Source organism: Solanum dulcamara, chromosome 1 (assembly GCF_947179165.1).
Source record: "Solanum dulcamara chromosome 1, daSolDulc1.2, whole genome shotgun sequence".
Taxonomy (NCBI): domain Eukaryota; kingdom Viridiplantae; phylum Streptophyta; class Magnoliopsida; order Solanales; family Solanaceae; genus Solanum; species Solanum dulcamara.
Window position 1 is genome coordinate 18,003,904 of NC_077237.1, and position 72,089 is coordinate 18,075,992.

The 72,089-nt window shown below is 34.3% G+C and overlaps 4 protein-coding genes across 4 annotated transcripts; 2 read left to right on the top strand and 2 right to left on the bottom strand.

Annotated features, from left to right (window-relative positions):
* The first annotated feature begins 19,219 nt into the window (after window positions 1–19,219).
* LOC129892029 (uncharacterized) lies at window positions 19,220–19,690 on the top strand. Its single transcript, XM_055967556.1, has one exon. It carries the CDS (start codon window positions 19,220–19,222, stop codon window positions 19,688–19,690), a length of 471 nt encoding a protein of 156 aa, XP_055823531.1.
* A 701-nt stretch (window positions 19,691–20,391) lies between these two features.
* LOC129902815 (pentatricopeptide repeat-containing protein At4g21190) lies at window positions 20,392–34,894 on the bottom strand. The gene is made up of 2 exons (XM_055978228.1): window positions 34,776–34,894; window positions 20,392–21,626 (listed from the first exon to the last, which is right to left on the bottom strand). The coding sequence occupies exon 2, from the start codon at window positions 21,618–21,620 to the stop codon at window positions 20,775–20,777; it is 846 nt and encodes a 281-aa protein (XP_055834203.1). The 5' UTR covers window positions 21,621–21,626; window positions 34,776–34,894; the 3' UTR covers window positions 20,392–20,774.
* Window positions 34,895–51,959: 17,065 nt separating this feature from the next.
* Window positions 51,960–54,131, top strand: LOC129902823 (seipin-1). Its single transcript, XM_055978240.1, has 2 exons — window positions 51,960–52,697; window positions 53,166–54,131. Exons 1-2 carry the CDS (start codon window positions 52,092–52,094, stop codon window positions 53,805–53,807), a joined length of 1,248 nt encoding a protein of 415 aa, XP_055834215.1. The 5' UTR covers window positions 51,960–52,091; the 3' UTR covers window positions 53,808–54,131.
* Window positions 54,132–54,818: 687 nt separating this feature from the next.
* On the bottom strand, window positions 54,819–57,796 carry LOC129902829 (isopentenyl-diphosphate Delta-isomerase I-like). The gene is made up of 6 exons (XM_055978253.1): window positions 57,432–57,796; window positions 56,832–56,887; window positions 56,247–56,338; window positions 55,682–55,784; window positions 55,469–55,606; window positions 54,819–55,275 (listed from the first exon to the last, which is right to left on the bottom strand). The coding sequence occupies exons 1-6, from the start codon at window positions 57,662–57,664 to the stop codon at window positions 55,022–55,024; spliced, it is 876 nt and encodes a 291-aa protein (XP_055834228.1). The 5' UTR covers window positions 57,665–57,796; the 3' UTR covers window positions 54,819–55,021.
* Window positions 57,797–72,089: the final 14,293 nt, after the last annotated feature.

Consider the following 72,089-nt stretch of genomic DNA (forward strand, 5'->3'; position numbering starts at 1 on the left):
AGTCCTCGGAGGACGAATCCACTAGTCAACTGATCTGATCCGAGTTTGAATTGAGGAACAAACAATTGGACTTCTCCTTCGGTCCTAATGATATAATTGAAAATGATATATAACATCTTATCATACTTTGAGATTTTCGTTTTTGGTTGCAACCCAAATTTCTAGGAGAATGAAATTCAAAAATTTGAGGAACGAAGTTACCTTATCTAGTTGGGTAGGTGTCGATAGAAGCGGAATTTTTTCTTTAGTCCATACTACGAAATTTTGTCTGTTTGAATTTGATTGTGTCGTAGCTCTATAATTCGGATGTTGTTTATCGTTGGATGAAATGTTGATATTGATGGAGCACGTATGGGTGGTATGAAAGTCATAAGCGGAGACATAGGTCTTTCTCACGAAGATGTGAATCCTAGAGATGAGTCTATTCCAAATTGACTAAAAATCTGGGGTCGAAGGCTTGATGACAAGTGATAAGGTGAGGAAGATTTCTCTATGAAAAAAAATATGAATCGAAGTTTGAAGGGGGGGGGGAGGGGGAAGGAACCCTTGACCCGCAGAAGAATTTATTCAATCACATAGTTTGGGCCTTGTCTGGTGGATCTGATCTATAGAAAAAGATTTCCAATGCTTGAAAAAATGAGAAGAAATTTGAATTTTTATAATTTTCTCAGAGAAGAAATTTAGGGAAGAAGTAGTAAAAAGATTGAATTTTGAAATATTTGAATTTTTTTTTAATCAATGATACAACATATACTTATACACGTGATTTTCTCCTAAATTGATGTGTTTTAGTTACATTTCATATTTAGATACAGAGATAATATCTCAAATTGTCATTCAACTATGCACTTTTCTCTCAGAAAGTCACTCAACTTTGAATTTTAACTCAAAAGTCATTCAACTACGAGTGTTTTACTTACAAAGTCACTCAACCTATTTAATTGATCTTTTAATTAAAATTTGCTGACATAAATTTATTATTTAAATTGAAATTAAAAAAAAATTAACCATTTAATGACCCAGCCGCTAAAAATATAATATTAACCCAATTTATTTTAGTAAAAATTACTAAAAAGAGTACTTTCTCATAAATAATTATTGATTTTAGCAATATTTTTCATTTATTACTATTTATAGCAATACATAGCAATATTATGATAAATCTGCATTATGTATTAAAAGTGAATTATGCATGTAATATAAATGTATTATAAGTATTTTAAAAATATATTATGCTTGTGTAGTAAAAAAAATGACACAGTGTATTATAATTGTATTAAAGAGTATGATAAATGTATTATCTATTAATAAAACTTGTATTATAGGTGTTTTATAAATTATCTTTTATAATATGTATTAAAACTGTATTATAAGTGTTCAACAAAAATAAAAATATTATTACTATAAATGATAAATATTTTATTAATATAGAGTATACATATATAAGTTTCCTTTTATATTACCCCCACTTCTCTGATCCACCCCGAATTTGATGTATGATTTTTTTTTTCCCGTATCATTTCTCAATTTGAATTTGACTAAAAATATGATATGATTTGTTTGTATCAAGGGTCCGAGAAGAAAGGGTAAAATAAAATGAGTCAATACTATATTTTTAGCGGGTCAAATCAAGTGGCAGGTCATTAATTGATTTAAGTGGATATTTTTTTATTTTCTAACATTTTGCTTTTTAATTAAAAAAATTATCTCAGCTAAATTTAATTAAAAATCAAGTAAATAGGTTAATTGACTTGGTAAGTAAAATACTCGAGAATTTTTAAGTTAAAATTCAAAATTGAGTGACTGTAGACAGTAAAATTTGCGTCAAAGATATAATAATCAAGATCGAAAAATATCGCAATAATCACAGTATTTTATTTCAAATACGAACATTACAATCTTTATGAATCATGTGATTCGTCTTTTCGAATATGAATTCAAGAGCTTGTGAGCTTGATCTTGAATCTTGAACTTATTCTTGACTTGTATTTCAATTCAAGGGTCTTCGACCTTGATCTTGAATATAATCTTGATGAGCTTGAGCTTGATCTGGAGTTGCACTTGAATTCAAGAGCTTTTGAGTTTGTTCTTGAATCTAGTGGTCTTGATCTTGAGTCAATCTTGGACATTGAATGCTTGAGTGCTTGAATTCATGAACTTGTAGCTTGTAGAGTAATCTACGGCGTTTGATTCACGAGTTCTCTCTGACTTCTTATTAGAATTTTGGTATGTTTTTTGAATTATGAGGACCCCTATGTATAGTTGTGGAATGTAGGAGTTATGATGAGAGCATGCTTTCTTTCGGCTAATCAGATTTAAGTGACATAGCGGAGGAGTAAGTGATAAGAACAAGTTTTCTTCAGCCAATTAAACTTAAATGACATGACAATATTTGATTGATCGGAACACATCACTTGTACAAATGGTAGATTTTTATTGGCCTTTGATTGGGATAGAAATGCCATGTCATTTTGACAAATGACATGATCCTATTTAAGGGTGTACATAGACCGAGTTGGTTCAATTTTTTACAAACCAAATCAAATGATTTGTGTTGGGTTATTAAATCTATAAACCAAACCAAACCAAACCAATAAAAGTCGGGTTTTTCGATATTAATTTTTCTCTGGTTTTTTGGATTTTTTCGGGTTTTTTGGGTTTTCTCGGGTTTTTCATAGTATCTAATAAAAAGCACAGAGCAGTGCTTCTTAAAAAGAGTTCTAGTATAAAATATCAACATATAAGATGGAGGCAGAACACTGTTTGAAGTTTTAACTTTATAAGATAGACTTTTTTGTATATTATTTAGATGGGCTTCTCAAGTCCAAATCTAAATGTAAGAAAGAAAACAAAAATTATGAAAAAATTTTAAAACATATTTATAAATTACATTTTAATAAATATTTTTATGTATAACATAATTTAAAAGTAGTATATCTATAATCGGGCCTGTTTGGGTTCGGTTTGACTTTTTTTAGTTAAAACCAAACCGACCCTATAATGGTCGGTTTTTTTTTCAAACACCAAATCAAGTCAAACCAAACCACTAGTCGAATTTTTTTTCCGATTTGGTTGGGTTTGTCGGTTTGGTGCGGTTTATCGGTTTGCCCTGTACAGCCCTAATCCTATTGACTTTCTTGTTTGACTTGACATGTCACGTCATTTGACACGTGACACTAACTTGGACCTCTAGGATGAAATAACATTGGACTTAGCAAAATAGGCTCATCATTTGTAGCCCAAATCAATGAAATTGAACTTTAGTTAAATTCATATTTATTGGACTTAATAATTAAACCAATGATATTAATCTATAATATTTATTTGAACTAATATATCTTGAATTTAATATAATTCAAATTATTTTATAAATTTATATCTAATAAATTTTAAATGACTACAATTGTCCTTGCTTCAAGACTTGTCGAGATGTACACTTATTGGAGACAAGTCTCGAAGTACTAGAGAACTATTACATTGTTTTCGGGTTAAGTTAATCTAATAATCTATGCTATCGAATTTTCCACACATTGATTGTGCCAATTGCTTTGGAAGATTCCAATGACCATGTGTCATGTACAAAGATAGGATGAAAACATGCATATGTTGCCAGGAGTTTCCAAAACATATATACGTTTTAGTTTCCAAAACATATATACATTTTAGATGTTTTGAACAAATAAATATATGCTGCCAGGAAATTTCAATTCACGTAAATCACCCATGAATGTAGTCATATGAGCCCTAGGAATTTACTTTTCCTTTTTGAACAACTACTCCAAAGTAGTCTTAATGTAGGAGTGAACCACCGTCACAACTAGGGCTGTACAGGGCAAACCGATAAACCGCACCAAACCGACAAACCGAACCAAACCGAAAAAAAACCCGACTAGTGGTTTGGTTTGACTTGGTTTGGTGTTTGGAAAAAAAAACCCGACCATTATAGGGTTGGTTTGGTTTTAACTAAAAAAAGTCAAACCGAACCCAAACCAACCCGATTATAGATATACTACTTTTAAATTATGTTATACATAAAAATATTTATTAAAATGTAATTTATAAATATTTTTTAAAATTTTTTCATAATTTTTGTTTTCTTTCTTACATTTAGATTTGGACTTGAGAAGCCCATCTAAATAATATACAAAAAAAATCATCTTATAAAATTATATTATAAAGTTAAAACTTCAAACAGTGTTCTGCCTCCATCTTATATGTTGATATTTTGTATTAGAACTCTTTTTAAGAAGCACTGCTCTGTGCTTTTTATTAGATACTATGAAAAACCCGAGAAACCCGAAAAAACTCAAAAACCCGAAAACCCAAAAAAATTCGAAAAACCCGAGAAAAATTAATATCGAAAAACCCGACTTTTATTGGTTTGGTTTGGTTTATAGATTTAATAACCCGACACAAATGGTTTGGTTTGGTTTGTAAAAAATCCGAACCAACCCGGTCTATGTACACCCCTAGTCACAACTAATCTATAAATAGGAGCATGCTCCTCATTCTTTTAGCATTAATTTGTGGCTCTCTCGTGGAATGTTTTGGAGCAATTTTGCAAACATCCATCGAATGATATTTATTTTGTGGATGCCATGTAATGGAGAGTTTTACTGTAACACAAGAATTTGATCTTAAGGTGAGAAAAGATGGATACTCGTCTTCACCTTAAGAAAGGTGATTTAAAAAGGTATTCTTACGGTGCAAAGGAATGAATACTTATTCCCCCTGTAAGAAAGGTAATTTTATGGTATTCTACGATGCAAAGGGATGGATACTCCTCACTGTCCTAAGAAAGGTAATTTTATAGTATTCTAACGGCACAAGGGAATAGATACTCATTCCCGGCCCTAAGAAAGGTAATTTTATAGTATTCTTACGGCGCAAAGGAATGGATACCCATTATCTCCTTAAAGAAGGTAATTTTATGGTATTCTTATAGCGCAAAGTAATGGATACTCATTCCCGCCCTAAGAAAAGGTAATTTTATTTTACTTTTATGGTGCAGAGGGATGGATACTCATCCTTTCCCTAAGAAAGGTAATTTTATGATATTTTTACGGTGCAAAAGAATGGATACTCATCACCGCCCTAAAAAAAGTAATTTTATGATATTCTTTCGGTGCAAAGGGATGGATACTCACCCTTGCCCTAAGAAAGCTAATTTGATGATTAAGGCTTGAAGACCCAGACTCAACGACTTCTAAAGAATTTGATTTTCAGATATGATGGATCTAAAACTTCTACTTGAAGACTTCAACTCGCAGACCTGGAGGATTTGAAGACCTCAACTTGGAAACTTTGAAGATTTTGTTAAAGTTCTCACACTTAGTGGCGTTAAAGAATTCAAGTGACAGTCATAGTGGATTCAAAACTTCAACTTCAAGACTTGGAGGATTTAAAAACTTCAACTTATGGACTTGGTCAATTTGAGATTCCAACCAGCAGACTTTAGAATTTTAAAGACTTTAATTTGCTTATTTGGAGAATTTGAAGACTTTAACTTGTAGACTTGAAGAATCTGAAGTCTTCAAGTTGGTTAATTTGAACACTTCAACTCGCAAATTTGAAGGATTTAAAGACTTTAACTTGCACATTTGGTTGATTTGAGACTTCAACTTGCAGACTTAGAGAATCTAAAAACTTCAACTTGTATATTTGACTGAATTTGAAGACTTCAACTTGAATACTTGTCTGAGTTTGAGACTCCATTTTGTAAACTTGAAGAATTTGAAGACTTCAACTTACGGACTTTCAGTAGATTTAAGACTCCAACTTGCGTACTTGGAGAACATGAAGACTTTAACCTGCATACTTAAAAGATTTGAAGACTTCAACTTGCATACTTGGTTGATTCGAAGACTTTAACGTGCAGATTTGGAGATTTAAAGACTTCAACGTACATAATTGGCTGAATTTGGAGACTTCAACTTGAATACTTGTCTAAGTTTGAGACTCCGATTTGCAAACTTGAAAAATTTGAAGACTTCAATTTGTAAATTTTCAGTAAATTTGAGACTCTAATATTGTGGACTTGAAGAATCTGAAGCCTTCAACTTTTATTGAAGAAGCTCATATTACAAAGGGGTTTGCCCCCATGAGCCACCAATACTTGGTATAAGTCTGAAGTTTGATGACAGATTATTTGTAGCATTAACTTTCATGCGATAAATCAATGGAAATATGTATTATTTTGACACTCATGCGACTAAACTTAGAATATCTCTAAGTGTCTATGTACCTCAGTCAAGAGGATCAATTCATAATGTAGTTTTAGAAGAGAGATTTTTTTAGGGTGTTGTGCAGAGTTTATACTCTTGCAGGTCAAGAGTGACATGTAGTTTATACTCGTGCCTTAAGGAGCGTTTAACTTGATGATTTAGCAAATTTGAAGAGCTTTGCAAGTTGAAAATTTATCTTAAACTTGATGAGCATATACATCATGAAAAGTTGCCTCATAAATTGAAGAACTTTGTGATTGGAAGATTTAGCTCAAATTTTAAGAGCTTCACAATTTAAAGATTTGGCTCATACTTTAAGGAGTTTTGTGACTTGAAGGTTTAGCTCGTAATTTGAGGTACTTTGAAATTGAAGGCTTAGCTCAAATTGAGGACTTCATGATTGCAAGATTTAGCTCAAATTTGAAAAGCTTTAAAAAAAAAAAGGGCAGCCCGGTGCACTAAAGCTCCTGCTATGCGCGGGGTCCGGGAAAGGGCCTGACCACAAGGGTCTATTGTACGCAGTCTTGCCTTGCATTTCTGTCAGAGGCTGTTTCCAAAAATTTGAAAAGCTTTGCGATTTGAAAATTTAGCTCATAATTTTGTGAGCTTTGTGACTTGACTAGCTCAAATTTGAAGAAGTGTTGTGATTTCATGATTTAACTTGACTTTAAAGAGCTTAGTGATTTGAAAATTTAGCTCGTAATTTGATGAGCTTCCAACTAAGAGATCTAACTCAAAATTGAAGAGCTTCATGATATACAGTTTAGGCTCGTGGGTCAATGAGCATTTTAACTTACAGGTTAGGCTCATGCAATGAGGAGATTATAACTTGTAGTTTAGGCTCGTGCGGTGAGGATCCATGTAACTTGCAGTTTAGGTTCATGAGTTAAAGAGTGCCGAGATATACATAGACTCTTCAAAGTCATCTTCGGGTACAGACTTAACCCACTTTTGAGTTCTTTTATCTTTTCATCTTTCTGAGGCCCACAAACAGGAATCGTAGATTTCCTCTAATAGTCATGCTTAATTCTATGTCATGCACATGAGTTGCCAACTCTTTGAATGTATTGGGCTTTAATCTTTGCAAGATGTAGTGAAGACCTCAATTCATGCCTTAAATATATATTTCAATGCTAAAAAGTTCACTAAGACGATCTTTGCAATTGAGGCTCAAACTTCTCCAGCGATTGATAAAGTCAATAACTAGGTCATCTTCATTGGTGAGACTTTGTAAATTCGATCATACTAATAACACATTTTGTCTATAGAAATAATTGAGGAATTCTTTCTCTAACCTCTCCCAACAATCTATAGAACCAGGTTCAAAATCTGTGTACCAAAGGTATTTTCTTTGAGAGATCAAATAAATTTTTTGATGAGATAATCACATATGTCCTAGCATCATTACAAGTATCGATAAAGTGTGCTACATGTTGTTTGGGATTTCGTTTTCCATCAAATTGTTGGAGCTTAGGAGGTTGATAGTCCTCAGGAAACTCCAAGTTTTCAATCCTTTTTGTATACAATTTTGCATACGTGAGAGAAAATTTGAACGAGGACTCAAATTTGTCTTCAATGGTCTCTATGATAAAGTCCTTCAATTGATCAATAGGAATCAAACCATCAACGGAGAGATGAATCTCTTTGATATTTGTTTGCTTTATGCAAGACTCTCCTTTGTCTTGAATTCTAGGAAGCTTCATAGGTGCTTGAGTTGATTCTCTCTTAGTCACGTTATCCATCTTATTTGTCAGCTTGGAAAATTTAGCATCTTTTTTGTGTACGCACTTTGTCAAGTCTTCAATTACTTTAGTCAAGCTTGCTAGTTATTCTTTTATAGTCAAAGCCATTTTGATGTTGGAAAAGTTGAGATGAGAGGTAGAGATTGTCCCACTGGGTGTGCCAGAATTTATAGACAATAAAATTTATGTCGAGAAAATAATAATCAAGATCGAAAAATATCACAACAATCATAGTATATTATTTCAAATAGAAGCATTATAATCTCTATGAATCCTCTTATTTGCCTTTTTGAATATGAATTCAAGGGATTATGAGCTTGATTTTGAATCTTGAACTTCTTCTTGACTTGTACTTCAATTCAAGGACCTTCGAACTTGATCTTGAATATAATTTTAATGAACTTGAGCTTGATCTTGATTGTATTTGAATTCAAGGACTTTTGAGGTTATTCTTAAATCTGATAGTCTTGATCTTGAGTCATTTTTGAACTTGAATGCTTGAGTGCTTGAATTCTTAAATTCTTGAACTTCTAGTTTGTAGAAAATATGTGGCATTTGATCCATGAGCTCTCTATGGCTTCTTGTTAGAATTCTAGTATGATTTCTCAATTATGAGGACCCCTATTTATAGTTGTGGAATGGAGGAGTTATGATGAGAACAGGTTTTTCTTCGGCCAATCAAATGTAAGTGACATGGCAGAGGAGTAAGTGATAGAACAAGTTTATCAAATTTAAGTGACATGGCGATATTTAATTGGTTGGAGCATGTCACTTGTACATGTGACAAATTCGTATTGGCTGATTGGGATAGTTATGTCATGACATTTTGACACATGACATGACCCTGTTGATTTCTTTGTTTGACTTGTCATGTCAGTATGTCACATATCATTTGACATGTGGCACCATATTGGGTTTTTAGGATGAGATAACATTGGGCTTAGCAAAGTGGACTCATCATTTGTAGCCCAAGTCAATGAAATTGGACTTTAGTTTAATTTCATATTTATTGGACTTAATAATTAATCCAATAATATTAATCTACAATATTTATTTAGATTAATATATCTTGTAACTTTCTGAGAGAAGAATACATATATAGCTACATTATGATATCAAAAACTAAGACAGACAGGGGCGGAGCCACATTGATTCCTTTTTGATGAAAAATTATACTATTTATACATGGTTAAAATAATTTTTTATGTATAAATAGTAGATGTTGAATCCCTTTTGACTAGTTCATGTGTCTACTTCTTCAGATTTTGAACCCCTTTATTGAAAATCCTGACTCCGCCACTGTAGTTAACTCCTAAATTAATGAGATTTGTGTCATCGGCCATGCTTTTATATATTAACCCTAATTTCGTTTACAAATTTTGCTATCTTTGCGGACACTCCACATGCATCTAACAGAATTAGTTAGACAAGAATTCTTTTAAACTTTCTGCGTTTTTATTACGTAGCTGATTACACACTTTGTTTTCTAGGATTCTTTTACTTTATACGGACAATTATATCTGTACTTATTTTTAAGATGATCTAATAGTATAAAATTGGTTTGAATTGTTAGTGTATAGGAATTAAACATTTGAACGTAGTCTCATTAAAATCCAATTTTGGTTAATTAATTAACAAACATCACTTAACATGCACCTCTTTGGACAAATACATATAACAACATCATGATAACATTCACATTCAAGAAAAATATTAAGAGAGTAATTATTACCCCTTTCGTTCTAATTTATGTGACACTTTTTTAGTCAGTTTATGAAAAAAATGATAAATTTTTTTATATAGTAAATTAGTTTTAGATTTCTCTAATTTATAACAACACAAATATTTACAAAATATTTTAAATTATAAATTTCAAAAAAAAAAAGTAATTTAAATTTCATGTTCAATCAAATATCTTTACATAAATTGGAAGTACCTGTGAATTCGGGAGCATAACAGGAGAGTCAAGCAATGCTGTCGGAGTTAGTCCCGGCGGTTTTTCAGAAAAGTTTCCCTAGCCGGTGGCGGCGACATCGCCGGAGTAGTAATACCAGAAGGATTGAAACCACATTTTTCTGCCCGGCGTCGGGCAATGCTACGCTTATTATTATTGGAAAAAATTCCATTTACAAAATTTTCCTCAACTAATTGACAATTCCACTCATCAATTGGCTCTCCATTCCCTTCCATAATCCCCCAAAACAAAAAAACAAAAAAAAACAAGGATCTTTTTACATGTTTGTGTAAACACTATTAGAAAAAAAAACAAAAAATAGCGACGAATAAATTTAGTAGATAAACAATAAAATACGTCAGCTAATCCTTTTTAGCAGAAGTGACGGATTAGTAATAGATTATCAAAAAATATTTTTTTATTATAGTGAAACAATCACAGTATCAATCAAAATACGAAAAACCCTAACAAATGTTAGGGTTATACACCTCGGTTGACACTGTGTTTGTTAATCTTTAACAAGAAGGAGAAAAATATAATAATATTCCTCTTAAAAAAAACCAAAAAAGAAAATCTAATAAATCAAGCCAAAATGAACGTGCATCACTCCAAAAAAAAAGTAAAAAGAAATTAAAAAAAAAACTCTCAAGAATCCTTCAAGTAATTTTTGTGAAAAACCCTAAGAATTATTTTCAAACAAAAAATAAGAAGATTTCAATATATATATATATATATATATATATATATATGGTATGAAAAATGTCAAACCCTACTACATGAAATGCTTCTTTTTTTAAAATGATCTAGAGAGATGAGAGAAGAGTGCTATTATTATTATTAAAGAAGTAAGTGGCTTCTATTATTCTTGTTTGATAGTGAGTGAGAGAGTGATGCAAAAGTCTTTTATTTTGTTATTGTTCTTATTACTGTGTTTATATATATTAGGTAGAAATCTTGCAAGGTAGGTGCATGGTGGCTATGGAGTTGTTTTGCCTACTCCTGGAAAAGAGCTGATTCAATATACAAGTCGAGCAGAAGGGAATACTTTCCAGAAAAAACAAAAATAAATTAATTTTTCTGGCTATGGATTTATTTGGCTAGCTAGAAAAATGGCAAGTGTATGGTTTGGGAGCAAAATTAGAAAAAAGATTTTAGAAAATTGCGCAACATAATGACACGTTTAAGAATCTAAACAGGTCTCCTAATTGTTTAAAACAGTTAATCTGTTGCCTTAAACCACGGTTTCAGCTCAAAATTGGTCTCACAATAATTGAAAGATATAGGTGGTGTCTCACACATATATCTTTTTAATTCATATCAATATATATATATATATATATATATATATATATATATATATATATATATATATATATATATATATAACAAATAAGTAAAAAACATGTTGATTATATCAAATTGGAGTCACAATTGACGAAATAAAATGAAAAAAAAAATCAATTTCATGTCAAAAATGAAACGAGTGGACAAGAATCAACAGTATTCTAATAGAGAGATAGTATGGTAGAAAAAATCATCAATTTTTTTCTACTATACTATTTATTAGTTAAGTTGTAGTTATAAAGTTAACCCCTAAAATTAAACAAAGATAGAGATTGCATTATGGATCTATTGATCAATCTACATTATATTATCTTAATATATGTTAATAACAATCCCATATATGGGATTGACATAACATGTAATTTTATTTATTTGCTATATCAATTCATTCTACTCAATTTGAATTACCCCCGATAATATTGTAGATTGATCTATAAATTCCACTATAAACAAAAGAATTATTTTCATAACCCCTATACATTATGTACACATATAATAGAATAGCATGATAACAATAAAGCATTATGTCCAATTTGAAGCGATCTCAACTGATCCCAAGAAATTTGATATATTTTTTTTGCCTCAGTAAATATATCATTTTTTCACAAGAAAGCGTGATATCTTTCTATGAAAATGTGATATCTTTATTAGCTCTTATTTGTGGCGCACAATTTTCTATAATATAGATAGTGATTATGATCCATTCGACGCAAAGGAAGGAATAGTCTATATTTTTCGTTGATGATTTCGAGAAAAAATCATTGCATATTTCTTCGATTTATTATAAAAGATATTCAATCTGTTAAAATATAAGTTAAGGAAAGTATTTAATGAACTCAAAAAAAATTTAAAAAGAATAAATAAGTTTATATAAAAAGAATGCTATAAATATTCTAAAATAAGCTATAATGATCGAAAGAACTGCATCCACATGCACCCTACCACCCCAGAGCATATGCTTCAATAGGAATCACAAAAGGTAGATTAAGAACCTCTGGTAAAATGCTCGAGATGATGGGGTTGGTCCATGAATTTTTTTTCCTTTTCTTTTACCACATTTCACTCAAAGGGTTGAAAGGAGATAGTGCATCAAGAGTTGGTTCTCCTCAAAATACTTTGAGGCGCAACAATTGACTGGATATCTAGGATAAAGAACTATTTAAATTTTGATTTCATCTTCTTCGGAAAATTCGAAAGATCTTCTTTGTAGTGATAATATCAAAATATCAAGTTGGCAATTGTTCAAAAGGATTCCTAGTCCTTCCATCAAATATTCTCCTTTTTTCTGGATAGTTGAATTCAAATATCCATGGATTCTTTGTTTGCTTATAGGTTTCATATAATTCAGAAAACATTTATTTTCTCAAAGCTTTTTGTTCATACCTCTCATCAAAAGGTGCTCGCCATATTCTCCTCCACCCCTACCTCCGGAGAATTTAATAGAGGAATGTTTTTGATAAAATTATTTGTTCTTGCATATTTTTACTATTTTTTCAAATTTATAGTAGGAGGAAGGTAAGGATGGTGTTAAGTAATCATATCCCTTATACCCTAGACGTCACAGCTGCTACAATGGCCGAGACAAAGGGTCGCTATTCCGTGAGGGTAAGATAACCCCTTTACATAAGACAAATATTGTATAATTATTCAGTTTTTTACAATTTTCTCCATTCCTCTACGTATATAACTCAATTTCACAATCATGATTATAAACAAAAAATCATTTTTGTCCTATGTCTCTTAACCATAGGAGGTGTTCCTCCACTAGAATACTTAATATTTTTCTTTGACACTGCTTCACAACCCTCCTCCCAAAAATAAAATAGAATGAAGTTATGTAGGAGTTAAACTTGGAGATGAAGTGTAAGACCCCAGAAGTTGAAAGATCGGAAGATCGAAAATTGTAGTTCAAAAGAAGGATCATAGAAAAGTTGAAATTTTTGCCCCCTCACGAAGCCCATCACGGACAGTGAAAAGGACCATGGGTCGTGGAATGGCCCCATGTGGAACACTAGGAAGTTGGAAAAAAGAGTGGATGTTCACGAATGGGTCGACGGCTCATGAAAGTATCCACAAATCGTGGAGCTCACTTGTAGACCTCCCTCCTCATAGTTGGACCAAGGACCATTTACACGAAAGGGTCCACGGTCGGTAGACCATATACAAACCATGGAAAGTCCATTGGTTCAATAATGTATTTGGAAGTTTTGGGGGTTGATTCCTAGCCTATAACTCATTCCTAACCCTCTAAAATTCCTTATTCACTCCCATTCATCCTAAACATAAATCTTCTCTCTAGAATTTTCCTCCCAAGGTCTTCTTCTTCCTTAAGCAAAATTCAAGAGTTTCAAATTCAAGTCTCCAATTCAAAGTGCATTTAGAGCTTGTTTGTAATGACCTACTCCCGTCATTAGGGATAGGCCAATGGGAAAGAATTTCGGTCCAGAAAATTTTGGGTAGTAACTTCGAAAAATTTGAGCCTAGGTCAGACTTGGACGAATTCTGAGTCAGGTAAATTCTAGGGTGATCACGTGAATAATGGGAGGTCAAATTTATTATTTTATTGTAAAGTCTGATATCCAAGACGATATGGAGAATTTACGGTTTCGCGAAATCATATTTGAGTGAGTAAAACTCTTAAAATCGAAGTTTACGTGAGGGATATATTTTAATACATTTTTGAAAGGGAGAGTGTTGTGAAATGGGGGATTACAGCACTAACTCCGAGCTCATTGTTCCATCATATCCCATTAGATTATTCCCAGCAGATCGGGGCCGCCAGAGAAGGATCTATCCCTCCATATCGGGACAGTCACGACTTAAATCGTGAAAAAGACTAGAAACAATCTTTATCTGCAAGAATCAATTTCTAAAACCCTAAGAGTGACCTACGGTGAATTTCATTGATTTTTCACAGATTTCCACACTTTAGGTAAGGTTTTTACTCTCTAGATTCATACTTTGAATCTTAGAAACTAGAAGTATGGGTGATAATCATTGGTGGAAGGTTTGAACTGAAAATCTATGGTGGAAAATAGCCCTAGGGTAAAGTTAGGATCATGGATTTGGCCTAGGAAATGAAATTATGTTGTATTTCTTGATAGTTAGGCCATTGTATTGATCCTCGATATGTATTTAATATTTTTAGACCAAGAACGAGAAGAAACGAACCCAAAAGGGAAGTTTATTGCATTGTAAGGTTCTAAAAGCTTAAATTTAAGGTAGGTGATAGTCTAGTTTCCCGTATGTGTTTCATATACTTATTAAATTGCTTCATGATATGTATGTGTGTATATGAATAGGGAAACATGCTATATTAAGTGTGAAATGATCACTTGATGGCCTGTTATTGTGATGAACCTGTTCTTAGTGGTATAAATGGTGTAAACATTGAATGTTCTTGTGATTGTGATATCTTGGGATTGGATGTCACATTCTGACACATATTTTAAATCGGGTGTCACGTTCTGACACATACTTGGATCATGTGTTATGTTCCGACACAAAGTTGATGATTTGTAGGTCCCTTGAGAGGACCATTATGTGAAATTATAGCATGTGAAAGACATTGAGCTGTGATATTGAGATATGGTTGACTTATTTTATATATGTATATGCCTATTGTGTTGAAATTTACTCGTCTATGATCTGCTTACTGGCTAACCGCATGATCCTACCAGTACACCATTGTTTTGTGTATTGATACTACTTTTGCTCTGCCTTTTTGTTGAGTACATGGCATATTCAACTGGTTGAGGAGAAACCTTGGTTGGAAGATTAGCATGTTATTCAAAGTCCAAGGGTGAGCTATTCTATCATGCTGCCGTGGACTTTTCTCGTAATCTCAGTCCTTCTTTCGGGACTTACATTTTTAGACAATGTTCCTATTTATTTACTAGTTTCTATTTGGAGTTGTACTCCTGTTCTAGATTTGTTGGTTAGATTTTTGGTACGATGACTTTCATTTTCTATGATGTTTTTACTTTCACATTTTGTTGTTATTAACATGGTTGGCTAAGTTTATAGGAACTCATCACTATTTCTGATTTATTTCTGCTTCCGCAAGTCTTTAATTTTTATCTCCTAAAGTTTGATAAGGTGGGGTGTAGAAATGGTTCTCCCACTGGAATAAGTATTGTGGGTGCCAGTCACGGCAGGTTGGAATCGTGACATTGCTAAATCCAGATATTTGGAAATTCATACATGGAGTCCCAAGGTTTTCTCTACATTCTTTTTATTGAATTCTATGTTTAAGCCCTAATTTTTATGAGATTTCATTGAGTCAATTCAATTATAGTTTCTCTCATTACCATTAATTATGCATAAATTGAGTTGAATTTCATGATTTCAAGTTGATTTTCATGGACTCATGCACTATTTTATTTTCAAGTATGAACTTATGAAGTTATGATCATGAATTGAGGTAGTATTTTATGAAAAGATATGATGATGTTTCAATGATGTATTTATGGTTGTGAAATGAAATTATCACACACTATGTTAAAGAGGTGAAAGGTTTTCTCACCTAACCAAGGATTGAAAGGTTTTCTTATTCTTATATGAATCAATCATGTTTATGAGCTACTCTTATGACTATTTTCATGATGATGTTAATGGCTATGATTTCAATGTGTTTCATTGGAATAATGACTAAGCACTAAGAGGAATTTAAGGTGGGGTTCAGTCCGATAGCCAAGTAGCTACCCAAGGGAATCCTAGTAGCAGGTTTTAGTCTTTAACTACGTTGCCCACGTAGGTTTGCCTTATAGCCTAGTGGATCCACATATAGCTCATGGTGTTAAGATGTTCTCACGGAGTCTACCTTGGCAAGTAGCCTCTCTCTTCTCGATGTGGGAGTTACATCGGATTTCATGTTATAGGTGTTTTTCCTTGTGTAGATCATATTTCAATGCATGGTCTTTAGTGTCGGTTAAAGTCCTATCTCACACAAAAGGTATATGTTATCGTATAAGTTCTTGTGTTGATTTTATGATGCATTGACCATATGACTATGATATTCAAATATTTTCAAGTTTTACTCATGTTTTTAAGATAATATTTGTGCATCCGATGTTCATATTGTTTATGTCCGATTATCATTTTTCATGCATATTTCTCACATACTTAGTGCATTTCATGTACTAACGCATACTTTTGTCTATATTATATCATAATATAGGGTACGACAATCATCACGCCCATCCCACTCATGGCTAGAGATTGAGCTTACATTCCTCTTATTGGTGAGTCCTCATGATTTGAGGACGAAACATTTATGATTCCTTACATTACTATGACATTTAATTACGTATTTTTGGTGAGCTGGGAACTTGTCTTATGCCCTCATCTAGACTAATAGAGGCATGTTAGATATTCATGGAGTCTATGTTGTCTTGATTTTTCAGAGTTTCTTTCTCCCTTATCGAGTTATTCATGTTATGACTTTATTTCTGCATCTATGTCTTTGTCTTAACGTTTCATTTACCTTATGTATGCTCATGTATGATATGTTAAGAGGCTAGGTTGGGGTCCCTCGGAATTCTAATCGTTGTGTCACACCTAGGGTCTAGCTTGGATCGTGATATGAAGTCTTCTTTTCTTTCTCGACGATGAATTAAGATCAATCTCATGAGCTTATTATCCTAGGTCGAAATAAGTTAATAGGACCCCCTTTTTTATGTCTCTATGTTCCCCCATGTAGCAATATGGGGGCAAAAAAAGCAACCGATCGGAATCAATCATTCCATACAACAGTATGAACACAATACCAAGTAAAACATGAAAATACCTCTTATATCAAAAACAAATAGAGATTATGTAATTTTATTGGAGTGGAAAAGACTATATTATGATCATCCTATGGACCACTTTTGTTCAGTCCCCTCTTTTTGACAGAAAGAAATAGTATAAAAAAAGAGTTTGGGGTATAAACTATATAAATTAATGATGGTGTATATATCATTATCAAAACAAAGATTGAAACTATTATATATTTCAGTTCAGGATTGTTTCTCGTCTTTTTTTTTTTGAAAAAAAAAGAATAAAAATGGGAGGAAGGGTGTGGGGGAGAAATGACAAGAAGATATTGGAATATAAATTTGGAAGAGATGAGGAAGGCATGAGTTCATTTTGGTCATAGTACAAGAAAATAGAATCCTAAAATGGCACCTTATATCTCTGCAAAGCGTAATGGCATTCATATTACAAGTTGATCCTCTTGAAAATACCAATGAAGGCCGAAATCGAAAAAATGAAAAATATTCATAGTTACGATAATGTTGATTATTTATAGACATTCAAAAGCATAAGCCAAAAAAAAATACAATATGTGCCTCCCATTACAGTCCCATTTTTTTCTCTTATTTCTCCCACCTCGTCAGTCTCTTTCTTAAACCTATAATCGTTAAAACATTTCTAGCTATAGCGTATCTTATAAAACTGAATGTATGTGAATACATGTTGGAACAAAAGAAAAATGAGGATGGTAAAAAGTACATTTTTAAATTCCAATGCAAATGCGAACTTGGCAAGTTTGATAAGAAATATTTATAATGTAGACAGAGTATGAAAAAAACATCACAAACGATTCAATTTTATCGGCCAAGTCCCACCAATTTTTAGCAATGACAACTTTATTCCAGCATTTCATGTTTATAATGTTCATACCTCCGGCTGATTTGGGTAGACACATTCGATCCTATGCTACCAAGGCTCTTTTAGTAATACAATGGCCTTCAATCACTTTCACAAGTAAGATAAAGATCTGAGACCAATATGAATGCATTATAAACAAGACAGATTGTACTAATTGCACCTTATTAGCAGTCCAAGAAGTTATTTTAGCTACAATCTTTTCTACCATTGGGTGCCATTGGATGAGCTTCAGCTTTGTAGTATCTAGGGGATGTCCAAATATTGAATGACGTTGTCCACAATTTTTCTCCCAGTAATGAACCTTGATTGAGAAACACTGATAACACTATGAAAAAAATTAATCTCTTGCTTTATTTCATTAACATAATAAGTATATATACACCTAATACAAGTGTCTAATACAAGGAAACTAACTATCTATATATGGAAACTAAATATATACAATTTGTTACAAATCTGTCAGAATATATTGCCATATATTCTAACACACCTCCGCAGTCGAAGCGGGAGGTCGCCGAACGCTAAGACTGTCCCGAAAGTCTTCAAATAATACCAACGAAAGGCCTTTGGTGAAGATATCTGTAATCTGATAATGAGAGGGGACACGTAGTACCCTAACCTGGCCACGAGCCACCTTCTCCCGGACAAAATGTATATCCATCTCAATGTGCTTAGTGCATTGATGCTGAACAGGATTACCAGCCAGATATATGGCACTAACATTATCACAATAAACCAAAGTAGCCCGTGGAATATGACAATGAAGTTCCAAAAGCAAATTTCGTAACCAACAGAACTCAGAAACCACATTGGCAACCCCTCGATATTCTGCCTCGACACTCGAACGGGACAAAGTAGCCTGACGTTTGGCAGACCATGAGAACAAGTTATCACCCATAAAGACACAATAACCCGACGTTGAACGCCATGTGTCGGGGCACCCACCCCAATCAGCATCAGTATACGAGACAAGGTTGGTTGTGGAAGAGGGATACAGGTGAAGACCATACTCCAACGTACCTTGTAGGTAGCGCATGATGCGCTTGAGAGCGTGCATGTGTTAGAATATATGGTAATATATTCTGACAGATTTGTAACAAATTGTATATATTTAGTTTCCATATATAGATAGTTAGTTTCCTTGTATTAGACGCTTGTATTAGGTGTATATATACTTATTATGTTAATGAAATAAAGCAAGGGATTAATTTCTTTCATGGTATCAGCTGTCTAGACAAATTCTCTCATTCTTCTTCTAGGTCTCCCGCCGCCGCAGCCCCCCTCGCCTTCGCTTTTTCACCATGTCTACCTCCAAATCTTCCTTTCATCCTGTTCTTATTGTCTCCAACATCAAGAACCATGTTCCCATCACTCTTGAGATGGAGAATGTCCAATATTCCACTTGGGCGAAACTATTTAAGATTCATGCACGATCCCATCGGGTAATTGATCATATTATTCCTCCGGCGGCAGGAACGGAGAAACGGCCTCAACAGGAGGAGGACAAAGAACTGTGGTCCACCCTTGACGCCACCGTTCTCCAATGGCTCTACGCTACTATCTCTCATGATCTGTTGCATACAATTCTGGAACCTGACACCACGGCGATAGAGGCTTGGAATCGCTTGCGTGATATCTTCCAAGATAACAAACACTCTCGTGCTGTCATCCTTGAGTACGACTTCACTCATGTCGACATGGCCGATTTTCTCAATGTCTCTGCCTATTGTCAACATCTCAAATCTATCAGAATATATTACCATATATTCTAACACACTAGCTATTACTTTGTGCATCCTTTCTGAGAGGTTTTTTTCTAAGATCATGTATAACAATGTCCAACAGGCTATAGGCATGTAGTCCTTCACAGTAACTGAATTGGAAATCTTAGGTAGTAGTGTAACCGCAGTAAAGTATACATCTCTGTATAACTGACCAGTTCTGAAGAAATCATGATGTTGACCCCACTTGTTTCATAAGGACAATTTCAAGTTTAATAAGTGTTAATTTTTTACCTTGAGGATTTATCCATGACACAAGCGGAGATCAAAAGTTCAAAACCACTCATTTTCAATGCTATTGGGTGTATTTTCATTTCCTTGGTGGGACAAGAGGGGATCACAAATTATAGGGGTGTCATGAGGCATTTTTGCTAATTAACTACAGAGCAATTCGAAGAGTTTGAAAGAGCACACGATAATTTCAATTGGAAATGTACCAAGTTCACCATACGTGTGGGTTAGATCCTTAATTAGATATACTTCATATAATATACACGTGAAGTACTGGTTTCTTAATCCTTAGGAGATATACTAATTCGTACACTTTACATAATGTTCATAAACTTTTTTTTGGTTTTCATTCTTTTTTATCCAGTTTTAGAATGCGTCAAAGAAGACTGATAGCCTTTCTTTGATGTTCAATTACTGAGTTCTCCTCTTCCTATTGAGCAGTTGTCTAAACATGAACCTCATTATCAAAAAATGGAATTTCATCAACCTCAAAACATGGATCCATGATGTCACCATTCTGTTTTTTTGTTCACGTACATGGTTCAATCACATCTTCTAGCTCCATAGCCAAGCAAGCATAAGATGCTAAAAGTACATAAAAACATAGCAGTCTGATTCTGATCTGAATAGTATCTAAAGGTTTCAACTAAGCTGACACCGGGTGAATGCATGGTCACACAGGCTCCCATCATCCTGCAGGGGGGTTTGCTTGATTCTTGACAGTGCAACAAATAATTTTCAACCGCACCAAAATAAGATTTCTGAAAATATTGAGTGGATTGATTGCTTAAGTAAACCTGATATCAAACAACTTCATACTAAACATACATATTTGATATATCCCTTAATCTTCCCGTGCTTGTTTTTCTTTTCTTTGGGGTCGAGATCCTCTCAATCCCTTTGGACTTCCATTCCATGTCTCCGTAAACAAGTCTTTGTACTTCTCCAGTAAACGATCCTTCTGATCAAGAAAGCCTAGCACCTCATATGTATCAGCTACTTTCTGCATGATGGACTTGTCAGGAGGTTTCCGATCAAATGCTTCTAAGCCCTTGAATAGCTTAATAAGATCCTCAAGCATATGATTACGGTAATATACAGAAATCATAAGACTACACAACCGCCAGGGCACAGAATGCAGATCGGAACCGATTTTCTTATTCCAAAACTCATGTGCCTCTTTTGCCCTGTGATCCATATCCAGTGCTTTAATTAACTGTTCATACGTCCCCATTGTATTTCCCTGACCCTTGCTTAACATCCACTTAATGACCTGAACAATTCTATGCCATTGTTGCTCTTTCTCTAGTTTGAGCAATACCTGCTTTAGGGATCCAATGGGAAAATTCTGCTCCCACGCAACCCAAGCATCAAGTGCACCATATACAGCTTCTTTACTATCCTTTAGATCAAGAAGTGTATTTACAAGAAAGCTAATCTTGTCCTTCCTTGAGACATTTTCTCCTACTTGGGGTTTGCGTTCGCCTTTAATGGGTTTTTCTGCAAGGGAAGAGAGAGATTTATAGCCAAATCGATCAGCAAAGGACCCTATTGTCTCTGCATCACCCCTCTTGGGGATTGAACGTCGCACATCTGTGCTGTAACTGCAAGTGAGGACGGAAGTTCTATTCACTGTAAGTTGACTAATTTGTCTAGCCAGCCTTGTAATTATTGTTAATTTGGACATCATAGTAGCCTGGCACTCAAGTAAAAACAAGAAGGTATCAATGCATGAATTATTAGAGTAGAAATTTTCAGGTCATAATTTGCATTGCCAAGACAGTAAAGCACCAATTATTTTAAAAGTCAGTAAGCTCCAACACATGAGAATTGATAAAAGAACAAAAGATAATGCCTAGCTGTAAGCAAATGCCTAAATTCAAAGGCAAAGAGCACAGTGCAATCACAAGTTTTATGCACAAAAAGTTGGACATTGACCCATACTGAAGAAAATTTGCCAGACTGTAACAACTGGGGGAGTGGTGCTTTTTGAAGTGCCAGTACATTATGAACCCAAGACTTGGAACCTTGCAAGTTATGGCCAACAGAGAAGGAGGGGGTTGGAGGAAGGTGAATTCCATCAACATGGAACAAGAACATGTAGTAGAAGGGCTAGCTACCCTGCGAGCCTAATTGACATTTATGTTAGCATGTTACTCAACTTATCTTTATTCAATTCATTTAACCTAATTACATTTTGGATTAATTAGACATAATCTATTTATTTGAACCTATCAAACTTGAATACAGATCCCATATATCATAAAATTATATCGATGTCTATTTGGAATCTGAAAATGTAGAAAAATCCAAAAATAAAAAATTCACTTGGCATGCATGCTTCCCAGGTTAAGCGATAGTCTGATACCCACATGCTCCGGATTAGTACATCTTGTGCATCTCCTTGTCAATAAATCAAGAGAAAAGCAACAAAATTATCTAACGCGCATGTTCAAATATTTTGGGCTGCAAAAGGATGAGTTCATATCAAAGTGCCTATGTTGAGCTGACTGATAAATTTCTTAAGTTTAGAAGTTGGGCCTCCGAACTTTACATGTGTGATCCACAATATTTCTCTAAAAAGCCATCTATGATGACCCAAAAGTCAGCAAGATCTAATCTAATGACCTAGAAATGGCCAGCATCAATGCTGCACACAAGGGCTAGTCAATCTGATTGCTGCATGGAACATAACTGAGCAAACAAAAGCAATATCTTGTATAAGTAATGTCAGACTATTGGCAAATGGGCAATTCATACTTTGATATGTCATCTAAAGTGTGTTAATTAGTTGGGGTAACTGAGAATGAATACTAAATTTTGTACTCTATAGTAATAAGAGAACTGACTTTGCAGTTGGCTGAGTGGTAGGATTGAATTAATTGACACTTATCCATCTTTCCATATGAATAAGTGTTGTTATTTTGTGCTTTATCAATATTGGCTAGAAGCTGTAGGTTCTTGATATCTTTTTTGATATCTATGTGGGGATATTTGTCTCTGTTTCTGCATATTCAAGTAAATTTCCCAACACAGAATATTAGTCATCTGACTCTGTTTTTATTTATGACATTCAACACAAGCTAGAGGAGGAAAGTTCCGGTGAATTATTTCAATAGGTCTTTTACTCTCTTTTTGATCCTTGAGAGTGCATATGATATGATATCTGTAGGGTTGGTTATTAATTATGTCAACATCCCGTACTTAAACCTTAGTTCGTCCTCGAGCCAGGCAAACTCAATGACACAGTAATATCAATCCATCTTTAAACATTGAAGATACCAAGTCAAAATTTCAATTAGGCTAGAACATACCAACGCTTTCAATTGATACCAACAATTAGTCTACGTGCATATGAATCATAACAAACTTCCCCATATTTTAAAATCAAAATTCCTAAGAGTTTAAAACTACCATAATAACCAAGTTGACATCTCAAATTCAAGATTTAACCCCTTTCACCAACTTACTTCACTTGCTCAAGTGCTCTTAATTAAGAAGTTTAATAACTTTTCCTATCCTTCCTAACTCATGTGCTCTCACCAACAATCAAAAGAAAGTCCCAATCACTCATAATATAACCAATATATCTCTAGGAACATGAAAGAAAGAATTCACTCACACTCACAAAGACATTCAAATGTAACAAGTATGGTACCAAAGACTTGCCCATCTTTTAATTCTCCCCTACTGTAAGGAACTCAGTCTAAGATCAAATAGGACTTAAATAGGGTTGTAATGTAGGGAGCATGGTAGGAAAAATATGGTTAAAAGTGACTCAAAATTCCCTTAAGCACCAGTGCACCACCAATACTTGAACAAGTTAAACCTTCTTTCTTTCCTTTATTTTCCAGAAATACAGACCCCCCCCCCCCCCCCCCTTCTCTCTCTCTCTCTCTCTCTCTCTCTCTCTCTCCCTCCCGCTCTCCCTCTCCCCCTCCCTCCCCCTCTCCCTCTCCCTCTCCCTCTCTCTCTCTCTCTCTCTCCCTCTCTCTCTCCCCCTCTCTCTCTCTCCCTCTCTATCTCTCTCTCTCTCTCTCCCTCCCTCCCCCTCCCTCCCTCCCTCCCTCCCTCTCTCCTCAAAATCTCAAAACTCAATCACCTCCATACTTCAAATTATGTGTATTCATCCAAGTTTTTAAAGTACTCAAGGGAATAGGATAAAAATGACAAGATAATAAATATCAAAAGGTTAAGGGTTATAACATGGATGCCAACAAAAAGGATAAAAGGTTCAAAAGGGGTGACTAGGGTAAAAATAATGTAAGGTAAGCATATTTAGGCTCTAACGATTCAAGAAAGGCCTTTTTTCATTTCTAAACCAAGTAATACCCCAAATTTCACCTAAAAAAAAAAAATCTAGACCACAAATGCATGCAAATAAATTTTACAACTAAACCTCACCTGACATGACACATGAATTATTCACGACGAATCAATTCCAACTTCCAACAAGAACAATTGAGACAAAATAAATACAATACCAATCAGTGAGCAAGGAGTCAAAACATGAGCCTAATTGTCACTAACAACATTATTTTTCTCAATTCAATTCAAGAGTCAACACAAAAATCCAACATGAGCCTAAGCGTCACTAACAACATCATTTTTCTCAATTCAATTCAAGAGTCAACACAAAAATCCATGGGGAGTTTATTTAACTCATATTAAAAAGTCCAACTATGATGGTATTAAACAAGTCATGAGATAGCTAGGGAGGGATATTCAACACGATTGTGACACCCCGGAAATTTTTTCGCAAAGACTCGAACATTTCTTCATGTGTGGGTAGACTCGGACCGGAGGACTTGTAATTCTACACATGAGTTAGGATTAATTCCTAAGTATTTGAAGTGTGTTAGATGTGTTTAGGCGTCATAAGGGATCTCTAACACCAAGTCGAGTCCAAAGAACTCCAATCGATTAAGTTTTCGGATGAGTTAGTATAAGGGTCAACTTCAAACGATCATATCTCCTAGGATATAAAGAACTGGGTGGCCCACGACCTACCAAATTAAAGGTCTTTGAGTCTTCTTTCCAACGCCGCCAAGATTGCAATTTTTGGAGTTCGGAGTCAAAAGTTATGGCCATTTTACTACAGACTAGTACTGCAGGAATTTCAGGCCTGGGCGAAATTTAGGCTTGGCGCTCCAGTGGCGCCCCACGCCACTATAGCGCCAGAAAACAGCCTCAGTAGTTTGGGGCTTGGCGCGACGCGCCACTATTAGATGTGCAGGGTTTTAAGCCTATTTTGGCTTGGCGCTGCAGTGGCGCGACGCGCCACTATAGCGCTAGCAAGACTTTTGCCCAATTTTCCAGATTTTTTGAAGAGGGGCAACTTGGACTTTTTCCAAATTATATATACACCATCCTTGAGCATTTTGGACCATTATTTTCAGCTTCTCTCTCTCTCTAAAAAGCCCTAAAATTTTCCCTCTCTTCTTCTTCTTCTTCTTCTTCTTCTTCTTCTTCTCCAAATCCTTCTCCAACAAAGATTGCCTTCAAGAGCTTCAAGAATTCAAGCCTTCCATTGAAGACCTAACATCAAGGTTTCTTCAAAGTCTTCAAACAAGGTATGTAAGGCTAACCTAAAATATGGATTGAGTTCTTCCATATGCCCATAGATGTGTTGGTTAAGAGTTGTGAAAGAGTTGCACCTTCTAGAAAGGTTTTCTTGAAAGTTTTCCCTAAACTATGGAATGTTTTTAGATACAAATGGTTGATTGATGATTTTAATGACTTGAGTTACTAAATAGTTATTTTTTATATTATTAACTACAAATGTATCTTTGTATATAGATTTATAGGTATTGACGATATTCTTGAGTTGAGTTTTTTTGAGAGTATGGGTTCATGTTTCATTCACATGAACCCAAGATGAGATTTCTTGTCATAAATGTCTTGAGGTTGGGATGGATAGTTGTGTGTATATATGTATTGATTGGAATGAAAAGAATGAATTGGTTAGTCAAGAATGTCCGTTTGCTTCTATAAAATGAACATAGGACAAAAATAAGGATTTTGGAGTAGATGTTTGATGATTGATGTGATGATGATACTTGACAATGATGTGATGATAATGTTTGATGATGATGTAAATGATAATATATGATGATGATGTGATGATGATGTTTTGATGACGATGTGAGTGATGACGTGAATGGTGCTTATTTAATATGTGTAGAATGATTGATGAAGAGGTATATTGATGAGGATGTTATGTGATGGAGCGGATTGGAGTCTAATGTGATTATGTGATATGTGATTTGCATAATCTGAGTTGATTGGAGTCTTATGAGTATTTTGGAAATAAAGGATCTTTTGAGAAGGAGTTTTAAATAAATGATTTGTGAGCATTTTTGCATAAACTATTTATACACTATTTTTGAGTTTAAGAAATGATTATTTTCATCTATGATTTAAAAGAGTTTAAGCATGAGTTGAGTTTGAGGAGTCTTTTAATTATTTTGAACACGAGTATTTTGATTATAAATGAGTTGAGCATTTTTACTTGTTAATATGTCTTATTGATCTCTTTAACCATGTGATTATGTTGCATAAGTCAATTTTCTTGAATGTGTTACTCCACTTGAGTTGTTGGGCTAAAAGCCATAGAGTTGTGATGAGTCTTGAGGAGATGTCATAAATGCTTATCTAAATGAGGCTTGATTGAGTTGATTTGAGGATGGAATTGACGATTGGACAAGGTCCTAAATGAGACTTGCCATTATGACTTAATTGAGTTGAAATGAGAACAGAGTTGATGAGGTGGTAATGTTCCACATGAAACTAGCCGTGAGGGCTTGTTTGATATGATTGGAGGGAGTCTTATGAGCATGGAGTCATGGGAGGAGTATCGAGCACCAAAGCGGGTAAGAGTATAGTCCATACTCGAACCCCAGAAACTACACCGCCAACGTAGGTAGGGATGGAACCGTTAAAGTCGGATGCTTCCCATGGGATCGGACCGTTAAAGTCGGATGTTTCCCATTTTATTGTCCTGAAATGATAGGACTTGACTAATCGATGGTATCCATGATTAGGGAGGCGTTCATGCCTTGGCAAGGTATGGACGGACGTGGCAACAACGTCTGATTGTTGTACTATCACCGGCTCATAGGTGATGGTTGTCAGATAAGAGAAACTCTCATTTAGGTCTTGATAGTGCTCCGAGTCAGTTGAGTTGAGTGGCTTATGAGTTAGTCCCGTCTAAACTATTTCTTGTTAGACTTAGGGCATTTGAGTGAGTTGCTATATGCTTATGAGTTAGTCCTGTCTAAACTATTTCTTGTTAGACTTAGGACACTTGAGTGAGTTGTTACATATTTACTGAGTTGAGTCCTTTGAGCTGATTGTTGAGTTGAATGTTGAGTTGAGTGTATATGAGTTGATTGGATTAGATGATATGTGATTGACTTCGAGTTAACAGTATATGATTGAAATGGGATTGAATGATTTAATTGCACTGTATTGTACATGATTGGATTGGATTGTATGGTATATGATTGGTCTTTGTCTAAAAATGTATTCTTACTTTAGACTTATGACGCCTTATTTGAGTCTCTCTTATCTTTCTGATTTGAGATATTTGGACCGCTGCTATTCTTCCTTGAGGTATGTTTCATTCTGCCATATTACATACTCATACATTCCACGTACTGACGTCCATTTGGACCTGCATCATTTCATGATGCAGAGACAGGTTTAAGAGATCGTCAATAGGAGCATCATTGGGGATCTATTCGCACCCAGCGTATTGGTGAGTCCTCCCCTACATTCGGAGGACACCGTCTGTGTATTCTTGCATCGAGTTAGCCCTTTTCATTTTGATTTGAGGTAGCCATGAACATGTCATTGGCACCAATTAGATAGTAGTGATAGAGGCTTCATAGACTAGATAGTGATGGGTCGATTGAGTACTTCTATCTTTGAGTTATTCTTGTCAAACTATTTTTAACGACAAATATTTTAGTTGATCTGTCGGCCCATGGTCTTTATTCTTTGAGTTGGATGGGTGATTTGAGTTGCCCGCTAAATTATTCTTTATTTTTAAACTTTCCGTTGAATGAATGAATGAACGGATGTGTGATCAGGCTATGTGGTTCGCTTGGGAGCCAGAAATGGTTTTTGAGTGCCGGTTGCGTCTAGGGTACCCTCCCGGGGCGTGACAACCATGTTGTAAAATAAACTAACTTAGCAAATTAATAAGAAAGAGAAAGTAAGAGAAGCGGAGAGAATTTTTAGTATATTATTTTCTTCTGCCTTATTCATTCTCTGATTTCCAAGGCTATTTATAGCCTTGGAAATCAGAGGGAAATCAGAGAAAACGCATGAAGGAAATGGCAACTTGTGGCAACTTGCCATGTTGGTGGGTCCTACTAATTAGTGGACATCCACTACACGTTGCAACACTCCCCTTGAATGTTCATATACAAAATAAAAATTCTAGTGAAAGAACAAATATCCTGAACACTCATAGATGTTGTGTCTCGTTAAGACCTTATTAGGAAAAATCCAGTAGGAAAAAGCCTAGTGAAGAAAAAGAGTACACACATCTGGTAATATGCCTTGAGTGTTGCCTCATTAAAAACCTTACCAGGAAAACCCAGTGGGACAAAACCTTGATTAAGGAAAAAAAGAGTGCAACGCGTATTTTACTCCCCCTGATAAAAACTTCATTTGATATTTTGGAGACGACGCATTCCAACCTTATATCTTAGTTTCTCAAAAGTTGGTGTTGGTAATGCCTTTGTGAATAAATCTGCAAGATTATCACTTGAACGAACTTGTTGTACATCAATATCACCATTCTTCTGGAGATCACGTGTGAACAATAATTTTGGTGAAATATGTTTCGTTCTGTCTCCTTTTATGAAACCACCTTTCAACTGAGCTATGCACGCGGCATTGTCTTCGAATGTAATTATGGGTACTTTGACATCATTTTTCAGGCCACATTTTTCTTTAATGAACTGTATCATCGATCTCAATCACACACATTATTTACTTGCTTCATGATTTGCTATTATTTCAACATGATTTGAAGAAGTAGCAACAATAGACTGTTTTGTAGATTATCATGATATAGCAGTTCCTCCGTGTGTAAATAGATAGCCTATTTAAGATCGAGCTTTATGTGGGTCTGATAAATAACTTGCATCTGCATAACCAATAAGGTCTGCACAACCTTTGTTAGTATAAAACAAACTCATATCAATGGTACCTTGCTAGCAAATTAACAAAAAATGTTATATCAGGCCTGGTTGTGTTAGCAAGGTACATAAGTGCACCAATAGCACTGAGATATGGTACTTTAGTACCAAGAAGTTCTTCATCCTCTTATGGAGGTCGAAATGGATCTTTTTCCACTTCAAGTGATCGAACAACCATTGAAGTACTTAATGGATGTGCTTTGTCCATGTAAAATCGTTTTAAGATTTTCTCAATGTAGGTAGATTGGTGTACAAAGACCCCGTCTGCTAAATGTTCAATTTGCAGACCCAGACAAAGTTTTGTCTTTCATCTCAAATTCTTTCTTTAGATATTCAATTGTCTTTTGGACCTCTTCAGGGATTCCAATGAGATTTATGTCATCAACATAAACGGCGAGTATAACAAACGCTGATTCCATTTTCTTAATAAAAACACATGGACAAATGGCATCATTTATATAGCCTTCATTTATTAAGTATTCATTAAGGCGATTATACCACATACGCCCTGATTGTTTTAGACCATATAATGATCTTTGCAATTTCATTGAGTACATCTCCCGAGACTTATTACATGCTTCAGGCAATTTTCATCCTTCTGAGATTTTCATCCTTCTGAGATTTTCATGTAAATTTCATTATCAAGTGAACCATAAAGGTAAGCTGTAACTACATCCATTAGATGTATTTTAAATTTTTTATGTACAGCTAGACTGATAAGATATCGAAATGTTATTCCATCCATAATAGGTGAATATGTTTTTTCATAGTTGACCCCGGGTCTTTGAGAGAATCCTTGTGCAACAAAGCGTGCCTTGTATCTTACAATTTCATTTCTCTCATTTCGTTTTCGCACAAAAACCCATTTATAGCCAACTAGTTTTACCCCTTCAGGGGTTTGGACTACAAGTCCAAAAACCTCACGTTTAGCAAGTGAACCTAATTCTAATTGAATTGTCTTTTGCCATTCTGGCCAATCATATCTACGTCGACATTCTTCGACGAATTTAGGCTCAAGACTTTCACTATCTTGCATGAGGTTAATTGCAACATCATATGCAAAAACATTATCCACCGTAATTTTTGATCGATCTAAATTTATCTCATCACCAGTAGAACTTATTGAAAGTTCTTCATTCACTTGAGTCTCGGGTTCACTGATTTCTTTAGGATTATCAGGATTACTCAAATTTTGACCTTATCCAGGAGGTTCTTGTGTAGTATCATCATTATTATTCCTCACACATCTCTTTCTAGGATTTTTATCTTTTGAACACAATGGTCTACCACGCTTCAGGCGTATTTGGAATTTAGAAGCTATGATACTAGTAGATGGTCCTTTTGAGACATCAATTCGGATAGGCACATTCACATCAGGGATATGTGACTTAGTTATCCGTTTCAAATCATTAAATGCATCTGGCATTTGATTTGCTATTTTCTGTAAGTGGATGATCTTCTGGACCTCCTGCTCACATGTGCGGGTACGTGGATCAAAATGAGATAGTGATGAAACTTTCCATGCAATTTCTTTTTCGGGTTCCTTTCTCTCCCCCTAATGGCGGAAAAGTTGTTTCATCAAACCGACAATCTACAAATCGAGCAGTGAATAAATCTCCAGAAAACGGTTCAAGGTATCGAATTATGGAGGGTGAGTCAAACCCAACATATATGCCCAATCGTCGTTGAGGGCCCACCTTTGTACGTTGTGGTAGTGCTACAGGCACGTGCACAATCAAAAATTCGTAGATGGGCTATATTTGGCTTATGACCAAATACTAATTGTGATAGAGAGTATTTATTATAATGTGTCGGTCTGAGACGTACAAGTGTTGTTGCATGTAAGATAGCATGACCCCAAACAGTAATTGACAATTTTGTTTTCATTAGTAGAGGTCTTGCTATCAATTGTAGGCGCTTAATAAATGACTCTGCAAGGCCATTTTGAGTATGAACATAAGTAACAGGATGTTCAATTTTTATCCCAATTGATAAGCAATAATCATCAACAGCTTGGGATGTAAATTCTCCAGCATTATCAAGGCGAATGGCCTTAATTGGATAATCTGGGAATTGCGCCCTTAATCTTATTATTTGTGCCAACAACTTCGCAAACGCCAGGTTGCGAGGTGATAACAGGCACACATGAGACCATCTAGATGATGCATCTATTAGGACCATAATATATCTAAACAATCCACTAGGTGGATGAATAAGTCCACATATATCTCCATGTATACGCTCTAAAAAGCTAGGAGATTCGATGTCAACCTTCAGGGTTAATGGTCTGGCAATCAATTTGCCTTGATAACAAGCAGCACATGAAAATTCATCATTCGTAAGAATCTTCTGGTTCTTTAACGGATGTCCAATTGAATTTTCAAGTATTCGTCTCATCATTATTGATCCAGAATGACCTATTCGATCATGCCATAGCACAAATATATTTAGATCAGTAAACTTCTGGTTTATGATCATATGTACTTCAATTGCACTAATTTTTGACTAATATAGGCCAGACGACAAAGTTGGTAGTTTTTCCAAAATATATTTCTGGCCTGAGACACTCTTGGTTATACCAAGATATTCAGTATTTATTTCATTTAGTGTCTTAACATGATATCCATTTCTGCGGATATCTTTAAAACTTAACAAGTTTCTTGGAGATTTAGAAGAGAATAATGCATCTTCTATAATAATTTTTATCCCCTTAGACAGAAATATAATAGCTCTTCCGGAGCCTTCAATCATTTTTGAATTACCAGAAATTGTAGTAACATTTGCTTTTCTTCTAAGCAAGTTGGAAAAATATTTCTCATCTTTAAAAATAGCATGAGTTGGTCCACTATCAATTACATAAATATCCGCGTGATTGATCATTGATCCAAACAAAATTTGAGGCATATCCATATTTTTCTTCTTAAAAATAGCTCAAAGTGATGGAGCTTCGTGCTGATAACGTGTTGTAAAATAAACTAACTTAGCAAATTAATAAGAAGGAGAAAGTAAGAGAAGATGAGAGAATTTTTAGTATATTATTTTCTTCTACCTTATTCATTCTCTGATTTCCAAGGCTATTTATTTTCTTCTACCTTATTCATTCTCTGATTTCCAAGGCTATTTATAGCCAAGGAAATCAGAGAAAATGCGTGAAGGAAATGGCAACTTGTGGCAACTTGCCATGTTGGTGGGTCCCACTAATTAGTGAACATCCACTACACTTTGCAACACACCAAAGTTTTTCTTTTTATTTATTACTTAACTACTAATTAATTCCTAAAAACACCCGGTTAAAAAATAAAAGAGGTTCTTGACGAAAGAAACATGGCTTAAAGAAACCCAAGAACCTTATTACTATCTAATACTACCAAACAAAATCAGTTATATTAAACAACAAAAAAATACAAACGTAACACGAAGAAGCAACAGTAAAGTCACCAAAACGATGAGCAAAAACTAAAAATCCCCACCCTACAATTAGAATTGTGTGTTGTCCCCAATGCACAGGACAAAAATAACAAGTGAATGGGTACTAAGAAACTCCCATCAAGAGTTTGGGATCTCCACCACAGCGGGTGGAGCAACTGAAGTGCAAAGACATAAGTGTCACCTTTGCTAGCTTTTGTTTCTTTTTTTTTTTGGTCTCTCTTAATGTAACTAATAAAGTTGTTGTCATGCAGGGTAAAGCAGGCTGGGGACTTTTAGAGAGACCACAGCCTCTTGCAAAAATGCAGGGTAAGACTGCATGCAATAGATCATTGTGGTCCGACTCTTCCCCGGACCCCACACATAGCGGAAGCTTAGTGCAATGAACTACCCTTTTTAAAATTCTCTTAGCCATTTCAAGTGTGCATATTCCTTTATTCATGCACATTCATGAATCCATCCAAAGTTCATGTGCAAGTAAGAGCATTAAAGCAATGACTATCCCAATCCAATTGGCATAAAGCAGAGTAGAATCATATTTGCATTAAATTATGTCCTCAAAAATATCAGCAACAAATCCTTCTAAAGAATTTTAAAAAAACAAAATTGCAAAACCAGCAAAGTAGTACACAAAGACGCTAGCACAAAGAACAAGTACAATTGTCTAACTTGCGCCGCCAGTCATATGAATCAATCATTGCAACTCTCCCCTCCCCACATCTCATCCTAGTCATATCAGGACTATCATGCCAATATGCACAACTAATTCCCATAATATATTCAATCACTAATCAGTTCACATTATTCAACAATTATTTATGGAATTTTGAATAACATCAGTACCATAGAAAAAATATGTTAAACACAGTCTTTGAATCTATCTTAACATTAGGCACATAGGTAACAGCTTGAGTGTACCCGCCACTCAACTTCAACCACCTAAAAAATTTCAGTTCATGTACAACTCAAACAATGCACTCAACTGAGCTTGGTCATGGATCATTCTGTAATGATTTAGGGGTATGCATTTAAATTTTACAATTTACTAGTTAATGCTTAGGTTTTAATCTTTAATCTCTAGTTAATCCAGAATAGTCCCAAACTGCTACTTGCTAATTGTTGACCACATGTTTATTTTTATTTGGGTTGTTAGTGTGACGTCATAATCGGACAGTTGTCCATATCCAGTACTCCCTCCATTTCATTTTGTTTGGCCTATTTTGACTTGACATGAAGTTTAAGAAAGTAAAGAAGACTTTTAAATTTTGTAGTCTAAAATTAAAGATATGTCAAATGTACCAAAATGCCCTTTAGCCTTGTGATCTTAAACATATGTGGAAAGTTAAAACAAAAGAGTTGCTAAAAAAGGAAAGGGTTGTTCTTTTTTAAACGGACTAAAAAGGAAAGTAAGTCAAACAAATTGAAACAGGAGGGAGTATTTAATAGTGAACAGCGTATGACAAAAGAACAAGTTGAATGAAAATACCCATCTTTTCTCCCTATCTCTCTATTTCATCCTATCTCCCCCTCTTTTTCCTTCTTTTTTCTGATTTGTCCTTTGTTGAGCTCACCGGAGCTCTTCATATTGTTACACATTCTTTTGTTGATAAGGTAAAAGTTATCTTAGTCATGAATCATTTCACTGATATATTCCAGATTCATTCCAAGGGACAATCACACAAAATGTTTATGAACCAAGATAGCAGTCACACAATGTATTCAGCCTCTTGCCAGTTCTCCAAAGACAAAATTTAAACACAAGAGCCAGTCACATATTCATTTCTTTAGCTGACAGTCATTCAATACAATGCAAAACACTTGAGGAGCTTACAAAACATTATAAGACCTACCCAAAACCACCCGACACTTGCTTATAATCAACTGCTAATGTAACTTGGTTACTCAGACTGAACTTTATCACTCAAGCAATTCATCAAACACCTTACATGCACAATACAGTTAGTGTATCACAACGATTTCTAGCAGGCGGTGGACCCTCCCAATTATGTGGGAATTATAGTTCAGGTATAAACGTCCAAAAATATGAAAACTCAAGCCGCAATATTCACTATTAATCTCAACTAACTTCAATTCACAGGGGTTAGGGATGTTGGGAAACAGAGGCTGCGTCACAAGGGAGAGTGCAAGAGAGAAAACAAGGAGAGGAAGAGAGAGAGAGAGAGAGAAGAAGAGGAATAAAACAGTACCTGGTAATCGCCGGGAGTGGACTAAAGTGACCGGAGGTGTTGCGTGCGGTGGTGTGTCGATGGACCAATGACCATTGATCTCTTTTAAAAAATAGATTATGCGGTTGATACGGAGGAAGTTTTTCAATTTTCCCTAGAAAATATGTTTTTGATAATAATAATTATTTGAGAAATTAAAAAAATGACATTTTAAACTAAAGTAGGAAAAATAAGTTAATAAGTGATTATATTAGGGTTTGTTTGGTTGAGAATAAGTTATATCGAAATTAATTATTTTGGGATAAGTTATTTCACCATTTATATGAGATAATTTATCGCATCACTAAAGTATAAATGATGAGATAAATAATCTTAGTACTACCTAATATTTCAAACCAAACGTAAGATTAAATAGTCCTGCATTTTATCCCTGAAATTATTATACCTTATATCTCGCACCAAACGACTCCTTATTGTTTCCTTTCCATCTAACTAATCCCCAACTCCCATCTCTTGAGTTTTGACAATCTCATTTCCATTACCCTCGAACCTCCATATTTCATCTCATTCAGTTTTATAATGTTTAGCTAGATAATATATAAATATTTTTGAAAAAATATTTTTATTTGTTTATCAAATATTAAAAAAACACATTAAAAATTCACTTGTTTTTCAAGAAGAAATATTTTGAAAATTTATTTTCCCTAAAAAATATTTTTCTTCATATCAAATACACTCTGAAGCAAGTTAGCAAAGAGTCAATAATGATTAAAACAACGTCTTATCATTAGGATTAGTAAGTAATTAAAATTATGTTGGAATACAAATGAGGATAAATCACCTTATGTTATATTAAGAACATATTTACTATCTATGGTAATAGAATTTTTTAAACTAAATATAACAATTGTTTGGGATTAAAAATTGTATAGTGATTCCAAAAAGCCCGATCTCCAGCTTTATTATTTGTCTATCTTCAAATCAACTTTTACCCATGTTTCACGATTTTCGCCCAAAACACGATGAGAAGAATAATTAAAAAATTGAAAATTTGTACAAAATCATGTGCTCAAGCAGGAATTTGAAAATTTTAATACAGGATACATTTAAAGCTAAACTCTAAAAACCTTCTTGCATGATTTTCACTCCTATAAAAATTCATATACAGTCTGTGTTGTTTTTGTTGCGGATAGAACTATGTAAATTTTGAGTTCTTTACTCTTGAGCTTATTTTTGTGGGGTCCATCCTATGAACCTTTTTTTATCAACAATTGCTACTATAATTGTTGTAAAAATCCATCTAAATTTTTTGTCAACAAAGGTAGCAGGGCAAATTTTTGATGGAAAGTAGCACAATTTGTTTGACAAATTGTGAATGGTTAAATGCAAATTTCACTTATAAAAGGAGCTCTTCAGCTCCCCATTTAAGACACACCAATTCACAGAGAAAAAGATTATTTAGAGAGCTGTGAGGATTTTATAGACTAAGAAAATAGTCTGTGAAGAAATATAGAGTGTGAGCGATATTTTAGTAAGATAGTAAATCAAAAGAATGTTATTCCTTTTGAGTGTGTGGTAGTCATTTTTTAGTATAGTACTCGATACTATTCAGTGTAAAATTCTTTACTATAGTGATATCATTTGCTCCTCTTGGCCCATGATTTTTTTTCCTTATTTAAAAGGATTTTCACGTAAAATTCTTGGTGTCATTATTTTTTTATTTTATTTCATTATTTGGACCATATATATTTTTGTGATAGTCCGCATTTTTCCAACAAACTGGTATCAGAGCATTTTATCTGAGTATGGTATGTGGTTGCAGTATAGTCTAAACTTTCTCATTAGAAAATATTTACTTTAATTTTCAATAGTTATAATTTTGGGGGAAAATAATGAAAGTCAACACTAATAGAATGGTTACTTTGTATTGTGTTAATTATGTCATTTGAAAGAAAAAAATGGAAGATTTGCTTTATGTCAAAAAATTTTATCAACCAGTCTTTATCACTGTAAAGCCTGATAATAAAACAGATGAAGAATATAATATATTGCACAGACAGGTGTGTGGATTTATTAGGCAATGAGTTAATGATAATGTGTTGAATCATATTTCTAGGGAGACACATGCTCGTACCCTATGGGAGCATCTTGAATGCTCAAAAAATTGGTAACAACAAAATGTTTTTAATAAATCAAATGTTAAGTTTAAAATATCATGATGGTTCTCTGATGACAGATCACCTGAATAATTTTCAGGGAATCATGAATCAGTTATCTGATATGGATATTAAATTTGACAAAGAAATTCAAGGTTTGCTTCTTCTTGATTTCTTACCAGGCTCTTGAGAAATATTTAGAACTTCATTGTCAAATTCTTCTCCGGATAGTATGATCTCGATGGATTCCGCCAAGAGTAATGTCTTGAACGAAGAGATGAGAAGAAAATCTCAAGGTTCTTCTTCGTCAGATGTCCTGGTAACTGGCTCCAAGGAGAGAAATACAAATTATGATTTTCAGAATAGAGAACATAGCAGGAGGAAATCCAGAGGCAGACTTAGGGATATTGAGTGCTATCATTGTGGCATAAAAAGGCACACAAAGAAGTTCTACATGAAATTGAAGAGGGAGAACAAGGACAAAGAAGAAAATTAAAAAAATGGCAATGAAAATTGCCTAGCCACCATCTCTACTGAATATGTTGTTACAGTCCTTGATGCAGATCTAATAAATATTACTTGTGATGAGTCAAGCTGGGTTGTGGACACTGGTGCCACATCTCATGTGATATCAAGGAAAAAATATTTCTCTTCATATACTCCTGGTGACTTTGAAATCTTGAGTATGGGTAATGAGACTGTATCTAGAGTGGTTAGTGTTGGTATAGTTTATTTGGAAGCTAGTATTGAAACTACACTAGTTTTGAACAATGTAAAACAGGCACTTAATGTTTGTTTGCACCTAATTTCTGTTGATTTTCTAGATGATGAAGGATATGTTAGTACCAATGACAGTGAAAAGTGAAAACTCATTAAGGGTTCCTTGGTTGTGGCTCGTGGTAACAAATATCGTAGTTTATACTGGACTATGACTTCTACTTGAGCCAACATGGTGAACGTAGTTGAGAGCAATAACTCTTCAAGGTTATGGCACAAGAAGCTTAGCCAGATCAGTGAGAAATGACTTAATGTTTTGTCTAAGAAGAAATTGTTGTCAGATTTTCAAAGTGCTAAATTAGAAAAGTGTGAGCACTGCTTGGCTGAAAAACAAAATAGAGTTTTCTTTTAAGTCTAACCTTTTTTTAAGAAAGAGAGAGTTGCTTGAGTTAGTGCACTCTGATTTATGTAGTCCAATGAAGACAAAGATTTTGGATGATGCACTCTACTTTGTCACTTTTATTGATGACTGCTCAAGAAAGCTTTGGGTCTATGTCTTGAAGACTAAAGACCAAGTGTTGGGTGTCTTTAAGCAGTTTCAGGCTTCAGTTGAAAGAGGAACTGGAAAGAAACTGAAATGTGTTCGTATGATAATGGTGGTGAATATTGTGGACCATTTAATGAATACTGCAAGCATCAAGGTATTAGACACCAAAGGACTCCTCAGCTTAATGGTTTGGCTGAGAGGATGAATAAGACCTTGATGGAAAGAGTTAAATGTTTGCTTTCTGAAACAAAGTTATCGGACTCCTTTTGGGGCGAGGCCTTATTGACCGCTGCACATGTTATTAATTTTATCTCCTATTGTTGTTTTGCAAAGTGATGTTCCAAATAGAGTTTGTCCGGAAAGAATATTTCCTACGATCATTTGAGAGTATTTGGTTGCAAAGCTTTTGTACATGTGCCAAAAGATGAGAGGTCAAAGTTAGATGCCAAAACAAGGCAGTGCATCTTCATTATATATGGCTTTGATAAATTTGGTTACGAGCTATATGATCCAATCGAAAAGAAGCTTGTAAGAAGCCATGATATCGTCTTCATGGAGAATCAATGTAACACCCCAATTTTCTTTTTATGGTTTTTCTAAAAGATTGTCAGGTGATCCACGTTATGTATGAAGTTCTACGTGAGTAGTGACAGTTGGAAATAGGTCTAGAGGGATTTGAAAAGAGTTGGAGGCCAAGTAATGAGTCGTTGTAATAAACCTACTTGCGTAAGATATTGACTGGGATGTCTTAAATAATTAAGCTACTTGAGTACACATCGAGCTTAAGTAGCAAGAATTACATAGATTCTTAAAGTGAGATGAGATTACGAACCCACGGAAAAAGGAAAAAGAGGTGTAGCACCTACTTGGACTAAGTAGGTGATACACCTACTTGTTGTGACACACCTACTTGGGGTGGACCCCATGCTTCCATGTGGCAGCTTTAAATTGGGCGCATGGATAAGGTGGCGCCCAAGGGGATGGACACGTGTCACCCCTAAGGGTTGCCATGTGTCACACTTTAAGGGAGAATATAGATGTATGTTAAGATGACTAAGAATTCATTTCTTCAGCAAAATTACACTTAGAGTTTGAGAGAAAACTTAGAGAATAAGAGAGAATACCTACGGCAGCAACAAGAAAAAAAGATAAGCCCTCCAATTTCATTCCGTGAATTAATTATCTAAGGTGTTCTTCGATCAAATGAAGGTGTTTAATAACGTAAATAAACTGATTGGGGCAGCAAGCAAGGGTAACGAGCAGCCACCAATTTTCAGCTGCGATTAAAGAGCTTTCGAGGTCAAGTTTTGGCAAGGTAAGGTTTTTCCTTTTGACTTGAAGTTAATGATATTGTTGTTGATGTTGTTGATACGTTGTTGTTGTTGAAAGTGGGGGAATAAATCTTGTTTTGCAAACCTATTTTTGGATGGGACTGTTGTTAGTAATATTAGTATAACTCCTTGTGTAAAGCTTCGATTTGAGTGATTCAAAATGTTTTGGAAATATATTTCATAGGACTATAACTTTTATTTAGTATCTAAAACCCAGTTTTGTTTTTATCTGCTCGACAAAGGGTAATGAAGTATAGGGGAGGTGCTGCCCAGATTTTATTTTGAAAATTCTACATGGACTGTTGTTGGTATTTTGAGCATATCTTTTTGTACAGAATTGTTGTGGGGGTGATTCAAAATTGTATGAGACCCTAAGACACATTTCTATAACTTTTATTAAGGTATAAAGCCTATTTCCCCCATTTATCCCTTCGAAACTGAACAATAATACAAGACAGTAGGCTGTCCAGAATTTCTGTTTTGATAGTTTGGGCTGATTTTTATTGATTTCATGTGTAGTTTCGATATGATGAGACCCTTAAACTTAAGTAGATATTTTATTATGTATTTAAGGTGTATATATGCTTATACCAGCTAAGAGGAACTATTTGACAAAGTGGATTTGGGTTGGTCTATGGCGTAGAGGAATTGAGCTCCTCAAGATGTGGTAGAACTTGTTATGTGCTAAAACGCCAAGGTTTGTGTATAAAATTGAGCTTGGAATATTTTATTTTTCTGAAATTTGAAGTATTTTGATGGGCTATTTCCTTACTCATTGTCTTGTATTATGGTATGACTATTATCTCAAGTATTGCAAAATTTTCGCTAAACCGCCCACTTATACGAATTGCTTGATCATTTTGCATTCTTGTTGGGACTTTTTCCTTCTTGTTATGGTGACTTGTCATCGATATTGGCATGTCTCTCAATTTGGATCTTGCCCATCTTGACTTTGGATTTACATTTCATCTTGACAATGGGGTTTCGTCCATTCTCAAGTACGAGTGGAAAGCCACTTTCAACATGGTTCTTGATTCTCTTGATATTGGGTGACGACCCTTCTTGATTTTGAGGCTTCAGTCCATCTTGATATTGATTGTACTTAGTGTGAAGGCATGACGTACCTATTGGACGAAATTGATTATTGGACAACTCTTTCGAATTGAATTATAATTTTTTTGATACTTGAGCCTTCGAATATTGATATTGATTTTGAAACTCTTCAGGTTTGTATTCGATACTTTGATATACTTGTTTAGTTGAGATTACTTTTACCCTATTGAGCCACCCGCGATGAACCAGGGAGTTACAGAATTTAATGGCTCCAAGCTCAAAGTTTATACACCACTAAGTTTTATGCTTAGCGATAGTTGTTTTCTATCGTAGGTAATGTACGGGATAAGATGCGAAGATGGCCATTTGGAGTAGATCTTTGGAGCCCTTGTGAAGATCACATCTGCATATGCATCTAGTCTTGTAAAAATTTTAGGGACTTGTACAGGATACATGTGACACTTATGTATGAAATTTTGAAAGCTTGTGAAAACCAAACCAAATGCTTGTAACTTGAACAGGGTGACTAGTTTTACTTTTTTTTGAGTGTGATTTTAACTCAAGTCATGCCATGTGATGGGTTTATACTTTGACTTGTCATTATGCACAAATGAAGATGATAATTACTAGTTTGAGTGTTGGGTATTTTATGGACCCGCAATGGTGTTGTATTGGAAATAGAATTTCAAAACAAATTTTCTAAATATGTTGACTAATTGAGATTATAAAAAAAGAAAAAAACTATCTTTCGCTTCGTAGGTGGCATCCTCCCAAAGGGGATGCTACAATCAAACCATTGAAGATATTGACAAAGTGGAGAAGCTAGAATATGCAAGTTCTGATGGCATAGTCCATCTTGATCAAGTTTCTCATACAAGTGTGAATAACGTTGGTGGGCTTGATGATTATGGTGATGCTCAAAATCAAGTCTCAGATCAACATATTGAAGTTGATGGTAACAATGATGTTATTATTGATGATGCTCCTACTCATGAAGTTGTGGACGAATCAAATATTCCTTTTAGGAGGTCCACAAGATAATGTATTCCTTCCTCCTATTATTCACCTGATGAGTATGTGCTACTCACTGACGGAGGTAAGCCTAAGTGCAATAAGGAGGCCATGGAAGATGAGCATCAATGGATTGAAGTAATGCAAGATGAGATGAAAGTTTTGCATGAGAACCACACTAATGAGTTGGTGAAATTGCCTAAGGGCATGAGAGTTTTGAAGAACAAGTGAGTGTTCAAAGTTAAAGTTGAAGAACACAACTTAAAGCCTATGTACAAAGCTAGATTGGTTGTTAAAAGATTTGGCCAAAGAAAGGGTATTGACTTTGATAAAATATTTTCTCCTGTCGTGAACATATCCTCCATTCGTACAATTCTTGACTACTAGTCTAAATTTAGAGATTGAGCAGATGGATGTGGAGACGACTTTTCTTCACGGTGACCTAGAAGAGGAGATTTATATGGAACAACATGAGGGCTTCAAAGTAAATGGTAAAGAAAATTTTATGTGCAAACTCAAAAAGAGTCTCTACGGACTAAAGCAAGCTCCTAGACAGTGGTATAAGAAGTTTGAATCTGTTATGGGGGAGCAAGGCTACAAGAAGACTTCTTCAGATCATTGTGTGTTCGTACAAAAATTTTCTGACAATGATTTTATCATCTTCTTGCTATATGTGGATGATATGTTGATTGTGGACAGGAGTACTTTCAAGATTGACTAGTTGAAGAAAGAGTTGTGTAAGTCTTTTGCTATGAAAGACTTGGGTCATGTCCAGCAAATTTTGGGCATGAGAATTACTCGTCTCAGGGATGAAAGGAAGATTTATCTATCACAAGAGAAGTACATTGAACGTGTACTGAAGCTCTTCAACATGAAGAGTGCTAAGCTTGTTATAACACCTCTTGCTGGTCATATGAAGTTGAGCAAGAAGATGTGTCCTATAGATAGGGAGGAAAAAGTGAGCATGTCCAAAGTTCCATATTCCTCTATCCTCGGAAGTTTAATGTATGCAATCGTATACATTAGACCTGATATCGCTCATGCAATTCGTGTTGTCAGGAGATTTCTCGACAATCTAGAAAAACAGCATTGGAAAGCCGTAAACGGGATACTCAAGTATCTAAGAGGAAGCTTAGATAAATATTTGTGTTTTGGAGGATCAAATCCAATCTTGAAGGGCTATACAGATGATATGGCTGGTGACCTTGATAATAGAAAATTCACTACTGGATATTTGTCTACTTTTTCAAGGGGAGCTATATCATGGCAGTCGAAGTTGTAGAAGTGTGTTGCACTGTCTACAACTGAAGTTGAGTATATTGCGGCTACTGAAGCTAGTAAGGAGATGATATGGCTCAAGCAATTTCTTCAAAAGCTTGACTTGCATCAGAAGGAATATGTCATCTATTGTGAAAGTCAAAGTGCAATAGACTTGAGTAAGAACTCCATGTACCATACAAGGGCGAAACACATAGACGTGAGATATCACTAGATTTGAGAAAAGATAAAAAATAAATCTATGCAGGTTGAAAAGATCTCTACAAATGAGAATCCTGCAGATATGCTGACCAAAGGGGTAACAAGAGACAAGTTCGAATTGTGCAAAGAATTTGTTGGCATGAGTTCTCTTTGAGAAGATGAAGATACCATGAAGATACCTCATTCTGGTGCATATGACTGGAGGGGGAGATTTGTGGGGTCCATAACATGAACCTTTTTTTGTCAACAATTGTTGCTGCAATTGTTGTAAAAATCCAGCTAAATTTTTTGTCAATAAAGGCAGCAGTGCAAACTTTCGATAGAAAGTAGCACAATTTATTTGAAAATTTGTGAACAGTGAAATGCAAATTTTACCTATAAGGAGCTCTTCATCTCTTCATTTAAGACACACCAATTCACAGAGAGAAAAAATATTTAGAGAGTTGTGATAATTCCATAGACTAAAAAAAATAGTCTGTGAAGAAAAATAGAGTGTGAGCGATATTTTAGTTAGGTGGTAAATCAAAAGAGTGTTATTCTTTTTAAGTGTGTGGTAGTCATTTTTTGAGTATTGTAGTCGGTACTATCCAATGTAAAATTTCTTACTATAGTGATATCAGTTGCTCCTCTTGGCCCGTGCCTTTTTTCCTTATATAAAATGGTTTCCACGTAAAATTCTTGATATCATTATTTTCCCATTTTATTTCATTATTTATACCATATATATTTTTGTGTTAGTCTGCATTTTCCCAATAATTTTGACTCACCTAGATGCTTTCAGCCTTGTGAAGTTAAAAATCAAACTAGTAAGGATCGCAGGTTTGGACCTTCTAGAAATGTATATAATGATATTGAACAAGCTCATATGTTGAGGTTGGTATGGTCTTAATTGTATAAAGTCTAATATGTCTTCAATATCTATGTAATATTGTTCAATACGTTTAACTGTCAAATCTTGATTTTGACTCATACACTAACCATAATTAAGACTTCGAAAAAGAAATAAAAATATCCTCCTAACGTATTGAAAATAGTTTACAAATATCATTCATTCATCTTTTAATTGAAAAATATCCTCAAATCTTTTTTTAAAAAAACTCAAAACTACCTCTCAAAACAACTCAAACTTTGATAATTTTTTACAATTTAAAATAGCAACGTGGCTTATTATAATTTGTCATGTATATTACTTAATATTAAACTCACCCACTTTTAAAACCCCAACACGCCAACCCGTTCTCATTTTTTGAAAATAAATTGTACATCAATACAATTTCCCCCCTTCATTAGAAGTTAAACATATTCTAGAAACCAAGAAAGAAAGAAGTATTGGACATATGCTTAAAAGTACTAACATAAGCACATAACAGGAGTATTGTCGCTTTTGAAAAAGTGTGGCCATAAAATGTATTCCTTTTATTTAATTTGTTTGTTTTATTTTAATTTGTTATAAATTTTTTTAAAAAATTAAAATTTTATAATTTGAAATTTAAAATATATTAAACATATCAAAATAATTTTTTATTTTATAATCTTAAACATATCAATTAAAAAAATTTGATTAAGAAATTGCTAAAGAAAAAAAAATTAAATGATCGAAAAAGAATTAGGATAAAAAAATTAAAACAAAAAAAGTAATTACATCAAATAGGGAGAAAATATTCAAATCCTTTTTTAAAGGAAAACAAATGGAATTTAATAGTCAGTGGGTTTAATTGTTAAATTAATTAAGAATATATGTGACAAATTATAATAGATTATTTGACTATTTTAAATTGCCAAAAATTACAAAGGTTTGAATTGTTAGTTTAAGGGCTATTTTTGAGCTAATAAAGTAGGTTAAAGAAATTTTTAAATTAAAAAATAGATGAAAGATATTTGTGAGTTATTTTTAATTTGGTATATTCTTAATTATTTTTCGGTAAGACTTTATTTTAATTAATTCAATCTCAATTACTATTAATTTTAAATAATGTGTATTCTCCATCAAACAAGAACTGGGAGAATATCTTTCCTTTTTTACTTTTTGAGTTTCAATTTATTTTTTTTGAATTTTTTTAAAAATATATAATTATCTAATTACATTATAAAAATATAGTTCAAACTTTATATTACAATTTTTAGCCTAAAATACAATTTGGTATATAACACATTATATATCCGATATACAATAATATATAAAATTTTCATATTTTATCTTTCCAAATATATCTAAAAATTTGATATACAATATTATACATGCGAAACTCCATGCTTTTTTGTTCATAATATACATATCATGGCGTGGTTATATAAAGTGTATATGATTTGGTATAGTACCTTGGAAGAATGATACTGCAAATGTGTGGTAATATCAAGAAACTAAAGTTTTAGATCAAAGGAATCCCTTAAACAAAGGTTTGTGGTTAAAGAAATGGCTCGGGTAGCACCCCGCTCGTTTGGAAGGTTTAAAATAACTTGCACCTTCGGGATAAGGCCAAGAGTGTCTAATATGCTAATAGTAATATGTTATGATGTATTTTAATAACACAATGGTCATATGTTAAGTTTTGGAGTCAAACTAGTTGCAAAATAAAGGTCGGCAAAAGTTATCGTAAGTTTCTCATATAATTATTTTTAAACTATGGGTCAAATGTCTCAGATCATTTCTCCCAATATATAAAGAATTATGGGGTCCATGACCTACTAAATAAAAGGTCTGTGAGTCTAGTTTATAATCAAAAAATGGTACATCAATCCGACATTGGGGTAAAAAATTATGACTGTTTTACCGCATACTGTCCGGGCTGAAATCGGGTCGCGAATCGGGTCGAGTTAACAATTTGGTTAAGTCAGCATTTGGACATTTTAAGGCATCAAAATATTTTATTTCAGATCAAAAGCAGTGAGCAAGTTGAAGATAAGGTTCCATGGTGTTCTTGGGTGATTAAGGTTAGTTTTTAACGATTTCTACTGTTAAAGTTTGCCCCCGTGCCTAGAAACGCGATTTCTACGCGTGTCAATCATTTTTCCTTTCTATTAGCTGCATTTGGAGCTATTTTTGAAAGATAGGACTTTGTATTTTGTGGTATTTTTTCAATCTTTACACTTGTTTTACTAAGGTAATCATCTCGGGACTCTTTTATGATCGTTTTTACGAAGTTCTACGGATATTTTTTCAAGTTATAATTCTATGGATAATATGTCGGTTTAAGCTCAATTATGAACTATTTATAGGTGAGTATAAACTACATATATATAGTGTTTGTGAAACTTAGAACGTAAGAAATAACTTTCGTGAAGGAACTACGGACATTCAGACGTTCGTTGGAAAGGTATGTTAAAGCTAAGCTTCGTCCTTCCTTTTAGTATGAATTCTGAGAAATTCCTAAAACGTCAAATGTGATATTTTGTTATTCTATTGTTAGAAAGACCTTTTGTGAAAGGCATTGGAATCGCAGCTGAAGTATTTTCTTGATGCTATTAGGTTGATATTCCACTCGTTTGGTTAACTAGGGTATTCGATATTTATATATGTCATTTTGTCGGTTTTCTTGACCATATGTCCATATGTATGAATTCTTATTTGTCTTTGGGTGGTGTGACTTAAAAATATTATGAAAGGCATTTAATATTTGCGATCAGTTCTTCTTCCGCATTAAAGTATATTTTAAAATTTTTAAAGTAACATGTCGATTTTTCAAAAATCTCAAATATAATTTTTATCTACTAAAACACTAGATTGTTGAAAATACTTTCTTTTTCTAATTATTAAGGAATCAGGTATATGAACAAAGTGAAGCACCTTAAGATCTTCATGAACATCTTCAAGATTAAGCTATCTTTCTAAAAACTCGATTTAAGTTTTCAAGCTTATTTGAAAAACATATGAGGTTCCACGAGGCGTTTACATGCTATACGAAAGTAATTACGGAATTATGAGAATAAGAGTACTAATGAGTCAAGATTGGCTAAGTTCTTGTTATGGCCTAATATGTGTATTCAAAGTTCATATCATACATGGTATGTTATGCATGGGTTCCGAGCTATAATCGGAGGTAAGGGGCCTATTTGCCCAGAAGACTATATATAGTACAAATGGCCACAAGTTGGCAATATGATGCCAATTAGCTATCGAAAGAGACCATCATTGCTCGCATTTGGTTGGGTATGTCATGCATTTGCATCAATAAATATATATATATATATATATATATATATATATATATATATATATATATATATGTATGTATTTATGATATACGATTACACGAGCATACTATGCATGTTTGATTACTATGAGGTCGGATGTCGGTCATGGGGGCTATCAGAGTTTCAATGTCAGGTGGTATCTCAATTACCCTTTTTACAGCAACTATTTATGATTCTACTTTTTGCCTTACATACCAATACATTTTATTCGTACTGATGTCCTGTTGCCTGGGGACACTGCATTTTTGTTTTGTGCGTGTAGGTCCATACAGGGATTCTGATCGATCCCTCCGCTAGGATTCAGAATTCAGCTGTGAGTTGGTAAGCTTCACCTCTTTCTGGAGCTTTCATAAGATGTTTACTTTTGTTGTACAGTTTGGATATAGTCGGGGCTTTATCGTGACAGTGCTTATGACACTCTTAGAGGCTATTGTGGACATAGTATTTTGCGTTTCCTTTTTGTAGCTTTAAGTCTCCAGCCCATAGGCTTGGTATGTATATATATGTGTGTATGCATGTATGTCTTCAGTTGCAGCATCGTCGGCTAGCTAGTACTTTATCATCTTGCTTTATCTACCTTTGATTATATGATCTATTGTTATTCAGGTCATGACCTTAACTGTCCAGGCTTAGTATTTCAGATGTTGTGTTTTCCGATCTTTTGGTCCACCAATTTAGTTAGCTAGTATGTTCTGTGATTAACTCGATCAATTACAGTATCGAGTGCCAGTCACAACTTTTCTATTTTGGGTTGTGACAATACAACTAATTAGGGCTGTACAGGACAAACCGATAAACCGCACCAAACCGACAAATCGAACCAAACCGGAAAAAAAACCCGACTAGTGGTTTGGTTTGACTTGGTTTGGTGTTTGAAAAAAAACCCGACCATTATAGGGTTGGTTTGGTTTTAACTAAAAAAAGTCAAACCGAACCCAAACAGACCCGATTATAGATATACTACTTTTAAATTATGTTATACATAAAAATATTTATTAAAATGTAATTTATAAATATTTTTTAAAATTTTTTCATAATTTTTGTTTTCTTTCTTACATTTAGATTTGGACTTGAGTAGCCCATCTAAATAATATACAAAAAAAACTTATCTTATAAAGTTATATTATAAAGTTAAAACTTCAAACAGTGTTGTGTCTCCATCTTATATGTTGATATTTTGTACTAGAACTCTTTTTAAGAAGCACTGCTCTGTGCTTTTTATTAGATACTATGAGAAATCCGAAAAAATCTGAAAAAAACCCCAAAACCCGAGAAACCCGAAAAAACCTGAAAAACCCGAGAAAAATTGATATCGAAAAACCCGATTTTTATTGGTTTGGTTTGGTTTATAGATTTAATAACCCGACACAAATGGTTTGGTTTGGTTTGTAAAAAATCCGAACCAACCCGATCCATGTACACCCCTACAACTAATATATAATATTATCCAAAATTATAAGAGATATTTATGTTGGAATTTGCACAGCAAAAGCAATTAAATAAAATCACAAACTTACATAATAATTGAACAATATAATATAAATGAATTTAGAAAAACATTAACTTGTTGAAACTTCTACAAAATTTGTTCAAAGGAGAAGAATCTAGAATTGCGAATCTGCTATTTTCCTCACTAATTGCTATTCCGGACCTTTGTGTTGGCAAGTTTATGTTTTTGAAAGAGAATCCCTTTCTCTTTTGCTCTATTGCCCTTTTATACACCTCCTCTACTCTAAGGAGGAGAGCCAAAACGTTTTTGGCCATTAAAGTGTGTTTAATGAGGACAATGAAAGAGCAATAAAAGAGAATAATGGCTAAAACTTTTTTGCTTGAAAGGGGAAAAATGTTTTCTGTCATTATTCAGATATTTAAAAACAAATATTTCATTCCAATAAGAAGACCAATAAATATAATTTTTACTTCTCCTATAACATATTTTGTTTCTAACACTGGTCAATTAATCAGTCACAGTAGAAACCGCATATTTATTAATTGAGGCTTTCAATCACGATATTAATTTTTAAAAGAATAAATTAACCATATCGTAATAAATCACAAATTATTCTACTAAAAATATGTAATTGCACTTCTCGATTTAATTTCAAAATCTACCAGTACATCTTATTTAACTCCCCATGTAAGAATTACTGACAGTAATCAATTAAATTAAATTTTTTGAAAATTTAATTTATTGATTAACTTAATCCTTTATTTTTATAATTAACTTATTTTGCATGTCGGATAAAAAACTACCTGCAGGATTTCACATGAAAACTCATAAGCAACCATAAAGGGGTGTCTTCTATCTCAACACTGAGACATGTTTTTATCAATTAATTATTATTTCACTAACTTGAATTATTATTATCCAATCTATTATGAATATATTGACTCATTAAAGAGTCTCACCTTTTAATAAATTAAAATAATAAATCAAATTACGTAGATCATAATAATTATATCAAGATTAAGAGTATAAGTACATGTAATGGGCTAGAAATAATGTTTATTAAAATTCAAAACCTAAATGAATATCTCAATTTGGTCCATCCAATACACACTAAATGTACTAGCAGAAGAAGTCGAAATTTTATCATTTCCATAATTAAGAGCAAATTATATTCAATCTTATTTTACAATCATCAAGATGTTTGTCCAACTTCATCTTTGATTGTCAATATTTAATTTATAACCTATAAGAGCGGACAATTTTAATCTTTCGTGTATGAGTTAAATAACTCCATACACAAAAATCGTCTACTGTATAAATAATGGACACACATATTAATACAATGAACTATTCAAATAAATACTTTATTATATTAAAAGAAATAGAATAAATAGTCTTTACAAGAGATTAAATAAAATACTATAACTTAATAACATGGTTAATAGTATATCCCAACGATTTATACACCCATATACAATAATATACAATACTATACAAAAAATATACTTCGTGTTCTTTCTTGAATTCAAGCATCACATTCATCCAAAAACACCTCAAAATCTATACCAAATCACCCAAAAATTTATATTTAGGCTCCTCAATACGTAATCGATCTTTTGTTACAATATTGACTCGAAATGGAGCTTATTTGCAAAAATTCAATTTTTAAATTTTGAAGCTTCAACAATGATTGTCTATGACTTCAACGAAATGTCAATAGAATTTCACAGTAACTCCAATAACATAGATAAACCAATGACTTAATATGTTAATTTCTCCAAAAATAGTAAAAATTAATAATCACTCAACTTATATACATATGGACACATTCATTTCACTTCAAACAAGTAAAATAAACAAATCAATTAATTATCGCTACTACCCCAATGTAATAGTCACCTTCATCGGAAAAATCACTAGCAATTTAGCTATTGTCGAATTTCTATTGTAATAAAATCATGTTTGAAAATTTCAAAAATGGACAAAGAATGAAATGTGTGACGAGTAAGAGTATGATTTTGGTGTGCAGGGAAGAGATGAAAGAGAAATATCAATAAGGGGCCGTATGGTTATGGGATAAACACAAAATTAATATATGAATAACTTTGGTTATTCATGTATTAATTTTATACCATGTTTAATTTGCAAATAGGACAAAATTATTCATGTATTACTTTTATACGATGTTCGATTGTGTTTTTTTGTAATCCTACATAATTAATACTTACATAATTTATGAGAAAATCTATGTATAAGTTATGCGGGATAAAATGTGAAATAAATTATATTGATATTAGTTATACATATATTAAAACAATAAATTACACATTTACTTCTTTTACAATGGTCCGATATATATTTTAGAAAAACTTAACTTTTACCGTGTCTTGTTTTTTGTTACTTCTTACTTTTTTAAAGTAATAAAAATGAATCAAGATCAAAAATAATTTGCTGGTGTTATACTTTTTATTACTTAAAACATATTATTGTAATGGTACTGTAACTATTTGAGATGGCTGCTGTAACGGTGCTTTAATTATTTGAAAAATTAAATAATTAATACATTTTTAAAAAGTATAATTAATTTTTTCTTTGAATTTTTTGTCTTGATTGCTTAATCCTATTCAATACAAATTATTGAATTGATTTTAGGTATTTGTTATTTACTTTATTATTTTAGCTATTGATATTTATTTAAATTTTAATGTGTTATTTAGATAGCTATTTATTTTAATGAGTATAGTAAATATTACCTCTTTAAACATTTTGAAATTAAGAAATAAGAATTAGCTCACTAATTTTTTTAAATTCTGCACAACTAAATTCTGCATAACTAATACCTATATAATTAAACCATGCATAATTAAATTTTGCATAACCAATAAGCAAACAACCCCTAAGTTAATAACTAAATTTGGTAAAGTTTAAAAATCTTGGTCAATTTTGACAATGTATTTGAATTAATTATACTTTTAAGTAATTATCAGTTGTTATTTTTTTATTTTAGTTTTATATGAAATTTTAAAAAATAAAAAGTATTTCTAAATTTCATAATATTAAACTATAGATACATTTTTTGATCTTTAATATTTCGTGCGGAAAAATAAAATTAAAGAGTTAGAAAAAAAGAGAGTTATTTTGTTTAAGCCGACTAAAAATAAAATTATGAAACTAAAATTCGAACTAGTATTTTTTGTATATATATATATATATTACCAAAATTAAACCTGAATTCTTTTTCCAGAACACGTGTCAACTTGTGAGCTAAGGTTGGTGCCACTTCTCTTGTGCACTTCACATCTGTACTTGTTGCACAAAATGGGTCAAGCAAACAACCCAAATGAAGAAACCCCAAGTGAAAAAAATGTGACATTGGAGAAATTTCCATGAACAAGTGATTTGATGATTTCCATGGAAGAAAAAGATGAGTTTGAGGAGGAACAAGAAGAATATGTTGATGACAATGATGATGAACTACTAAAGAACAATTTATCAGTTGAAAACTCACCATCAAATTGGTTCACAAAAATGATATCTTTACAAACAGAAATCATCACAACTATCTTAATTTCTCTAGTTTCTCCCATTTTCTACATCTTCTCTTTTGCTAATATTTTTAAAGAAGAAGAAGAGGAAACTGAAAAGAAAGTCTCCGTAGCTGTACATGTTGTAGCTACAGTTCCTTCAAAGTTACTTCATGGAGTTACTTTGCTTCTAAAGAAATTTGGGGTTGGAATTCTTGGAGCTGCTTATGTGTGTATGGTTTTGATAACCTTGTTGATTGTGTCTGGGATTTTAGGATTTGGGTTAGTGGGTATGTGGATGGAAGAGCCTGTGGTTTTGAGACAACAACTTTATTTTGATTATGCAGATGTGAATCCAAAGGCTGTTTTTTCTTTTGGTGGAGATTATAATAATATTGGTGTGCCTGTTGGCCATACAATGTATGTTTCTTTGTTTCTACTTATGCCTGAATCTGATTTCAACAGAGACATTGGTGTTTTCCAGGTACAATTTCTCTTTCTCTAGATTGCTTCAAATCTGTGTTTTAATTACATTAGATTTTACCTAGACATATAAGGACCTTAAACTTGGCCTCACTCAGCAAGTAAGCATTCAATTATGAGAGTGCACATCGTCCACAAGTAAGCACTCCAACTTGAGAGTGAACGCCTAGACACCTTAATTTGAATTTGGTCTCCATTGCCAACTAAACAAGCCGAACTTGTACCCACATTATCTCGTGGACAATGTTGACGTTGAGGTGTTTAGATGCGCATACCAAAAGTTAAGAGTGTGCATACCAAAAGTTAAGAGTGTGCATACCAAAAGTTAAGAGTGTCAGCTGAGGAAAGTTTTTAAGTGTTTGCTGATGTATTATTGCCTTTCCCTGTGTATCTATTGGCTAATAACAGGAAAATAGAAAGAAAAAGAAAGCTAACATTACTTTAGGTATTCATAACCTCTCTTTATCAGGTGGTTGCAGAAGCATTATCAAAAGAGGGGCTGGTAATGGCAAGATCAAGTCATCCGTGTATGTTGCGATTCCGAAGTCTGCCAATCCGTCTGATGCGAGAATTTATAATGAGTGTTCCCCTAGTACTTGGACTTACTGCTGAAACACAAACGATTATCGTTCCAATGTTAAAGCACAAGGAAGGTCTTCCAAGGACAGAAGCAATCAGAGTAACCATGATACCTCGAGCTGGAACTTTAGCCTTACCCCAACTATATCAGTCACAGATCATATTGAAATCTCAGCCTCCTTGGTATAAAAACTTGGTTTACAAGTGGAAATGGACATTTTCTGTCTGGACCTCCATGTACATGTATGCCACTCTGCTAGTAGTTCTCCTCAACTGGTGCAGACCCCTCATGTTTCCAGTGTTTTCCACAAGCTTTATGACTATTCCTGATGTGAATTTAACAGTAGAAGCACCGGAAGAACCACGAGAGAAAGCTCGAGAAGAAAGGTATGTGTCCGAGTCGGTCAGAAAATGGCGCCAGAGCAGAAGAAAGAGGAAGGCGATGCTTCAACAGAGTGTATCACCAGAGCTGGATGATTCTGCATCAAGCATTTCCATAACTAGGGAAGACACAGCTGATTCGAGCGAGTGAAGTGTATTTGGAAGTGAAAAACCAAGGATAGTTTGGTTTCTATAGGTTTAGGGATAAATAGTCTGCTTGTCTCAGTAGTTAAAATTGTTCGTTTTCCTAGCTTTTTAGCATAAATATCTGGATCTTGTTCTGTTCGAGCAACAAACCACAGGAGTCGAGGTTTTCTGTAGATAGACAAGTATGTAATTGAAATAGTTGCACACTGAGGTTTGCAAAAACTCAAGCAATTTACACGAGGTAAAACCATATACCTCTGTCTCCATCCCAATTTATATGATGTAGAGTTCTTTATTTTGACTGTGAATTGGACATACAAATTGCATATTTGAATGTGCTCATGTCCAGTTAGATTAGTATAAGTACTACAATAGAAGAGATCAAAAACTAGTTTTAATCTTGATTCATATTACGACTTGAATATTCAAGTCACAAACGAAAGATCATACTAATCCATTTTTACGTCAATAAAAGATACTTTGCTCACATAAATCTATTCCTTATTAGGATTATGCAAAACCAATATTTGCCTAGCCAAGTGTTATTTGTGGTTTTTAAATACAATGAGGGAGGAATCTGAAGGCATTAATTCCTACATTAGACAAGAAAAAGTGTATAAACAAAGTGTTGCCTTGTAGACATCACTCTAGAATTGAGGACGAATTTCAGGTAAATTTAACAAAATTTGGATTCAGTGAAGAGATACTCATCAGATGAAGAAACAAAACAAAATACCAATCAGTTGTACAAACACATTATTAAAACCATACAATCAAACATATATTAAAAAAAAAAAAAAACTTCTCATTTCAATCTGCTGTGATATTTCTCTCAACCCCCACTCCCTTACTAATTTCTATCGATTGGAAAAAGCTATGCCTGTGAATATAACAATCTTGCCGGAAATGGCTCATCGGACACATTTTTACCTATAGCACATTCGCATAAAAGTTGAAAGGACACAAATTACGATTATACAGTACAAAAGTAATTCAAAGACCACAACAAATTACATGCAGCAAACAAGTGATCATCTTATTGAGTTCCGATGGAAAGCCATAGCTATGTTGCAAAAGCTGCAATCAGTTGACAAAATACCTCCTTCCAACTTCTACCAGAAACAACAAACCTAAATGCTTAAGAATGCTATCACAATTGAAGTTATTAGTTTAAAAGGACAAACTATGATGGTACAACCAGATTGCAACACAGTTCCTTTAAGTCAATTTGTGGATAGTTTTCATATCAATGACTTCCTTGAGAGTTCCCTTCTCAAGATGATCCCACCACTTGAACAAGAAGTTGTCAACGATAAGTCTGAACCAAGGAGATAGCTTCAGACCTTCCTCACCAGCATCTGCTTTCCTCAAAAGTTCTTTCAGTTGTTCTCTGTTCACGTACTTAACCTCAGCAACTTCATCTGGATTCGGCTTCATGTTAACTTCACGAACCATGAATAGAAGATAATCAACTGCAACAGTAGACTAGGATCAGCTTCCAGTTATAAATGTCAATTGCACAAGTAAGCAGTTGATGTCAAAACACCCCTAATGCTGTGAGTGAGATCAGAAGCAAGTGTTTGTTAGCATCATAATTGAGGCAACTACTTAACCAGTAAGCAGGATAGAACAGTAAGATAATAATAAGTAAGATTGAATTATTACGTTCATGCTCTCCCCACTTCCCATCAGATGGAGCTTTATAAAGTATACGACCCAATGATGTGAACTGGTCAACTGGGACATCTTCAGCCGGAATACCCAATTCATCTAGAAGCTTCCTTTGTGCAGCATTTCTTACCCCTGGCAATTGATATAGGGTGAGGTAAAGAAGTAAACATGATCAAAATTAACATTTCAGAGAAGCAGAAAATATACCAAGAGCATTCTCCTCAATAAGCTCAGCCTCTCGGTAGAGTGGATGGCTGCAGCAAGTGTTGGTCCATACCAAAGGAAAGGTCACCTTTGTTGCTGATCGTTGCTGTACATAGAATAAGACAACATAGTAAGTGATTTAATCTTCATGGAGATAAAAATAGCATCAAACCTAGGAAGCTAAGATTCATCTAACATAAAACAGTTCAAGAACTTATTATACTAGTCAATTAGTTTGATAGATCATCTGAATACTGAGATGGAATTATACTGATACTCCCACCATTTAACTCTAGAGAACAAAAACCATTTGATGAGTTACATTTACCAGCCATTTCACAAACAATTTATCAAATCTAAAGGCAAAATTAAGTGAATTTCATTTTCTAGCCACATCAGTAAATGGATACACTATCTCATAATACTAAGCAATACCCCCTTTAGTCTAAGCATTCTACTTCTACTAGCCATTTTGAACTTATCAACTTCTCAAAAGTTGAAAGGAAAAGAATCAAAAGGAGAATTTCACACCCATTACAATGCTTTGGTCTTTATCAGTGCCACATACCTGAAGAAGCAATTCATATTTTGAGTTAAATAGAAATACACTGAAAGCTCTATGCAGCAAATTTTCAGCTTCAATCTTTTCCATTAAATGACCTGCAATTATGGATTTTTAGTTATAATATGAGACAACCATTTGATGACAAGCGGAGAACAACACTCTTGTCAAATGCATCTAGCCAACAAAAAATATTAGCAAAACAGATAGAAAAGAAACGGCAGTCTCAGTCTCTCAGAAACATCAAGAGATCATATACAAAAAGAAAGAAATTACACAATTGTGGTTCAGTTCTACCGTAAAAGACATAAAAAGTTCACATTGCATGAGAACATGCCAAATATCAATTGTCTGATCCAGATGAGGGACAATATCATCAGTTTGTTTTATAACCAACAATATCATCATATATTAGGGATTCACCCAGGAAGCTTATCCAATTATCTTTGTACTTCCAAGAACTTTGCTTTTAATCCATCTTATTAAGATCAAACGACGGAAACATCGCATCAAAATGAACAATAGCCAGTCAGGCAAATACACTAGAAGATATGCAGATGGGAACATTTCGAAAGAGGCAACTCAACTTACAATTATACTTGGTGTCATGACCAACAACACGGTCATTCTCATCCACCAGAATACACCTGAAAGGGTCAAAACATGGAAAAGGTGTTGAACTTGGCAAATGGGCTGGAAATTTGTTGCAACATAAATTCACTCATAACAAATTCCTACATTACTAATACCTGCATAACTATAACCAGCTACCAAACGACAGTACATATATCCAGAGAAAGATAAGCACTTGAAAGAAAAGAGAGATAATAAAAATTCTACAAAGCAAGTAACCTAGCAACTATCTCGAGATTATCTGGAATTTCATATCCCAATTTATCACACTTGAGAATTGAGATACAATTAGAATCACTGGAGAATCTCAAGGTCACAGAAATTTAATCCAAAAAATAAATAAATTGTGATTCAATTACAACATTAACCTATCTTGCATCTAGAAAACAAATTGATCTCAACTTTCAATTAAAAAGAGTAATTTAGAAATGATATTGGATACCACATGGATGTCAAAAAAACAGTTTATCACGCCATTTTAGTAGCTCAATTGGTCGGCTAACATAAATTGTCCTGCGCTACAACAAATAAGGAAGAAATATAGAAAAGAGAACAAACTCGTCTTCAAACATGAGACGGCGCTGTACGGCGTCCATGTTGGCATCAGAGATAGCATCAGCCATAGTTGTAGTAGAGGCGGCGGAATAATACCGGAAACGGTAACGGAGAGAGGAAACAGGGAGGATATTAGGAAGAGAAGATTGGGGTAGCCGTAGTGAAGGAGAAATTATAGGGGAGGCGATGAACCTCCGCAAGAATTGTAAAGAAGGTGAAACAGTAGTCAGCGACATCTGCTTGTTCCCATCAATTCTTCCTCATTCCTCTTCTTCTGCTTCTCCCCTTATATTTAACACTTTCTTTTCTTTTGTTTTTTTGGATTTTTTTCTTCTAATTGTTATCTCAAGAAAGTACCAACCCCTATGGTGTGTTTAGCAGGAAGGGAAAATAATATTAAGATGATTATTTTTATTTTCTGTGTTCAATATGTAATTAAAAAATATTATTTAAAAATAGTTATATATAATTTATATAAATATTATGGAAGGTGGAGCGCATTGTGGAAATGGGGGCTATGAAAGTGGAGGTGAACATGAGGTTGTGTTTGGTACGAAGAAAAAGTGTTTTCTATTAAATTATTTTGTTAAAAAATAAGTGAATTTCTTATTTATTTATTAGTGTTTGGTAAGCAAGCAAACAAATCTTGTTTCAAGATTATTAATATATAATTTAGCAAACCACTATGTGGGCTGAATGGGATGAGGAGTGGTGGTTCACGGTTGGTGGGGGTTGGGATAGTCAAGGGAGGGGTTAGGAGTGTTGGGTGGTTGGAATGAGATAATAAACTTGTAATGTCATTTATATAATTTATTTTTTCTACTTTGATTAAAAAAGTATAGAGGGTATGAAAGGCAAAATTAATAAGGAATATTTTTTATAGATCAATACGGAATGTTATTTGTGGAATTTATTATTTTTATTTTTAAGCTACTTATTTTGTAATTTTTTTGATCAATCACAATGAGAAAACAAAATATTTTCCTCCAACTGAACACACCTTTATTGTCGTTTCAAATTCAAAATTTTCAAAACTAATGAGCAACAAAAATTCGGCTGGTACTAAATTAAATAGAAATAAAAGCAAGCAATATTGGCATATGAATAGTGCTTGCTCAAGACGCATGACTGAAATTAGAAGAAATTTCTCTCACTTGTAGAAGAAAAAGGTGGAATGATAGCTTTTGGAGATGAAAAAAAATCAAATAAAAAAGGTTTAAAAAAATAGGCAAGTCTAAAGAACACTCAATTGAAAGAAGGTATCATGTTAAAGGAATGAACCATAATTTACTCAATATATCACAACTTTGTGATAAGAGAAACAAGTCTGCAGATGATGATAAGTAGCCAAGGATCTCTGAATCAATTGTGAAAGAAATTGGTGAAAGAAACATGTCCCACTTATGCAGTATTTGACAATTACGAAAATGACAAATCATATGAGGCACACTCAAATGAACATATTGTGGGAACTGAGAATCTACCAACTGAGAAGGATGATCAACTTGGAGAAATACAAGACTTAGTCTTCAAGGAATACAAGTTCACAAATCACATTCAAGTAATGATATTCTTACCAATTTCAGATATGGGATAATGAGTAAATCTAGATTGAAGAATCTATGTGCCTTCAAGGTATTCCAATCGTATTGAGCCCAAAAAAGAAAATGAAGTCCTGAAGGATGCAAAATGGATCATTTCTATGAAAGAAAAGCTTAATCAATTATAACAAAAAGTTAAAATGTGGCATTGAAATCGAGTGAGTTTTTAAAAATAAGCTGAATGAAAATGGAACAATCATAAGGCACTGGATATTATGGGACACTTTAAAAGGAACAAGTTGAAACTGGGAATGATTAAGATCACACAAGTATCTTTCATTGACTAGCTAATGAACATTGTAATATTGCACTCTAATTTGAATTTTATGTGCAGTCTTATATATTAAGTTGTATGTTCCTATACCCCTCTTAAGTTCAAGCTATTCATGCACTATAACATTGTATTTACATCTTTTATTAAAAAAATGACTTAATAAAATTGGAGCAAAATTCAGTATTATCCAGAGATCTAAGGAATGTGCATTACAATTGTTCATGAGTGATTATAAAATCAATGCACTTAAATTTTTTCCTTCTACTAGTCCTTAAAAGGTAATCATTCCTCCCCTATGCTTTATTGAAATCATTCTCTAAAAAGTTAAAAAGATTTCATCAAATTACGATTCCCTTTCACAAAATCTGCTAATGTGTCAAATGAGATCTCTATGCAAAATCAAACATTTCTCTCAAAGGACTCTCATTACTATCAAACGACTATCTCATTAAAGTCCTTTTATGTTTCTCCTAGTCTGCTTCCACAGATCAAATCCTCCTTTTCCATAGATCTCTTAATCAAGAAATCTTCTTGCTCTCATTACTATTTTGTAAGAAATCGTGAGACTAATGCTTTTGAAGGAACATGTCCACAGTGATCGATTCTCGTATATGTTTCTTGTTGACACCTTTAGAACTTCTTACTTTGATGGACTCTCTAAGATTGTGGCTGGAATTGCTTCAGTAGCTGTGTCATCCACTAATTTGGTGCCTTATGAATTAGAGGGTGCGGTGTAGGAAGTAGGTAGTGCTGATTCTTGGGAGAAACTGTGTGGTGAGTCTAAAGATACTAGGAAGTCATGGAGGATGCACTTTGTAAGGAGGAACACTCTAGAGACCCTATAATTTAACAAAGTTCACCTGTTAGGCTCAATTAGAGTGCATCTGGTGAGAGAAATCTATGAGAGACCCCTTAGACAAATCTAGTTCTTCTGTTGGACTCTATATAGACAATGATCTAGGGTTGATATAAAAAATTGTTATGGATGGTGATGCATCTAGTAGTACCACATCTGGAGAACATGTTGGGGAAACATGCTCCTCCCCAAAAGATAATGTTGAATAATAGTTGTTCCTCCTATTGATCCTATTAAAATTATAGATAAGGAGATTGTGGTTGCTGAAAGAAATATATAAAAAAAGGTGTGTATCTTTCAAAACAAACAAAGAAATAGGTCAAGAAATGTGGTTCTTCCAAGATTCTGCTAAGTTAAAACTAGTCAATGGTCATATTGATAGTAAAAAGGATGATTATGGATCATCTTCCTATAAAACTCTTAGATAAGAGGACACTCTTGATACTCATACAACTAGGATTGTGAGCTTTAGAAATGGGTAGTGCTTTGAGGCAGGGTTTATTGGTTTTAAGGGTTAGAGATGGATGTGTTATTATTTCTCATAAGGGCACAAGGTTGACCGAATCGATTCCTTCAAGACGATACAAGACAAAAAATAGACTGAATTGAAATTACCCGTGTCACTCACTAAGATGCCATGAACCTATAATGACTTTGAGGCTCATTTTCAGAAGATTTTATAAAATTACCATTTTACCCCTATCTTTAGTGTCCCCGAGTGTGTTATTTGTTCAGTTTGTATGGTTGAATGTGTTAAAGTCTTAATAGTTAGTGAGATGGGCAAATTCTTGAATTTTATAAAGTTAAGATGTGAAAAAGTGATTTTCGGTACCAATCGGAGCTACGAGTCTTAAAATAAAATTTTGTCAGTTCCAACAGCTCTAAAATATGGAAATTGGTCTAGGAGAGTCGTCGAAAGCAAATTTGGGGTTAAAATATGAATTTGAGGTCTTAAGTTGATAAGTGAGATTTTAAATGAGTTAGTTTGACTTCGGTTAATGTTTTAAGATCCGAGCATCGGATGAGAATTCTGTATGTTTCGTATGCCTAGAACATCAAGTTTGGTATAGTTGAACTTTGACTTAGAGCTTGAGACCTTAATCGTTGTTTTGAGTTTTTAGGCCAAAAGTTGAGTTTTAGGCTAATAAGGGGTCTGGGAGGGTATTTTGGTCAAAATGACTTCTTTTTGGAAATCTGATGATTTCATTAAGTTCGAAATATCGAATTCAGTGGAGTAGCATATTTAATTTATTTTTATTAGACCCCGGATGATTTCCGAGGGTTCAACCGAGAGCATTTTGGATTGTGTTTCAGCTGCTATTTTTGGTTCTCGTGCATCTCTCCATTATTCATCGTGATCACGACCTTAGGCCACACGATCGCGATGTGTCAGAGCATTTGTCTTCTCTATCACATGTGGGGGGTTTTGCGATCGCAATGGTCTTTTCCTTCCAGTATTTTTCGCGATCGCGAGGATTAGTGGCTCGCGATCGCGATGCTTTAATCATGCCTGAACAATGTTCAACTTTCAGAGAAATCCCATTTTCACAAATTTTGAGTTTTTGAGCTTCTTGGAGCAATTTTGAGAAGAAGTGTTCAAGTAAAATCTTTGGGTAAGTGAGTTTTAACCTAAAACCTTCCTTTTTCAGTAATTATTTGATGATTTTAACTCCTAAAATTTAGTTTCAAACTCCAAAACCTCTTGTTTTTTCCTAATCCAAATTTATGAGAATTTGTGATTTCGAATTCGTTTTGTACTCTATTTTTATGGATTTTGCAATCATGAGTTCCTTATTACTAGTAGAAAGTGATTTTGTAATAAAATTTTAGATTTGCCCCTTTTCAAAATTAGTCAATTTTTGGACTGTTTTTCTCCGGTACCGAAGCCTATTAATATGAGTGTCATTGGACTCCTTATGACGCATATGTTTTATTCTTGATAGTGGCTTATCATTTCGGGCATTGAATTCGAGAGTTGATCATCTAGTAGATGTGTTCGGGTGCGATTTTGGCAATTGTGTAAGTGCTTATATGTGCTGTGTAGCCCGTGTGGGGGCCTTATGCGATATTTTATTTGTGATTGAGACTATGTAATCCATGACTTAACTGAGTTAGAGATGTGAAGAAGTTATTTGACTTGTAATGCTCGCCTAAGGGGTTGAGTTGGGGGGTTTTGAGCATGTCTGCATATTGAAATATTGTTGAAAAAGGAGTAAATACTTAATTTGAGGCATTTCCTTCCCATTACTGATTCGCTGGAGAGATAAACCAGTGGCCCTTTCTATTGTACAAGCAAGATTGGTTGGATTAGCTCACTTTTCTGTAGGTTATATATTCACTTGCATCCTCTGTATTACCGCGGCTGCTGGCACAGAGTTAGCCGATGCTTATTCCCCAGATACCGTCATTGCTTCTTCTCCGGGAAAATGTTTATGTTAAGTTTTGCGAACTTTGAACCTTGTATTACATGTTGAATTGTAGATTACCTCCATGCCTTATATGATGTGAATACATTTATCCTCATTCATATTATCATTGATCATTGCGAAGTTGAGATCTGTGAAAATTCTTTTTGAGAAAAATAATTTGACACCTTTAAACCCTTGTATCTTGAGTCCCTAATCGAGGAAGTTTTGCGGTAGGGTAGTGGATACATTGTGATCCCTTGACCACGAGTAGGTGGCTAGTGGAAGAGATATTAGTATCATGAGTCCTTGGCCATAAGCTGGGTGGTGATGTAGTTCATACATTGAGATTGTGATGAGGTATATGGTCTGCAAGATCCCCATGGGTCCTGTCTGTTAGCATAGCTTGGTAGGTGTATACGACAGGTTATGCAATAACCTTGATCCCACCATACCATCATATTATTGCATCATCATATTGCATTGCATTGCATTGATACCTGTGATACTTGACCTAATTGTTTAACTGTGATATAGAGTTGTATCTATATGTTTAGTTTAATCGCACCGTTCTATACAAATTTGTTACATTCCTCAAAACACTCATAAGTGCCTTAAGAATGCCTTGGGAATAGGGCACTCGCGTACCGCATTATCCTTATTCTTTTTGGCAAATCTAAGTTCAGAATGTCGATCAAGAGGTCAAAACTGTGGGAAAATGGACTCGGTAGATTTTTAGGACTCATGTATCGAAAGATGAATTTTATCAAAAATTGCACAAAACAATGAGGTGCGCGACAGATCTGAGTCGCCCACCTGTTCCTATTTAGTGTAATTTTTCTCCGAGTCAAAATCTGATAAAAAATCTCATTCGCTAAAAATTAGCCTATTCGGGGTAGCTTCGCATCATAGACCTGGGCAAGAAATTTTGCCCAAATTCAATTTTAAGTAAGAACACTTTAGAATTTTCCCTAATTGTTAGTTAATGAACCTTGTTGTTTTTAGGGCCTAATTCTACTATATAAACTATCCTAAACCCTTAATTCCATTCATTCTTCTACAATTCACCTACTAAAATATTTCTCTCTCTACAAGAACTCTTAAGGAATCCATTGAAGACTTCAAAGAACTTCACTCAAGCTCTCTATCAAAAACTCTCAAATTCTTTCAAATTTCTTGGTCTTCTCACTCAAGGTATATGGCTATTGATTCATGGATTCTTTCATCCATGAAGCTGAATCAATTTTCCAAGTTTTCTATTAAATTCAAGTATAAGATTTTATGGGTTTTATGATCTCTATTCAAATTGCGTGAATTATGATTCTACTCATGGTTATGAATCTATTTTTAGATAAATTGATCGGTATAGCATTTAATTGAAGAGTTTTTCCATGACTTTTTTCTATATTGATCTCTAGGGTTCATGATATGAATTATGAGTATTTTCAATTATATTTCCATATGATATTATCTTTAGGAATTATGTATGGGATGATAGAAAATATATGATCATTCATGGTTTCAAGTCAATTTCATAGTTTTCTAGTCAATCGATCATGTATTCATCTTTTACCCTAATTTTCAAGTATGAATTATGATTTTAAGATGAGTTATGAGTTGATCATGAGTTAAATGATTTCCAATGAATGTTTTATATGAGTTAAAGTTAGGATTTGTGATTCTAAAGTTAAAGTTATGATGATGATCAGAGTTAAGATCAAAAGATGTTTAAAAATGATAATAGGGATAATTCTCACTGAAGTTATGGATTCCTATAAATCACTCAATAGATGAGCTATTCCTAATATGTTTTAAATATGGATTGATAGGTAGATACTATCTTTCCTTACTATGTTATGATCATGTTTATGAGTTTCTATTGGGATATTGACTAAGCACCGAGAGGGTTTCTAGGTGGGGTTCGGTCCGGTAACACAGTTAGTTACCCAAGAGAATCCTAGTAGTAACCTAAAGTCCTAAACTATGTTGCCTACGTAGGTTGCCTTCATGGCCTAGCTAGTGGATCCACATATAACACAGTTGAGTTGAGTTGAGTTATTTTTTGAGTATGCCCTGTCAAGGTAGCCTCCCCTGTTTCAATGCAAGAGTCATCGGCCTGTCTCAATGCAGAATTCATTGGATTCCATATAATAACTCGCATGGTCTTAGTTATTGGTTAAAGGTCATATCCCACACAAGTTGGAGTTTAAATTATAAGATGTCAAGTTATGAATGTATGATAAAGTTTTATGATATGCATTGACCAAGAGTTTCTTATGATTTAAGTTGCTTTTAAACTATACTCATGTTCATTATGATTGATCATGCATCGTATGGCATATTGATTAGGTTCTTTACCTGTTTATGCATACCTCACATACTTAGTACATTCAAACGTACTAACGCATATTTTACCTATATTATCTCATAATGAAGGGATGGACGACACTCACGATCACCCGACTCGTGGCTAGAGATTTGCCTTAGATTTCAAAGAAATTAGTAAGTTCTTATTCTACCGAGGACAAGACTTTTATTCATGTTACTATTATTTACACTTTTTTCTATTGTTAGGAAGAGCTAGGAGCTAATCCTAAGCCCCCATCAAAGACTAGACTAGAGGCATGTTTAGATGATATTATGGTGTATTCTGATTAGACGTTTATAGAGTTGATCTCCCTTAGTCCCATTCCCTAATTAATGATCACTTTTGCTTAGTTTATGTTATTCTTTACCTTATGTATGCGATGTATGCTAAGATGGCTTATGGTTGGGGTACTTTTCATCTGGATTACCGTATTACGACAAGGCCTTAGATCGGGTCATGATAAATTTGATATCAGCGCACAAGGTTTAGAAGAGTCCTAGGAAGTCTAACATGCCGTGTTAAGTAGAGTCTTATTCATTGATGTGAAGCGCACCACATCCATGAATAGGAGGCTACGAAACTTCTTAGCAAAAAGTCTTACTTCTTTCATGATTTATGTCGTACGATAGAATGGTTACGTCTTTTCCCGCTAACGTTTGTTCTCTTTAATTTTCAAAATATGCCTCCACAAAGATACTCCGTTAGAAGGAACGTGGTTCAAGAGGAGCAACAAGCTCCGAATGACCCTATGAATGATCAAGTTTCCAATTCCGAGTTCCGAACGGCCTTTCAAGTGCTTGCTCAAGCCATTACGGCTCAAGTAAATTGTGAGGTAGTTGCTCCCGTAAATCCGAATGCTAGTACAACGACAACAAGAGTTTGAGATTTGATGAGAATGAATCTTCTGGAGTTTTGGGGTTCTAAAGTTGATGGGGATCCCCAAGAGTTTGTCGATGGCATCCATAATATTGTTGAGATCATGGGAATTAGCCCGATTAAAAGGGTGGAGTTGGCTATGTACTAATTAAGGGGTTTTTCTCAAATTTGGTTTGATCAATGGAAAAGTGAAAGGCCTAGAGAGGCACAGCTCGTGACTTGGGATGAGTTTAAATGAGTGTTTCTTGATCGCTTCTTCCTATTAGGGTTGAGGGAGGCCAAAGTACAAGAGTTTATCAACCTTAAGTAAGGTGGTATGAGTGTGAGAGAGTATATCCTTAAGTTTTCTCAATTGTCAAAATATGCTCCAGTCATGGTTTTCGACTCAAGAGCTCGTAGGAGGAAGTTCGTATGGGGTGTCGGACATGGTTGCAATGGAATGCAAAACGGTGATGTTGATTTGGGAGATTGATATATTTAGACTCATGACCTATGCAGATCAAGTAGAAAATGAGAATCTAAAGGTGAAGAATAGGGAGTCTTAGAGACCAAGGACCGGTGATAGTGAATTCTCCCATGCTAAGTTCAGAAATAGTGGACGTCCACATTTTTGTCAAACGTACTTTGACTAAGGGTCTTTTAATGCTACTACTCCAAGGTTTGACAAAGATAGGATGCCCAACTTTAAACCTCAAGGAGGTGCTCCTATAAGTCAAGTTACTTCTACATGCAATAAGTGTGGTAGGAACCACAAGGGTGAATGTCTAGCCGGGTCAAATATGTGCTACCGGTGTGGTAAGCCGGGTCATCATGCTAGGGAATGCATGGTCAAAGATTGTCGTCCTCAAGGCTAAGTTGTTCAAGGTATCCAAGGGCAACCAAAGGGTGGTCAATGCAACAATAGGTTCTATGCCCTCCATGGTAGGCAAGAGGTGGAGGAGATGCCCGATGTGGTTACCGGTATGTTACAGGTCTTTCACTATGATGTTTATGGTTTGCTTGATCCGAGTGAAAATTTATCTTTTGTTTCTCCTTATGAGGCCATGAGATTTGATGTTAGTCTCGAGATATTTCTAGAACCTTTCTCCGTTAATACTCTCATTGGTGAGTCGATTGTGGCTAAAAGAGTCTATAGAAGTTGTACGGTTACATTTTTCCATAAAGTTACCCTATGTGATCTAGTTGAGCTTGAAATGACCGATTTTGATGTTATCCTTTGAATGGATTGGTTATATGCATGTTATGCTTCTATTGATTGTAGAACCCGAGTAGTTAAGTTTCAATTCCCAAATGAGCTGGTCATAGAAAGGAAGGGTAGTAACTCCATGTTTAAAAGTCAATTCATTTCGTACCTTAAAGCTTGAAAGATGATTTCCAAGGGTTGTATTTATCATTTTGTGAGGGTTAGGGATGAGAATTCTGAAGCCACTATCCTAGAGTCAGTCCCTATTGTAAATGACTTTTCATATGTGTTTTCTGATGATTTACCCAGTGTTCCTATCGAAAGGGGATCGATTTTGGTATAGACCTTCTTTTGGATACTCAACCTATTTCTATCCCTTCTTACCAGATGGCTCCAACTAAGTTAAAAGGGTTGAAGGATCAATTGAAGGACTTGTTAGACAAGGGGTTCATTAGGCGAAGTATTTCTCCATGGGGTGCTCCCGTATTATTTGTTAGGAAGAAGGATGGTTTTCTACGTATGTGCATTGATTATCGGCAATTGAATAAGGTAACCATCAAGAATAAGTGTCCAATTATGAGAATATATGTCTTGTTTGATCAACTGAAAGGGACAAGTTACTTATCTAAGATAGACCTTCATTTCGGTTATCACCAATTAAGGGTGGGGGAGTGTGATATTCCTAAAAAGGCATTTTAGACAAGGTATGACCATTATGAATTTCTAGTCATGTCATTTGGTTTGACCAATGCTCCTGCGGATTTTATGGAAATTAATGAATAGGGTGTTAAAGCAATACCTAGATATGTTTGTGATTGTATTCATCGATGATATTTTGGTTTACTCTTGGAATGAGGAGGAGCATACAAGTCACTTGAGGATTGTGTTGCAAACTCTAAGAGACAAACAACTATTTGCAAAGTTCAACAAATGTGAGTTTTGGTTAAGGGAGGTGGCTTTCCTTGGACACATTATGTCCGGTGAAGGGATTATGGTTGATCCTAAGAAAACCAAAACGGTTTAGAATTGGCCTAGACCATTATCTCCTTCGGATATTATGAGTTTCTTGGGCCTAGCCGGATACTATATGAGATTTGTGTAAGGGTTTTCATCGATCTTATCACCTTTAACCAAGTTGACTCACAAGAAGGTGAAGTTTCAATGGTCGGAAGCATGTGAAAAGAGTTTCCAAGAATTGAAGGATTGTCTCACTACTGCTCCTATCTTGACCTTGCCGGAAGGGTTCGATGGTTTCATGGTGTATTGTGATGCCTCAAGGGTTGGTCTTGATTATGTATTGATGCAACATGGTAAGGTAATAACCTATTCTTCTAGGCAACTTAAGGTGCATGAACGAGACTATCCAACCCATGATCTTGAACTAGAGGTGGTTGTGTTTGCCTTGAAGATTTAGAGACACTATCTTTGTGGTGTCCATGTGGATGTATTCACCGATTATAAGAGCTTATAATATGTGTTTAAGCAAAAATATTTGAACCTTCGACAAAGAAGATGGCTTGAGTTGTTGAAGGATTATGATATGAGTGTGTTGTATCATCTGGGCAAGGCAAATTTGGTTGCCGATGTACTAAGTAGGTTGCCCATGAGTAGTGTGGCATATATTGAAAAAGATAAGAAAGAATTGATTAAAGATGTTCATAGGTTGACACGTTTAGGTGTGCGTTTGGTTGATTCCAATGATGGAGGTGTTCTTATTCATAATGGTTCAAAATAGTCTTTGGTAGCGGATTTCAAGGCCAAGCAAGACCAAGATCCAATATTGGTTGAGATAAAGAAGTTGGTTTCCAAAAAAGCAATTGAGGCTTTCTCCCAAGGGGGAGAAGGTGTGCTACATTACCAAGGCCATTTGTGTGTACCCAATGTTGATAAGTTGAGAGAGTTGATATTAAATGAGGCCCATAGTTCCTAATATTCAATTCATCCGAGTTCCACCAAGATGTATCGTGATTTGAGAGAAGTGTATTGGTGAATGGTATGAAGAAGTACATAGCGGAGTTTGTAGCTATGTGTCCAAATTACCAACAAGTTAAAGTTGAGCATCAAAGATCAGGATGTCTAGCCCAAGATATTGTAATTCTTACTTAAAAATGGAAAGATGTAAATATGGATTTTGTAACAGGTTTGCCTCGTACTAAGAAAAAATATAATTCCATTTGGGTTGTTGTAGATCTGATGACCAAGTCGGCTCACTTTCTATTGGATAGGATTTTCTATGGTGCCAAAGATTATGCTAGTGAGTTAGTAAGACTTCATGGTATGCCTTGTCTATAAATATCGAATCTAGGTACACAATTCACTTCACATTTTTGGAGGTCGTTTCAAAAGGGACGGAAAAAGATTATCAAAAGATTATCGGTTAGGATTTTCTATGGTGCCAAAGATTATGCCGGTGGGATGGTTTGAAGTAGTTGAGATGACCTTGATTGGTCCAGATTTAGTTATTGATGCTATGGAGAAGGTAAGACTCATAAGGGAGAGGTTGAAGACTGCTCAAAGTTATCAAAAGTCCTATTTCGATGTTAGAAAAAGAGAGCTTGAATTTAAAGAGGATGATTGGGTCTATTTGAAGGTTTCACCCATGAAAAGTGTAATGCATTTTGGCAAGAAAGGGAAATTGAGCCCTAGATACGTTGGACCTTACAAGGTATTGAGATGAGTTGGAAAAATGTCTTATGAGTTAGATTTGCCATTTGAGTTAGCTATGGTTCACCTGGTGTTTCACGTGTCTATGTTGAGGAAGCTTGTGGGTGATCCAAACTCCATTGTGCCCTTGAAATATGTAAGTGTTGATGAGAATTTGACTTATGAGGAAGTTTCAATGGAAATCTTAGACCGGTAAGTTAAGAATTTAAGAAACAAAGAAGTTATGTCCGTCAAAGTGTTATAGAGGAATCAACAAGTAGAAAGTGCTACTTGGGAGGTGAAGGCGGATATAATGAAACGATACCCGTACCTCTTTCGCTCTACTCAAGCCTAAAGTAGTAAGTTATTCTTATTCAAGCTAGTTGAACTCTTACGTATTCACTTCCTCCTATGTTATTCATATGCATGCATGTTCATGAAAAAGATTTCAAAGTTATGATTTTATGTCAAGTTGAAGATTTCATGTTCCATGCATTTTAAGATATCATCATAATCATGATGGGTCGCTAGTCCTCTTTTCGTGGCCTTCTTATGATAAGTTAAATCTCATTCACGGACGAATGTTCCCAAGGGGGAGATATTGTAACATTCCTCAAAATGCTAATAAGTGCCTTAAGAATTCCTTGGGAATAGGCCACTCGCATAACACATTATCCTTATTCTTTTTGGCAAATTCAAGTTCGTAATGTCGATCAGGGGGTCAAAACCTATGGAAAAATGGTCTTGGTAGATTTTTAGGACTCATGTATCAAAAGATGAATTTTGTCAAAATTTCACAAAGCAGTGAGGTACGTGGCAGCTCCGCATCGCCTACCTGTTTCCATTCAGTGTAATTTCCCCCTCCAGTAAAAATCTAGCCAAAATTTTATTCGCTAAAAATTGGCCTATCCGGGAGCAGCTCCGCGTGAAGGACCTGGGCAAGAAATTTTGCCTGAATTTAGTTTTTAAGTACAGGCAATTTAGACTTTTCTCTAATTGCTAGTTAATGAACCTAGACATTTTTAGGGCATAATTCTACTCTATAAACTATCCTAAACCTTAATTCCATTCATTCTTCTACAATTCACCTACTAAGATATTTCCCTCTCTACAAGAGCTCTCAAGAAATCCATTGAAGACTTCAAAGAAATTCACTCAAGTTCTCCATAAAAAACTCTCAAATTCTTTCAAATTCCTTGGTCTTCTCACTCAAGGTATGTGGCTATTGATTTATGGATTCTTTCACTCTTGAAGCCCAATCAATTTCTCAAGTTTTTTTATTAAATTCAAGTATCAAATTTTATGGGTTTTATGATCTCTATTCAAATTGCATGAATTATAATTCTACTCACGGCTACGAATCTATTTTTAGATAAATAGAAGGTTATTACATTAAATTGAAGAGTTTTTTCTATATTGATCTCTAGGGTTTTTGATATGAATGATAGGTATTTTCAATTATACTTCCAAATGATATTATTTTTATAAATTATGTATGGGCTAATAGAAAGTATATGATCATGCACGGTTTCAAGTCAATTTCATAATTTTCAAGTCAATCGATCATGTATTCATGTTTTACCCTAATTTTCAAGTATGAATTATGATTTTAAGATGAGTTATGAGTTGATCATGAGATAAATGATTTCCAATAAAAGTTTTATATGAGTTAAAGTTGAGATTTGTGATTTTAAAGTTAAATTTATGATGATGATCAGAGTTAAGATCAAAAGATGTTTAAAGATAGTGATAAGGACAATTTTCACCAAAGTTATAAATTCCTATGAATCATTAAATGGATGAGCTATTCCTATTATGTTTTAAAGATGGATTGATAGTCAGTTACTATCTTTCCTTACTATTTTATGATCATGTTTATGAGTTTCCATTGGGATATTGACTAAGCACCGAGAGGGATTTTAGGAGGGGTTCGGTTCGATAACATAGTTAGTTACCCAAGGGAATCCTAGTAGCAACCTAAAGTCCTAAACTACATTGCCCACATAGGTTGCCTTCATGGCCTAGCTCGTGAATCCACATATAGCACAATTGAGTTGAGTTGAGTTATTTTTGGAGTATGCCTAGTCAAGGTAGCCTCCCCTGCTTAAATGTAGAAGTCATCGGCCTATCTCGATACAAGAGTCATCAGATTCCATGTAATAGATCACATGGTCTTAATTGTAGATTAAATATCCTATCCCACATAAGTTGAAGTTGAAATTGTGAGATGTCAAGTTATGACTTTATGATAAAGTTTTATGATATGCATTGACCAAGAGTTTCTTATGATTTAAGTTGCTTTTAAACTATACTCATGTTCATTATGATTGGTCATGCATCCTATGGCATATTGATTATGTTCTTTATTTGTTCATGCATACCTCACATACTTAGTACATTCAAACGTACTAATGCATATTTTACCTATATTTTCTCATAATGTAGGGACGGACGA

What these genes read in the sequence shown, in the direction of transcription:
- LOC129902815 (XM_055978228.1), bottom strand. Translation starts at nt 21,620, where the DNA reads ATGATGTCCAAATTAACAATAATTACAAGGCTGGCTAGACAAATTAGT.
- LOC129902829 (XM_055978253.1), bottom strand. Translation starts at nt 57,664, where the DNA reads ATGTCGCTGACTACTGTTTCACCTTCTTTACAATTCTTGCGGAGGTTC. An exon ending in CGTCTCATGTTTGAAGACGA is followed by an intron (nt 56,888 to 57,431) that starts GTTTGTTCTCTT and finishes TGACCCTTTCAG; the next exon opens with GTGTATTCTGGTGGATGAGA. An exon ending in TATTGAGGAGAATGCTCTTG is followed by an intron (nt 55,607 to 55,681) that starts GTATATTTTCTG and finishes ATCAATTGCCAG; the next exon opens with GGGTAAGAAATGCTGCACAA.
- LOC129902823 (XM_055978240.1), top strand. Translation starts at nt 52,092, where the DNA reads ATGATTTCCATGGAAGAAAAAGATGAGTTTGAGGAGGAACAAGAAGAA. An exon ending in GAGACATTGGTGTTTTCCAG is followed by an intron (nt 52,698 to 53,165) that starts GTACAATTTCTC and finishes TCTCTTTATCAG; the next exon opens with GTGGTTGCAGAAGCATTATC.
- LOC129892029 (XM_055967556.1), top strand. Translation starts at nt 19,220, where the DNA reads ATGTCTACCTCCAAATCTTCCTTTCATCCTGTTCTTATTGTCTCCAAC.